At 43.6% G+C, this 63606-nt stretch overlaps 1 protein-coding gene across 1 annotated transcript; it reads left to right on the top strand.

Annotated features, from left to right (window-relative positions):
• The first annotated feature begins 25420 nt into the window (after window positions 1–25420).
• Window positions 25421–55458, top strand: LOC306938817 (P2Y purinoceptor 12-like). Its single transcript, XM_079523135.1, has 7 exons — window positions 25421–25560; window positions 30302–30510; window positions 32088–32309; window positions 33044–33205; window positions 52888–52973; window positions 54251–54378; window positions 55156–55458. Exons 2-7 carry the CDS (start codon window positions 30325–30327, stop codon window positions 55386–55388), a joined length of 1017 nt encoding a protein of 338 aa, XP_079379261.1. The 5' UTR covers window positions 25421–25560; window positions 30302–30324; the 3' UTR covers window positions 55389–55458.
• Window positions 55459–63606: the final 8148 nt, after the last annotated feature.

The raw sequence follows: 63606 nt of genomic DNA, 5'->3' as shown, positions 1-63606 counted from the left end.
ATAGTGTCATATAATAGTACAGTGTCATACATATTCTGAAGAAAACCTGGAGACTCACAACACACCCATGTTCTTTTTTTTTATGGCAAACATTCCCTCTAGAAAAGATTCTGTGTTTCAACAGAAAATTGGGACCCATTGTGATCTCTAAATGTCCCATTGTGCGCCTCTCTGTTCTTGCCTCAGCGAACTATAGTAGTTAAGTAGTATCTTAATACGGCCGTTTGCGTTTCAGGGCCAGCACCACACCTGCTGCTTTGCTGAGATTACCATTCCACCCATTCTCATTCATGAGCCACCGAGTCTGAGAACAATCACACACACACCACGAATGGTCCCAGTGTTTGGATTGCTGCTCGCCTGAGTCTGGGCCTGGTTCATTGTAACCCTTCTCGTTTAATTATATTCCTCTATTATATTGTATTCATGCAATGTCTGGGCGTATATAGGTATATATAAATATATTGTGTATTATATCATATATATATATATATATATGCACTTATATTTATATCTTATACTATATATATATATATACCATTGTGATTTAGATACGACCGGCTGAAGAGAATATTGTCATTGTAGAATACCTCCCACTGTGAAGTGCTGATACATATATTTATCCTCCTTATAGGTCCGGTGCTGGGGATAAGCTACGCTGGAGCAGCTGACGGCCGTCCAGTGGTGGTGATAATGCCCCTTTTCCCTTAGTTTACTTTTCCTTTGTGGTTTATTTTGAGTTGCTGTGTTGTGTTTTGTTCGTGTATTGCCACCACCCTGGACCGGTGAGCCTGCCCAGCTCCCCTCCTCCCCCCAGTACTGGCTTGTAGTGGTGTGATATCCCTAGCTCTAGGCACTTTATAGTCACTTGCACTTTAACCCTGTTGTTGGATATTGCTATATTTGCACCGTCTTATTGATAAACGAAATGTCTTCTTGCTATGCCATGTTTTAATTAATTATATATATTGCCAACCAAGTATTTAATAAAGTGTTTTGTATATTGGTTACACACGTTTCTGCCTTGCCTTTATTGTTACTGAATCTGTGTTGGGGAGTCATTACGTGCTCCGGGTGTTCAGTATTAGTATAATATTCCTGGGGTGCAATTCCCCAGGTGGCGTAGTTGGCTACCTTAATCAATACCACCCCGCCACACATGCATGGATGAGTTTGACTCATTTCCGTTTAATCCAGCCTCATCCACACTTCGCACCCTACAGTCAGCCATGCCTGCCTCTGATGATCTCATTGCGGACTTTAAATCAGCCCATTCTGCAGGAGAGGAGAAGTTGAACATCTTCTTGCGGGACCGGGTGTTCAGTAAGAATAAATCCCTTCATGCACCCGTCAGTTTGAGCAAAGGTATGACATTTAATTCCAAGCATGCATGCGTAGAGAAGCCCGGCGAGGAACTCAAGGCAAGAGCGGCTGAAATGGAAAGAAGCGCTCTCAAAGCAGTGATCAACCTGGTTGAAGACAGTCAACTTGTCAAGCTCCCAGAGTTGTTGGAACATCGTGTTGTTGAGGAATGTGTGGCCTTATTCAACCCCAATGGCACATACAGGAAGACACAGAAGAGCAAGCTCATCCAGAAGCTCTCTCTCCAAACGATAGATATCAAAGAACCCTATGTCGCTCTCATCGACATGGGCATGATCTGGAGGATGGCAACTCCATCAGCAGAAGATCGGCAGACACAAGACGGCAGCCCATACAAGTGGTTGGACTATGTCCACAAGTTGTCATCCATCATCCTTGCCCGCCATTGTGATGCTCACCGTATCATTTGTGTGAATGACCCATACGATGCAGCATACTCAACGAAAGATGATGAGCGAGACCTGCGCGAGTGCGCGTACAGGGTAAGGCACATATACCCAACACGTACATGAAATTGAATGACCCCTTCCCCTCTGCCAAGGCATTCAAAACACTACTATGTGTCAGTAACAAGGAGCGGTTGCAAAAATTAATATGCAGCTACCTCACCGACCTGGCACAGAATGTGAAGGCAGAGATTGTCTACTCTGTTGGCCCACATTGCATCAACGTGTCAACACAACAACCGATGGAAGACTACAGCATTGGACAGTCTGAAGCTGACACCATCCTCTTCACTGTTTATGCAGGTCTGCGGCAGTCAGGCTATAGTGGCCCTATTGTTATTGATGCAGCTGATACGGATGTCTATGTCGCAGCATCGGTCATCTCACGGCAGCTCCCGAGAGTTCCGGGGCAGCGCCATGTGAGGACACGTTCTGGTTGAGCTCCCTACCGGTATTGTGTTTTATGTAATGAAACAATCAGTTTGTCCACAAAAGTGCCACAAACGTGCTTGGGAACATTAATAGACATTTTCACAAGTTTTGCCGTCGTTATAAAACTGCAGGCGACAATGAGCAAGAGGAACAAAGCTAGCCCTGATGTTGCTAATGCTAAGGCTACACCGGCCGGTGGACAAGAGGCTATCCTCCAGGCTATTGCAGATCTGAGGAAGGAACTTCTCGACAAAGGGGAGGCCCAGGTCGAGAAGATTAAGACCCAGGTCGACAATCTCAGGGCAGAAATTAAGCAGGCTAATGATAATGCCAACACTAGGATCGAGGCCCTGGGCACGCAGTTCGTGGCAATGGAGGTTGCCGTCAGCGACCAGTCTGATAGGATCATCACCTTGGAACGAGATCTTGCGGCGGTTCTGAAAGAACTAGCAACCCATAAAGCCCGTTTGGAGGATGGTGAGGCTCGGTCCCGTCGCTTTAATTTGCGTATCACTGGAATTAAAGAAATGAGGGAGGAGGGAAAACGTCCAACCGACTTTGTGTCTCAGTGCCTGAAAGACGCCTTCGACCTCTCCAAGCTACCCACCCTGGATATTGCCCATCGCACTTTACGTGCGAGGCCGAATGAGGAAGGCGCTCCACCGAAGAAATCCAGACAGGGGATGCAAGTGACCACCACGGATGGAGATGTTATCCACGTTCACCAAGATTTTACGCATGCTGTGGCCCAACAGCGCGCTAAATTTAATGAAGCACGGGGCTTGCTCAGGTCCTGCGACGGGGTACGGTTCGGGCTATGGTATCCTGCAGAATTAAAAATAACGACATCGGATGGCAAATGCACAAGTTTCAAGGATCCTGCAAAGGCTATAGACTTCATACGGAAGAAGCTGCATCCAAAGAAATAGCGGCGGCGATGTGAGTGATTAATGGATATCTGGTTGCTTTGATCTATTCTAGCGTCTCTTCTTCATAGAGCGCCCAGCGGACTATAAATAGACTGGACTCGCCGGCCGGTTCGTAAGGATTTAAGTTTTATGGATACGCTATATATATTTTCCCGGAAACTAAAGGTGTGTATCTGTTCTGATACTGGTGGGACATTTGTTAATATCGCGGACCGATCCGCTGTGTTCTCTATTTGTATTTGTTTATAGACTGGGTTAACAATACTGTCTGTATATATAGTATTTGTATTATATATTTCACGGGGATTGCGCAGTGAAATTGGCAGCATGGGGGGATGTTTTATTTATATTTGTTTTCGGTAACATAAGGAAGAACATTCACATCCTCTCATTTTCTATTTTATTTCTATTATCTTATCTGCTTTATCCCGTTGCTTCATTTGTGTGCTGTGAGACGCTCACTATTATTTATTTTGTTGGGAGTGGGGTTGGTCGCGTCCATCTTGTATGGACGCGGCCGGCCTCATCATAATTTATCATTGCATCTAGCGAATATTGGAACACTGGTTTGCTTCGGAAGGCTGTGGTCTACCTTTTCTTTTTCTTATGTGAATGAGGTTAAACCGAATGGGACTGGCCGTGGTTGTCTTATTCTGAAGGACGTCTCCCGACTCTCCCCATATGTTGTAACTTGTAAGTTAATGTTGTATACTGAGAAATGGGGATACTGATTTGCTTTGTAAAATTGAGTTTATTTTTCGTCTTGTGAACGAGATACACTGCGGGTAGCGTTTATGCTGTGTGGGCTAGGCCAGCCCATATTATTGTTTATTATTACACCTGAAGGACGTTTCCCTATTCCTTTCACTTCCAGGGTCAGGCCAACAGTGTTGGGGTGCCCCCTACTGGACTATCCGTCCTATTTTCCATTATGCATGTGTGTATTGTGTAAGTGTGAGTGAGTTTGGGTGTGTGCGACTGTGCGTGCGTGCGTGCCTGTGTGTGTGTGTAGGCATATAAATATATATATATATATTTGTACTTTTTTTATTTTTATTTTTGAGATGTCATGCACTCATGCAGATGGATATTCAGTGTTCCAATTTTAACAAGAGCATGTTTTTTTCAGTTTATTATAATAGATAAAGACCGATTGTGGTCAGACTGGTTGGTATTATTTTGTTTTAAATATTACACGGCTCTGGTAGTGCTCAGCCCCACAGGGTAAGCTTTAAATATGTTTTAGTCAGACTAGGGCAGAGGAGCAGGAGTTTTTGCAGTCTCTCATTTGGGGAGGGGCCGGCAGAGGGGGTTTTTGTGGGTGTTTTGTGTTGTGTTTGTACTTTTGTTTACCTTCATGTTTTTTTGTGTCTACAAGGCTGCATTGTTCTTGCAGAGAGTTATGGCTAACTAAATGGTTCTGTACCTGTGTCTGACCAGGAGGTCATTTTATTGTGTTTCCCACCCAGGTATGGCTGTACCTGATTCATATATATTTGGGGGGGGGGCAATACAAACTTTACAACATATTCTTGTATGGCAAGTGACGATCTGTTTGAGGACATTGTAATGTAATGCAATATGATATAACCTTATTACCTTTATATATTTTTATTTTACTTTATTGTGTGTCTGTTTTGGTCTTTTTTATTTACTTATTTTTCTCAAGGTGTTCTTAATGTATTGTGTGCTTATGTGTAGTCTAGTGGTGTATATATGTGTGTTGCTATGTCTTGTTGTGTGTAAAAAAAACAATAAAAACAATTTCATAATAATCTCACGGCAGCTCCATGGCATGCTGTGCATCAAGAGAAACAAAGAGACAGTCCTCTGCCGTGGCCTGCTGACAGAAGAGATGGCTGACTGCATTGTGCAACTACACTGTTTTACAGGCTGTGATGCCAACTCAGGTTTCTATGGCAAAGGAAAAGCATCAGTGTATGACAAGGTGGCAAAGAGCTCTGTGGCACGGCAGCAGCTCTCACGGTGTGGAGATAGCCTTGACCTTGAGAAGGAGGTAGAACAAGAGCTCTTTGCATTCACGAGACAGGTGATCTATGGAGACAAGAAGAGTAGCACCATGGCTGAAGCCCGTGCTGCCAAGTGGAAGACAATGAAGAAAAAATAATTTATCCGTCTCCCTCCAGATGCAGATAGCCTACACCAACACTGCCTCCGCGCCAATTACTTGGCGTATCTAGTGCGCCACCCCACACTGAAGCACCACCCCTCGCCACTCGGACATGGTTGGGAGTTGGTGGGTGGTCGTTGTTGTCCTGTCCGCCACACGTGGCCTGCTCTCCCAACCCACCTACCTGCACCAGGGCCAGTTGAAGAGGACGAGGAAGTTGAGAGTGAGGAGGAGGATGATGATGCAAAGAGGAGGGTGGAGCCATCTGAATCGGATGATTCAGAAAACAGTGACACAGAATGCTCTGATTCAGATTGATGTGTTTTGTGTTTGTAAAAAAACAATTACCTTCACATGTGTTGCTACCTTGTTGCGGTGGGGAGGCTTGTGTGCCTCTGTGATTCTGAGGGCTATACCGGCGGGGGTCATACCCCTGGCAGGTTCAACCAAGCCGGGCAGGTCTCAGGGGAGAGGTCAGACAAAAAGCAGCACCTGGCCCTCCATGTTGGGGGTTGGGCGTGGGGCTAACAACGATTAATCGACGATCGATCGATATGCACGGGAATCGATCTTGAAATAAAAAATGTAATAGTCATTAAAAAAAAAAAAGCGGCCGCTTTTGGTCCGCGAGCCGGCCCCATTTGGTCCGCGAGCCATGCTGCATGCTGGCGCCTCGCAGACCTCGCAACGCCTCCCCCCTCACTCGTGGTAACAACAAGGAAGTCAACAAGAACAGCTCCAGCCTGCAGTCATGCCGCCCAAAAGAAATCAAAAGTGTAGAATCCCTGATTCTGGGATTCTATCCATCCCTGATTCCCTGCCACTACAACCCCTTCGGATTCGGAACGCATCTTCTCCAAAGCGGGATTTATTGTCTCTTTTCTGCACTAATATAAGTACGGTAACTAACTATAATATTGCACTCTCAGAGACCGAGACGCTTTTTAGGTTGTGCGAACGGTGCGGCCGCACAGGGCCTCACGGAGTCGCGCCTGCGAGACGGCATTATTTTATTCGTTGAAATGGAACGGCTTTACGTCTCTCTCTCTCTCTCTCTCTCTCTCTCTAAGCAATTCTCTCTCTCTCTCTCTCTCTCTCTCTCTCTCTCTCTCTCTCTCAAAGCAATTATCTCTCTCTCTCTCTCTCTCTCTCTCTCTCTCTCTCTCTCTCTCTCTCTCTCTCTCTCTCTCACTCTCAAAGCAATTATCTCTCTGTCTGGAGGATGGAGATCCAACACTATGTCATATTATTAAAGTAGGCTAAGTAAACTTTAAGAAGAGCTGGTCAGTGAGAAGCTGCTCCGCTCTGGTAATTGATCTGACCTATATTTGTGCAACTGACTGGCATTTGGTAGCCTAGTAATTATACTTATTTGGCAGCACCTGCAATTCAGTAACCTACAGGCCTACACATTTCAAAAGGCTTTCATATGCTATTCATATTTTTTCTAATAAGGTTTGTCCTTATAGATAGAAATGTGATATTTTTTGTATAGTTTTGGATATTAATTAATTAATTATTAAAGCACAGGGCCTCGCATTTCTCCCAGGCAGCTCTGATTGCGTGCGCCTCGCAGCAAGCACTCGTCTCGTCATAAAGCCTCGATTAAATTACGCTTTATTTCAGTTAATTTTACGGCAAGATAAGGAAAATGCCTTTCCTTTACACTTGTGTGTGCTGTTTCCACGAAGCCTCTGAGTTTATTTCAGTTATTAATGCAAAATGCCGTTCGTCGTGTGTGTGCTGCTTTGGATTATATCTTTTTTATTTGAGAGGTAATGCCTGTGTCAGGCAGTTTTATTTAATGTTGACTTGTTACGGTCGGATGTTTTATTGTAAGCCTAATGATGTGTGCGTCACTGCTTTCATGAAGGCTGCTACAATTGGGCGGATTGGGTGAAAGCAACAATTGTTGCTTATTGTTAAATAAAATAATTGAGACCAATCCAAGCATGAGTTTCTCTGCTATATCGTTGTTTTATTTATTTTAAGCCTAACACCGGGGCTCCACCGGGCGCGTCAGCGTCGCGTCTCCGTCACCGTCAGGGAATGTTCCCTTTTTAATCAATGAAGGGTGGCTCCACTGCCCGCGTTGCGTGACATTAACGCGTGCATTAAAATTGAACCGGTGCGTTTTTTGACGCACGCGACGGAGACGTCCGGTGGAGCCCTGGCGTAATTCATTGTGCGTCACTGCTCGCCTCGCACCACCCCTTCTCACGGATAGCCCAGCCCCTGTATGACCTGCTCAAGGTACAGCCTGACACCCCCCAGTTTAAACCCTCACGAGCCAAGACTAAATTCCCCAAGACTAAACAGTCCTCTCGCACCCCAATCGAGTGGAATGAGAAACACCAGCAGATTCTGGAACGTCTGATTGACATGCTGATGGAACCCCCAGTGCTGGCGTACCCGGACTTTAATCAACCGTTCACACTCCACACAGATGCGTCTTAAAAAGGTCTGGGAGCAGTCCTTTACCAGCACCAGGATGGAAAACTGAGGGTGATTGCCTACGGGTCACGTACATTGACACCAGCGGAACAGAACTACCACCTGCACAGCGGTAAGCTCGAGTTCTTGGCGTTAAAGTGGGCGGTATGTGACAAATTCAGAGACTATTTATTCTATGCCCCTCACTTCACTGTCTTCACGGACAATAATCCGCTCACATATGTCCTAAGCACTGCCAAGCTCAACACAGTAGGCCATCGGTGGGTGGGACAGCTCGCTGATTTCAGTTTCGACATCAGATACCGGCCAGGCAAAAGTAACATCGACGCCGACACCCTTTCCCGTTGTCCCCTTGACATCAATTCCCTCATGACAGAGTGCTCTGAGGAGCTAACAGACGAGGCTGTGTGTACTGTATGGGAAGGAACCCGAAGAGCCCAACAGGGAGACATTGCCTGGGTCGCAGCTCTCAACCTCTCATCCCAAACCCAACCCCATAAGGAGCCACTGCAGGCGATTAGCCATGATGAACTGGTGAAAGAACAGAGAGCAGACCCAGCAATCTGAAAAGTGATGGAATTAAAGGAGAACAACACACCACCGGCAGAGTGTAACAAAGGGAACTGTGACACAGACACCATGAGGCTCTTGAGAGAGTGGAGCAAGCTGCACATAGAGGATGGATTGCTGTACAGGAAAAACATAGGTCGGAGACAACTGGTTTTGCCTGCCACCTACAGGCCACTAGCTCTCACCTACCTGCATAACAACATGGGCCATGTCGGTGTGGAGAAAGTCCTGACTCTAGCAAGAGAGCGCTTCTACTGGCCTTTCATGAAGAGAGAGATTCAAGAATACATCACCAGAAAGTGCCCTTGTCTGAAACAGAAGAAGCCAGCCGTGCATGAAAGAGCGCCGATGGGCAGTATTACATCGAACTCTCCCCTCGAACTGGTGTGTATTGACTTCCTTCACCTGGAACCCTCCTGTGGTGGCTGTGAGTACATTCTTGTAGTAATCGATCACTTTACCAGGTTTGCGCAAGCCTACCCCACCCGTAACAAAGCTGGCAAGACCACGGCAGACAAGCTGTTCAATGACTTCATCCCCAGATTCGGATACCCGTCTCGGCTCCACCATGATCAGGGCCGTGAGTTCGAGAACTAGTTGTTCAAGTCACTGAGACAGTTAGCCGGCGTTGGCCACTCCAGAACCTCCCCCTATCACCCCCAAGGTAACCCTGTTGAGAGACTAAACCGCACGCTGCTACAGATGCTCAGGACCCTGGGAGAGAAAGAAAAAGAGAACTGGAAGGATCACCTACCCCAAGTGGTCCACGCATATAATTGCACAAAGCACAAATCCACAGGGTTCTCACCTTACTACTTACTATATGGTCATCATCCACGTCTCCCTGTCGACCTTCTCTTTGGTCTCTTAGCAGATGAAGAAGATGGAACCCACAGAGGATACGCTGAAAAGTGGGCAGGACAAATGACAGGCTTATCGCATCGCCAATGCAAACTGTCAGCAGTCCAGCGCTAAAGGAAAGAAGTACTATGACAAGAGGAGCAGAGGTGTGACTCTCCAGCCTGGAGACAGAGTCCTTGTGCGTAACCTCAGTGAGAGAGGTGGTCCTGGTAAGCTAAGACCCTACTGGGAGCATACCATCTACATCGTGAAAGAGCAGGTTGGAGATAATCCTGTTTACAAAGTCACCCCTGAGACAGGAAGCCGCCCCACTCGCACTCTGCATATGAACCTGCTGTTACAAGTGAATGACCTGCCGATAGTCGCCAGTCCAGTCGCCAAAGCACGTGAGTCACCCAAGAGAACTAAGAGACATTCAGAACCCCCAGAACAGACACGGAGTACAGACACGAGTGACTCTGAAGAAGAGGATGGAGTGTATCGTTACTGGCTACGGGTACCTGTGGAGCATCCCAGAACCGACCGTAACTTACCAGAGCAACATGTAACCCAGGAGCCACAGAGAAATCAGGAACAGAATGGAATCCACCGGGAAGAGAGAGTTCTTGCTGAACCTGAACAGGAGAGAGAAAGTGTCACAGAAGAGGAACAGGAAGTACACAGTGACACTGAACGGGACATGGATCAGCCTCAGCTCAACGACCAAGAGATACCTGAAGTAGTCAACATGGAGGAAGACATTCCAGAGCCTCAGCCTGAACATCAACCCCCTCTGAGACACTCCACCAGGGTGAGACGGCCTGGCTACATGTTCACATACCCCTCCCTTGGCCAACCAGCCTACTAGCCCCGTCCCACTGTGAATGCAGTTGGAATCCAGCCGATGCCGTGGCCCCAGCTGTGTTATCCCTATCCCCTTCCCTTTCAGCCCCCAATGGCCCCATCCATCACTCACTACCCATTCCCACCCACTACATATCCAATTCATTGTTTCTGAACTGAACTGAGACACACCACAGACTGTACGCATACTTTCCATGCACGCACGCATACTCATACACAGCCCAAAAGTGCCATGGACTACACACAGTAGAGACATTCGGTACCTGCCTTGGGAATACTTTTCTTATTTTTCTTATGCACTGTTCAGAGTTGTTTACATATCAAGGTCAAGTGTCAGGAGCCACTTCTGTTTGTCGGGGAGTGTGTGATACTCTCACAAAGTGTGAAATAGCTTTTATTTTCTTTGGAAATGAGAATGCATTTTGGTTAAAAGTATTGTCTAGTACGTTTATTATTTGTATTATTCAAATGGTCACAAGCCAAAAGATATCAGTAGTATATCACTGTAGTTCACTAGAATGAGGGACGGAACCTTTCTGTCGTGGTAGTTGTTTCCTGACGCTCCTTCTTAAGGTTAGGGTACTGCCCCCTTCCCCCTCAGAGGAGAAATGGAAGCGAAAGAGAACAGTTCTGTGTCTTCATTTCTGTGACTGTTAACTCTGTCTTTCAGAGACCAATATTCATCCAATCCTGTAACTGTGGTACCCGGCCTGGCTTGGGACCCGTTACATATGCACTTGGTGTATCACCTTGTGTTTACATTGCTTACTGTAAATTGCTCTGGATTAGTGTGTCTCCTATTGTAAATTGATATAAAGAAGCAAGCATTCTATAAGAACATACCGTAAATCCTCAAATACATTCCTTCCTTCAATAAAAAGCCGTCCCCCTATTAATTACCGGGCGTGGCGTTGAATTAAGTATATAAAAACCGTCTTTTATTAGCCAGGTTTTTTTGTGTTTTGTTTTTTTCAAGTGCCGTATCTGTTACCTTCGCTGCCCTGGCTGGCTGGCTGTCACTAGTGTCCAAATGCCGGTGGTCGCATTGCTCGCGCTCGTGCACAACGCAACAAACTAACAAACAAACTTCGGGAGAGAACACCACTTACTATAAGCACTTTTCATGGCCACGGACAACAAGAGCAGCAGTCTAACTGCGGAGGGAGAGTGAGAGCTGTTTCTGTTTGTCACATGACGTGCTGCGAGCTCGCAGATCTACGCTTCATGCAACGAATGTACCGTACGTTTGTTCTATTAAAGGGTAGATCGCTACCGTTTGGGGGCTCAATAGCCCCCCAAATGGTAGCGGATCTAGCCTTATAGAACGAACGTACCGATATGCTGTGAGCTTAGCCTGTTGCTAACGCGACCCCCCTCCTCTCTCTCTCTCTCTCTCTCGCGTCTCTCTCTCTAATGCAACGCAACTCTCTCACAAATTCAAGCCCCGGATTATAAATGAGGATTCACGGTAAGTAATAACCACGGGCCATCATTGTCAACAATTATGGCCCGTGGCATGTCTTGTCTATGTCCGTGGCCCACATTATTTAGTGTGGGGCAACCAGACTATTGTTATTGTACATTTGGATACTTTGACGCACTACTCCCACAGTTTTTGCCGCACACACTCGAGCCATATGTCAAATCGACCGGCTTCATCGGGAATCGTGTGCTTGTATTTTGCTAAGAGATCCATTGTATAGTTTAATTGATGATTAATTAATTAGTTCTCCATAGACTTATGATGGGGAAGCCCACTTTATGTTTTGGCTTATAACTCTTGAACCATAGGTTGTAAAATCAAAATTATTTTTGCCCTGGATTCCTTGGGTCATGACGCATCTCCCCATATAGGCCACGCCCATTTGTGTCAGGATAGATTTTCCGCCATTTTGAATTTTCTTCAAAACACACTTTTATTTTCTGATTCTACAGATTTTGTCCGAATCTCACAGAAATCGGTACACATGATCTCTGGACCTATCGGACTGCGTTTCAATTTTTTTCAGATTTTTTGAATTTTTTTGTCCGTATCGTTCGGCCTTAATCGTCGTCCGAAGTTAGTGGGAGGGGCCTATTTTACAAAAAATGCCTAAAATCACGAACGGAATGTCCAGATGTCGCGGGTGGTTTAATCAACCAAAAGCCAAAAGCGATTCCATTTTCATCCATAGGGGGCGCCGCAAATGCGAAAAATGTAACCGTTTCTTGCAGAAAAATGATTTTGCGTTTTTCCCTATAACTCTTAAACCGTAAGTCGTAAAATCAAAATGTCTTTTCCATGGATTCCTTGGGTCATGATGCATTTCCACATATATGCCACGCCCATTTTCGACCAGGAAAAAAATCCTGCAAATTTGAATTTTCTCCAAAACACACTTTTGGCTCCTCCTCCTACAGATTTTGTCCAAATCTCACAAAAATCGGCACACATGATCTCCGGACCCATCCGATTAAAACACCAACTGCAGAATTTTGGTACTGCGTATCGTTCGGCCGTAATCGTCGTCCGAAGATAGTAGGAGGGGCCTATTTTACAAGAAATGCCATAAATCCCGAAGGGAATGTCCAATCCATCCCAAATTTGAATAGCATGTCGCGGGTGGTTCAATCAACCAAGTTCCAAAAGCAATTCCATTTTCATCCATAGGGGGCGCCGCAAATGCCAGAAATGTAACCGTTTGTCGCAAAAACATGATTTTTGGGGGATAAATCCCCTCCGAATTACTTACGCATGATCGCAGGGGTGACGTGACATTGTAATTGGCTGGCAATATCAGTGGGAGGGGCATATGTAAGCCACTGCGGCAACCACACTTTGCAATTTTAAAAAATTGCGACCTTTCTAGTTTACAGTGGCAGTGATGTAAATAGGTTTTCAATGTAATGAGTCCCGGGATGCAGGGGTGGTCTTTTAGATGAGTCCCAGGGATGAGTCCCACTTCAGCGACGTTTAAGAGTCATATTTTCATTTATTTTTTACAAATTGCAGCATTTAACTCCCATTTCATTTGATATGGTTATAATGTGGTTATATTCATGTAGAAAACGAAGAAGAAATTATTATTATAACTAAAGCTAGCAAAATAAATTAGAATAAAAGAAAATGCTCTACATTCATACTACATACATATTTCATATGATTTTGGCTATATGAAATTATAATAATTCTGCCAGTTTTAACTGTTAATAAATCTTTATGTTGTTTTCATTACACATTACACAATACATACAAAATAAATATGAATGCTACAAAACAAACCTGGAGATTAAGTAGAAGCAGTCATGGAGGAGCAGCAGCACGTTAGATTTAGAAAATAGGTTTGCTAATATTTTCTGTTGCCCTGCAGTCGGCTTTGGCACTTATTTTTTGGGGTGTGGCGGGGGGGCATGTTAATGTGTGGTGGCACCGGTCCACAACGCACAACATACAACAGTGTCTGCGTTTGTTACACAATGTGTGTTTCCCATTCAATCGGGTCTACTCTGTTTGTCATGCTCAAAAATGTTCCCCTGTCTTTCTGTCGGAGGCAGCGCCGTGTAGATGAGAGAGTTGCGACAACCCCGTTCACTGTTTATTCACAGAGCTTCATGAGTCACTGAACGGTATGTTGTCGTCACTCTCTCTCTAAACGGCTCTGGTCTCCAGGCTGCGCTCCGCTCAGCACTCGTCTCTGAGCAAGATGGCGGCGCCCGTCAGACTGTGTTGTTGTTACAAACTAGTGGTTCTACAACTATTCCTACGTGGATTTTATCGTTTATAACGTAGGATGAGGTCGCATGCGGCCATGCAAAATGATCGTGTCCGTAGATTATTTATTGTTTTACCGCATTTATTTTCTCCGCGATTATTTTTTTCACATGGATTATTATTACTGTACATGCTGAGTACAGTCGTGCATCCCGTGGACGCAGAGGTTGTTGGTGTATTGCGGCCCAAAACTATAAAGTGCGTTTTGGGACGCAAAACGCACCCTATTTACATCACTGCAGTGGGGAAATAAATATCAAAAATGGTTGCTGAAAAAGGGTTTCACCGTTGAGAGAAAGTTTTCCAAAATATAACGGTATATTACAACTATAATAACATATACACTCCACAATCGTAATCCGTGGAAATACTTGATCCACCTCCAGCTTTAGAAGGTTGTTCACCTCTCATCGACGTTAGGAGCCCTTGTATGAAACTCATCACCATATCACCATCATCATTTTTCTACCGCGGTCGAGATCGTGGGTTTCACAATATTACGCCAGACTTCCCGGTCCTTCATTGCCATCCCCAGTTCTTGCTCACTGATGCCTGTGTCCCTATAGCGATGACACCAGGGAACGACAGTTTTCTACCTCTGGTCTGCTTTAAGGCAGGACTCCAGAGAAGAAGGGAAGATATAACCTCATTGTCAGCTCTGTAGCAGTGGCCGGCAAACTGTGTTCTTCTGGATCGAACTAGTGAAGAAACACGGGCCGCATATTAGATTAGTCGATGGGTGGCTCTTCCAAGACAGATTTGTGTCCATGTCTCAGAGCCATAGAGTAGAATCGGCTCAACGGTAAATATTTTTACTTTTAACATCTTACTAAGCTGGGATGACCAGATCTTATGCATGTCATTGCAGGCTGACCAGGCCATACCCTTCCTAGTTTGAAAGTCCTTTTGGGAAGAAGATATATATGAATGAACCCAAATACTTCATAGTATTGATAGTCATCAACCTGTTTCAGAGGAGTGTTGTTAAGTGTTTTCATAATGTGGTTATTGTTGGATTTGCATATATTTACTTATTCAGTTTTCGTCTCGTTGAGATAAAGACCAACACAGTTGGAGGCCTGCTCAAGAGACTGAAGGAGAGCCTGATCGTATTCCAATGATTGACTGATAAGCGCGATGTCATCAGCTAGTTGTGTGACACTGCATTCCTTTTAATCCTGCCCTGCCCTTTATCATTGTCTAGATCTCTCATCATGTATGAACTGTATGTACGTAAACTACGTATGCACATATGTATGTACTGTATGTAAGTGTCACAGGGGGTGTAGACCACGGGACACCAGTTCTAAGGTAGAACTGGTAGAACTTGATCTCCTTTGAATCCCCCCCACCCCCGCACGTGCGTGCGTGCGTGCGCACACACACACACACACACACACACACACACACACACACACACACACACACACGCACATCACGGATGCAATCACAGTCACACACACTTGCCGTGGGAGTCGCGGGACCGACACAAACAAACATGTGCACGCTCACACGCAGTCACGCACGCACGCAAAGGTTTCCGTCCCTTTTGCCATGCCAGGGGAGGACACCCCACCCCCCAGGTAAAGTACAGTATGGTGAGCATACATCATACTGTACATAGGTAGAATTCTGTTCTACTATACGTAGAATTCGAGCTATACACAAACATGACCAACCCTCAGTGCAATTACACCTCCACAGATGACGATGTTGGTCGAACCTGTTAGGTACCGACACACTATGGCAGTTTGTTTGGGGGGGTTGGTTCTGCACAGTTACCTAGTGGTGGGGGATTGATCACCACCAGCCTGACTGTCCTGCTTTTAGGGTCCTCCTCACCTCACCAGAACGAGACACTTAGCAGGGGTTAACACTAAGGTTAAGTACATGTTCTACTCCCCCTCACACACACTTACCTGGTACCTGGTTCCTGGTACCACAGCACCTCAAAGGCCCTTAAAACTAGAATCCAGACTTCCCAAAACAAACTGGTCAGGCTCCTACTTGGCCTCACCCCCCGAACCCACCTCACTTCTGCCCACTTTGACAGGCTGGAATGGCTTAGGGTCGACGACAGAGTACAGCATCTTGCAATGGGTCTGGTCCACAAGATTCGATACACCACCAAGATACCCATTGTAAGAGTGCCGAGCGGCCAAGGCGATAAATGAGTAGAGACCAGTCCAGGGGCACCTTCAATAAGGCTTTATTTCTTCCATTTTTCTCAATCACTTTGACAGTCAAATACAATGCAACCTGTCATCATCTGGGTTAGAAACAACTGACTCCCTTTTATAGGGTGGGGACCCATTACCTGGTTGGTCCATACCATTCCCCAGGTAACAATAACAATATTCCCCACTCTAGAATCACACAATGCCATTTTACATAAACCTACTACATATATATGCACCCTCAATACCTATTCACAGTTAGCATTTAGCATAGAAATATATACACAACCCATACATGATTACATACATTATAGTCCCTCCCAGTCTCCCCTTCTATCCATCTCCCACTTGGTGTCACCCTCCCGGAACTATAAAAGGGGTGCCTGTACCCAGAGGGAACCCATTTGCCCGAACACCACCCTGAAAGGAGGATGAGAATAAACAGAGGTAAGTTTAGACATCAGAGATTTACATTCCTTCTTCACTAGTCTTCTCATTATACTGGTCAATTAGAAAGTATGCTGTCTTATTTATTCCTAAACTAATGTGCCTCTATCTGTTCATTTGTAGGTGTATGATGAGATCGGCACGTCCGCCCCTTCAAGAATCACAGACAACTCAGTGTCCCCCCTGCATAACCCTGAGCTGCCCACACCCCCCCTTAGCTTCAATAAATGCATTTGTTACAATTTGTGTCCTTATTTACATTATACCATACATGTAGAATTGGGTTAGCATATGCATTAGGTATAGTAACGGCGTCCGCCGTTACACCCATGTACCTGTGGAGCAGCCTACGGACCCCTACACCTCCTTTCCCCCCCCCCGTGTTTGTGAATAAACATCCGCCCGGGTGGGCTTTACTCTGCTTTGCCTCTTTGCATTTGGGTCACACCACACCGAGTCATAACAGTGCCGTTAAAATACTAATATAACACAATTATCTTTTATCAAGGTAACAGCCTATATAATCATGTTGCTTTGTGACGTAATAATGCCTCAGCCATCCTGGCTGCAGCCTGTCAGTGTCACACACACTGACACACAGTACACACTCCACACGGCCGGCCGAGGCAGACTAATTAACTATAGGCTATGGCCTACAGCTGTGGGTAGATGCCTTACGCCAGGGCTCCACCGGACGCGTTGCGTCTCTGTCGCGTGCGTCAAAAGACGCACCGGTTCAATTTGAATGCACGCGTTAATGTCACGCAACGCGGGCAGTGGAGCCACCCTTCATTGATTAAAAAGGGAACATTCCCTGACGGTGACGTAGACGCGACGCTGACCCGCCCGGTGGAGCCCCGGCATTAGACTAGAGTATGGTAGATGCACGTGGTTAGGGTTCGTAGTACTGTGGTGTCGGTCGTGTGACGTCACGTGTCGCGCAACATGCAGAGAGACAGCGCACTGCTGACCTCACAATGACCTGGGCTGGCCTGGGGGGTGGGGGGCAGCAGCAGCCGAGTAGGAGAGCAGGAGAAATAAAGTTTGCTGGAATCTTGCTGGAAAAGAAAACAGCTTCAGGCAGATGCCTCCAAATGTGCAAAATTAACGGACCTATTTAAGAGTGCAGGTCCCAGGACATCAGCAGCCGACAACACAACAACAGGTGGGCACGGTGGAAACTTAAAAGCAGGCTAAATAGCAGGCGATGCATTTGGCAACACAGTCCAACACTTTATAATGAGGATGTGGTAACAAATCACTCGATGTGTGTGTGTCGTCTCGGACGAAAAGCAGGAGAAAGAACAAAGGAAGAACGTGTGATGGTGTTCTCAGGACATCAGTATTTATTTGGTAAACACAGATAATCAGGTCGTTACAAAGCAGCGTGTAAAAAGGTACACACAAGTTGTCTGTCTCTACCAGCCTCCGTGTCCAAAATGAGACTAGGTCGATTCAGCCCTGAGCGAAGACGTCCAAGCTCTTATATACACAAGATTTGCTTTGCCCCGAAGTCCCTCCTCCCACCGGGCATGAAATAGATACTTCCTGACTTTCGACCAATGAGGTCTTGAGTCAGCAGCAGCTTCTGGCTACAGAGGCGGGCACTTCTAGACAAAGGCATGTCCTCAACATGGTAAACTTTTAACAGAGTTAACTTTGAAATAAAACCACAATGATGAATTAAAGATACAATTAAAACGTACATAGTTAAACATAATGAAAGTATATAACTGAACAGACTATATCTAAGAAATTAATTAAGCTGTTTAACTCGGTACATAAAACTATATTCCTGAAATACCCTATGTTAAGAGTACATTTTTAAATCAGTACAAACTGCACTCACTTTAGTAACCAGTCTATGTATTAGTTTCCTAACGTTTATCTTTATTCTATAATGACAGAAGAGTGTTTTAAGACATTTTAAGCAAGTTATGTGAAACCTTAACTCAGTAAGAAAGACAAAAGTCTCTCTCTCCCAAATTGTCACCGGAGAATTCTAGATTCACACCACAGGAGAACAAGCTTCAAAGAGGTTCAGAACAAAAGGATTGCATGATTCTACCCTCGTGAGGTGTTGCCCGCTCGTTGAAGTGTGAACATGCTTTACTTATGGAAAATAAGAGTCGTCCAGTCTACTGCAGGAGAAAACACCCTGGCATGAACTTTGCCTCAGAGAAACCTCTCTGTAGCTGTCCAATTCTAACATTGTATATTCAAGTAGTTATGGAATATGCTTATATGATTCATAATACACCACAAGGACAAATACTTTGTAGTCCAACTCCTTATAATGCATGCTGAATGCACAATGATTCTTGTATTGTTGCTTGTAAATGTTTTGTTCATCAGCAAATTATCAATATCAAGTCACTATATGAGGTGAGCTATGACTTGACTTTGTTATTACAGTAGATCACATTACTACACATAATGGATCAGGGATGTGTATTCAGTTTCTTCATAGGCCTATTTGATATGTGAATAAATTAGCTGTATGTATTCCTAATAACAAAACCAAGTCCAAGTAGAAGGGGTGTGTGTGTGTGTGTGTGTGTGTGTGTGTGTGTGTGTGTGTGTGTGTGTGTGTGTGTGTGTGTGTGTGTGTGCAGGTCACTGCAGCACAACGCACCATCTGGCGGCAGCTCCTCCAACAAGGAGTGCGCGAGCTTGAGGAGGACAGAGGTGATCGACGGACCAAGAAACGTCAAAGGATACATGATGCCAGAACCACACCCACACCCCCAGTCAATGCTCTTCCCTGCCCGGTTTGTGGCAGATCGTGTGGATCACGGATTGGACTATATATAGACACATGAGCACTCACAAGAAATAGAGATGGATTGTCATCATCGGATACGATGGACAACCTTAAGCAAGCATGTGTGTGTGTGTGTGTGTGTGTGTGTGATTTAAGTACTCTGGTTTAAATAATAAATACATTTTATCATTATTATTATTATTATTATTATTAGCAGCAGCAGCAGCTCAAAAAGACAAAGACAGAGTTGTACTGGTCGACCCCAGTCATGATGGTGGTGACAGTGAGGAGGTGGTTGACTTGGAGAAGGAGGAGGAGAACGGTGCAGCATTTGTATTATATTGCTTTCTTTTTGTTATTGTGTTAGAATGTAGCATAATGTTACTTGCAGTACAGTACCAATCATACTTGTTTTCAACTTAAGATGGAGTGTGCCTTAGTGATAGTCATGGTTGTCTCATCACTTGGTTTGATCAAGCTAGAATTTCTGGACTTTGTTTCCTGAGCTACTAAAAAAAAACCTTTGGCCCCTCAGTATAAACATGACATCCATGGACAATGATTTTAGGACCTAAAGCTACCTAAAATGCGCTCACACGCCCTTGATTCGTCTGTGTTTCGTTTCGCTATGACTTGACTTTGTTATTACAGTAGATCACATTACACATAATGGATCAGGGATCATGTGTAATTGTGTATTCAGTTTCTTCATATTTTATATGTGAACAAATTAGCTGTAGGCCTATGTATTCCTAATTACAAAACCAATAAAGTCCAAGTAGAAGGGGTGTGTGTGTGTGTGTGTGTGTGTGTGTGTGTGTGTGTGTGTGTGTGTGTGTGTGTGTGTGTGTGTGTGTGTGTGTGTGCGTGCGTGCGTGCGTGTGATTTAAGTACTCTGGTTTATAATAAATACATTTTATCATTATTATTATTATTATTATTAGCAGCAGCAGCTCAAAAAGACAAAGACTGAGTTGTACTGGTCGACCCCAGTCATGATGGTGGTGACAGTGAGGAGGTGGTTGACTTGGAGGAGGAGGAGGTCTTGGATGAGGAGGAGAATGGTGCAGCATTTGTATTATATTGCTTTCTTTTTGTTATTGTGTTAGAATGTAGCACAATGTTACTTGCAGTACAGTATCCGAGTGTGAACTGTGCAAAAAGTGAAATATAACCAATATTTGATTGAACCAATCATACTTGGTTTCACCTTAAGATGGAGTGTGCCTTAGTGATTTTCCGATGGTTGTCTCATCACTTGGTTTGATCAAGCTAGAATTTCTGGACTTTGTGTACTGAGCTACTAAAAAAATCCCTTCTGTGTAAAGACAGCACTGTCTTCTGTGGCAGGTATAAACATGACATCCATGGACAATGATTTTAGGTCACTGTAGGACCTAAAGTTACCTAAAATGCGGTCACACGCCCTTGATTCGTCTGTGTTTCGTTTAGTCGTTTCGCCTAGAGGGCCTCCGCACCTCCACTTCCCGGGCTGAATTATGGGCCCAGCACGTCCCTGCCGACACAAACAAACATGCGCACGCACACACACAGTCACGCACGCACACAAAGGTTTCCGTCCCTTTTGCCGTGCCAGGGGAGGAGATGGACTGCCACTGGATGAGTATCGGTATGCAGTCTTATAGGCAGTCATACAACTTACATTGAAACGTTCTTTATGTTGTGCTCGACAACGGTGAAGTAGTGAGAATACATCGATTAGGAGAGACACAATGTGGCCTCCGCGGCAGTCACAAACACACCCACAGCACGTCTTTGCCGCACGCACGCACGCACGCACGCACGCACGCAAAAAAACCACAACGAACATACAGTATAGTAAAATTTGAATTAACGTTAATTTTAACTTATTTTTTATTTTCTACTTGCATGCTTGCATACATTTCCTTTCCCAGTTGAACACTTTTTTTTAAATAAACATCATGCCTTTATATACAGTATATTAACTTGATGCCTTATATAGCTTGGCAAATCCATGCTTTTAATGTAGTTGCTGTAGCTGCTGTGATTTGACAAATAATGAGTTTCAAATGAACGTGCTGCTTCTGTGCCATTTCTTAATGTTCTAACTTGCTGTGACCCATGCAGAGCCGAATATTTCTTATAACTGTCATGGGTGCCCCCCTGCAGCCGCAGTGGGGACAAAAACATTTCTTTTTTGTTTTGTTTTTCGTTGGGTACTTCATTGTAGACAATGGAGAAAAGGCTACTGTACTGCAATCCCATTTTGGGCGGGAACCCCTTTTGGTGTTAGCATTATGTTATGCTTTAGCTATTGAAAAATAGCAGATCTACAAGCTCATATGAGCTTGTAGGTCTGCTATTTTTGAAAAATCGAAGAACGACTGACATAGAAACATAGCTTTTTCAGAAAACTGTCAGAATGTGGAAGACATTTTTAGAATCTGATCTCACGTCAAAATGGGTTAATGTACCTACTTTTACCTGGCAGGTTAAAACAAAAGCCACAATATTAGCAATTTAATGCCTGTGCCTGTGCTCGTAAAGGTGTGGCTACGTGACAAAAATCATGAGGGAGGGAAGCTCAGGGGGTGCTAATTTGTGTTCCTACTGTATTTTCTTCATGGGTGCTCAAGCACCCTATAGTCGGCGCCGCTGCTACAATTTACAATTTAGGCATTTAGCAGAGCGACTTACATAAAATGCAATTCTAGAGCTGTCTACGTAACAAGCTATAAGTCTGTTTAAAATACTGTCTAAGTTTACATAATGTGCTATCTAAGGGGCTAGGCTAGGGCAAGTGCTACGGGCCATGGTGGAGTCTGAAGAGGTGGGTTTTCAGACTACGGCGGAAGATTGGGACTGCTGTGACCTAATAAAGAAACCATGTGTTTCTTTTTTTTTTATTAGTTTTTAGTATCAAGTGAAGATAGACAGGAAAGATAGAGGGAAGGAGAGAGACACGCAGCAAAGGTCGTCATGAACGGGACTCAAACACGCGACACGCTGCCAGGCCAAAGCCCATACGTGGCATGCGCCAGGACCACTTGCACTGCGTGAAAAGAGGAGTTAACGGGCAATTATGGGCACTAGATTTGCCCGTAAACCTCAAGTTTAGCAGGCATATACAGCAATATATGGTAATATATTACCATCACACCTGTATACAGGTGTAATATAGCTGGGTAACAGCTGTCAGGACGTAATATTTCAAATATCAATATTCATAATTTATGAATATTAATTATTAAAATATTACAATATAATAATTATATTGCTCACGTCACTGTAATGTAACATGAATTCTTGGACAGACTTGCAATAAATATTCCAACGGTACTTGTACTGTAAATATTGAGATATAATACACAACGACTTCTTAATGAAAATCATATAAATTTATTATAACAAAATAAATCAAATGTGTACAAACAATCCCAAAAATTGACACAGGTTTAAATGAAACCTTTTGATCAAAGTAAGGTCAGGTAAAGGTAAATAGTGATAGCTCATGAAATGAATAAAGGGAAAAGAAACATGAAATAATAAAAGAGAGGTTTCGAAAATAGCAGATCTACCTTCCAAAATAACATCTACCCTAGCCTGCTACACTCAGTTGCCATCTATCATGTGACATATGCTCGCCTGTGTGTATAGAAGATCATCAGTGGATGGCAGCCATTGTCTGTAGCGGTGACCATGTGGTAGCTGGGCCGTGGTGCTGTCGAGCTAGCCAGAGGCTAGGGGCAGTGGATGGCAGGCCCAGAAGGATGTAGCTGGGCAGGGGTTTAGTAGTCGTCAGAGGCAGCTGGTCGCAGGCATGGGTTTCCCTCGTCGTGGTCAGCTTGGTGGCGCTTGGCTTAAGCTGACCCTCTTGAAGATTCGAGCGGCAGAGGAGACTTGGGATGTCTTATCCTCGCTGTGGCGCTGAGAGTCTCGTAGAGAGAGAACCTGTCGTCTGGTCAGTTTTGGGTTGCCTCACGGTCTCTGGGAACCGGCCGCTGTGGCGCTGAGGTCTTACCCAGAAAAATGGAACTTCTGTGGTGGGGACAGAGTCAACCCAGGGCCTGGTCAGTGAAGGAGGACAGTGTGTGTGGGCGGGGACGTGCGTCAACCCTCCCTCGCTGGTCCTCCGTCGTCCCAGTAGAAATTTTAAGAGAGAGATGGCTGCTTGAGCATGGCTGCTTATACTGAAGAGGCGGAGACTGGCTCCTTGGGCCGGACGTGTGTGACCGTGTGTGTCATGGTTGGCACTGCCCTTTTTCATAGAGCACAAAGTACTACTCTCCATTAAACACAGTCTTAGGGAACTCCTATTAATACGTCTGACTGAATATTTGGAATCAGCATGAACTTACACATGTGGAGATATCAAACAGCACCGCCGTATGTAAATTAGAAGTCAGGCAAGCCAGAATATAATTATTTACAAACACACATCACATTAATTCAACACAATATATATATATATGGTTGAAACCCAATACATAGTATACCAAATTACCAATATATATATTCGTGGTTCAAAGGCATAATACGTGAACAGTTGTATTCAAATTGTATTGTCTCATTGTGTAGGCTCCTTCTGAGAGGAGCCAAGAGCATGTCGTAAATACCTCTGCTTAGCCATGCAGAGAAATGTCTGCTGGGGAGAAGTTAAAATCCACCCTCCCCCGTGGAAGCTAGTCTTGTTTACATCAAGCCAAGCAGTGTCAGTGAGACCAAAAGGGGGGGGGGGGGGGGGGTGTACCGTGCATGTATGGATCCATTCTGGTTATGAACAGAATCCATCTGTGTTCATATCTGTCCAGGACACACGCTACACAGGTGTGATGGTACAATTCGGGAGTTTACCGGAGTTTGTTGGAAAGTTTAACGGGAGTTTCCTGTAATATACACATCCGTATTCCATGCTTTTAGCGCAGTGAATTGGCCAGCGGGTGCCCCAGAAACCATGTATTTCACAGTGTAGAATGGTCAATACAAAAATTGCTACTTGAAGACAAACCCATGATAAAGCACAACAGGGTCCTCCATTATCAATCCATCAGAACATATTAAGACGCACAAATGCAGTAAAGATTTTTATGAAAAGGAAATCATCATAATGAAGGAAAAAACACGTGTACAGTATGGAAAAGAAAAGGCGTGTGGGGGGGTTCAGACGTTTTATGTACAGGGGTCAGTTTCGAATTGCTGCCGTCCGTAGGTGCGGTTTTGAAGGAGTCAAGGGATTTACATTTCTTAATGGCTGTTCCTACTGTTTGAAGTAGGCTAGCATACAGGACATTTTTAGTGCAGTTCAAACCGTCTTCATCATGTCTTGCTACTGTTGCAAATAATAGCGGTAAGAACATGAAGAAGTGTCCGCCACTCCCTTCCATATTACTTGCTAATGTACGTTGTATGATGAACTCCAGGCGGATGTACGATGCCAATGGGCGTACAAGGAAGCGCATCTCATTTGCATAACAGAGAGTGATCTCAATGACATGATCCCAGACTCACAGCTTTCAATTGATGGCTTTGGAGTGGCGTCCGCTCGATCGTGATCTTAACAGGAGTGAGAAAAAGAGTGGGGGTGTATGTATGAAGCATGGTGTAAATTAAAACTGTCAAAATACGGGAGTAACACAACACAACACAACACAACACAACACAACATTGGCTTGTGATTGGCTGATCACCCCATAGCAATGATGTGATTGGCTGAGCAAAGTACATATTGAAGATAAAAGTGAGGGCAGAAACGTGAAGACGCAAAGCGTGATGGGCTGGAATGACTTTTGTGATGAGTTGATTGGCTGAGCACTGAATGTGATGTAGGACGATGATTGATGATAAGAGCGCCCCTCACTTCGCACAAGTGTGATTTTACTTTACATTCTTGAAAAGTCTTGAAAGTGTGAAAAGCATTGATTTTAGAAGGCATTTTGTAGGTCTTAATGGGTTCTGGTATATCGATGTCACATTTAGTATTTCATTTGGGAACCACTCAAGGACCTGCAAGGAACCATGCACTGCCCTATTGACACAGGATGTCGTGTTGTGTGAGAGCCAGTAGGACCCGTTCACTTTGAGAGGAAGTGCTAAGACTCTGTGGGGTTTGACTGTTTAGACAACCCTGCACGCACGCACGCACGCACGCACAAACGAACACGCGCACGTAAAAGAAGAAGTGCCTTTATATCACATGGTACACACTTTATTTGAACTAAGAGAGAGGATGTCAGCCTTCGTGCGATGTTCATGAGCAATAGGCTATACTTATAGCCCACATTTAATTCTCATCCAACACAACCACAACGTCTTTGTTGGGATACTATATTCCTCTACTTCTGTGGGTTTGAGAGCCCTCTTAACCAAGGAGGGATAAGGACGCTTTGCAAGGTAAGACTGTCTATTATTGTCGATTTTACACATAACATTATGCAACATTATGCTTTGCTGTGTCTCGTATCTCTTGTGGCACACACACACACACACACACACACACACACACACACACACACACACACACACACACACACACACACACACTATCCCACGGGAGCCGATAATCGAGCCCTTCCGATTCCCAAACGACCAAGGGTGTACTCTATACCAGTGTTTCCCAACCTTTTTTGTCCCAGGGCACACTTTTCATAGCCTAAAAATCTCGGGGCACACCTAGATATACGGGGGGTGTGCATGTGTGTATGTATGTATGTATGTATGTATATATGTATATATATATATATATACTATATATACTATATATATATATATATATATATATATATATATATAGTAAAACGTCTTTGATACCAAACACATTATACTTTTGACAGAGTAAAACTTCTTTGAACCCAATATACTTTTAAAAACACACATGACAGCACTCATCTGTTTGACACATTTAACCTTTTTTCGATTTTTTATTTGAAGCTAGATCTATAGCTTCTTCATTAAAACGTCATTAAAAAACATCTAATTAATTGGAGGCTTTGTGATTAATTAATCTCAATTAATCACATTCGCATATCAATAGGCCTATTTGACCTGAGCAGTGAGCTTTTTTTTTCAAATGGATTTGGATATGAGTGAATCAATGAATAGTGACTACATAAGCATAGGCAATAAAACAAGTAGTAATGATAATAGTGATAATAATATTATTTATATAATGCTTCTCTGAGTACTTAAAGACACTTTTCAAGGAGAACATGAGAAAACAAATAAAAACAACTTTATTAGAGAAAAACTAAACACGGGCAGACGCAACGATACAGTCTATCATTCATTGTTAAAGCTCCAAATGATATTCCCATTCGTCTTTGTGTCTGCCCGTGTAAACGCAGCAGCGAGTGAGGGGTTGGGGAACGGATGGAAAGTACATAGTGTTATTAAGGAGGACTCCTTCTAACTCCTTCTAACTATATGGAAGTTAACCTAACATTAGCTCCCATGCTAGCTACTAGCTAGTAGCTTCCCTCGTCAGACAACAGAACACCACCACAGATCGGGTGGAAGCTGCTGATATCACTGCTTGTGCCCGTGGATGGGACATAAGATTTAAAAGGCTATGGAAGCGTGGATGAAAGCACAGATGTGTGCAATAAAGTTGTGTCGGATCTGCCTGTGCACCCCGTCTGCTGCTCGTGTGTTGTGACTTGTGACTGTCCCTGGCTGCTGATGCATAGTTAATGAGCGTCATAAGCATGCGCCCTTACTGCGCTGGAAGTAGCAGATCTACATGTTATCTACCCGTCGCAATGCACAGCGCTTTGAGCTTGTACATCTGTGTTTTTCCCGCAGTTAGTTGAATTATATCGATTCACAACTTTAGGATCGAACCAACGTCCGATGCAGACGCTATTTTGACCGATCCAGACTTGACAGATTTGACACCACTAGTGATTAACATTCCTATGGCCGATGGTCGTTAGAGTCTATTGTTCCGTCGTTGACGCAACAATAGGAATCCTGCAGCTCAGTAGCTAGTGCTTTCGGGGGAGGGTTAGTGTTATTTTCGGTCAAATCAGGCGGCACACCTGGACACATCAAACGGCACACAGGTTGGAAACACTGCTCTATACTATAGCTCTTGAGTCACTGACAATCCCATTCTGGTGGTGAACGTTCCTGCAAAATAGCAGATGTATAAGCTCACAACAGGTGATGTGTTGAGAGCTTTAAAACAGCTAAAACAGTATTAACCCTAAGCCTGTATTTACAAACTGAACTCCCAGGGGTCCGTTTCACGAAACTTGGATTAGAGATTAAACCTGCACGATTTAACCGATATGCTGGTTTAATATATCCTGGATCAGCGATTAACCGGTTTCATGACAGCTGGTTAATCTTGCCAGATTAATTTTGCCAGTTGACCTGGATATGTTGAGGCTTGATTCGGTTTCATGAAAGCAATGCCACACTAGTTACCATGGAAACTAATGCTGTGGATTTAGCCTTCTCCGGACCAGGCTAACAGCCAGGTTTAACCTAATCCTGATGTCTTTACTGTTCATTAAGCAGTCAAGCCACACTTAGGGTGGCCTTACACTAGCCGATAATCGGGCATTTTTTGACGCTCGGGGGGTGCCCGACTCAATCGATCTGCTCGGGGCCGCTCAAAGCGCGATCAGGATCGGCCCGATCAACATCAAGAATGTTTGATATTTGCTCTGCCCCGCTCCGATAGACCAATTATTTGTTTACAAACATTGGGACTGGGCGCACGGGTGACTGTTTCATGTAATCAATTCCCAACAGATCTCCAAACCTGTTGTTTTGGGGAGTGCTGGTTTCAGTCCATTCAACCTCCTCTTGTGAGTTGGCTAGTGAGGTGCACCCTAGGAGACATTTATACTTCAAAGCCCAACAGTATTGCGCACAGAGAACAGCTGATATACAAGCTCACATCGCATCGCAGATGCGACTGTTGTGAGCGTAGAGGTATGCGTGCGTGTCACCATCGCGCGACGAAGCATAAATTATACTTGATGGACTGCAGGTGCACGTGCAGCCGTGCACAAATAGGCTCTGCTGCCGTGTTCATGAGCGCACCTCCCGTTCTTATGACAGCGACTGGAGGTGTGGAGGTGTTTGTTTTGAATTGCTATTATTGTTCAAACACAACAGAAACCAAGGATTATATATTTCAAGGGCGAGAGATCACAATAAAAATCCTAATCATTCTTCCTCCACACTGGGAGAAAAACAGCATCTGAAAGTTTGATGGGGCATTTTTTACACGTGAGTGCAGTTAGAACTTTTCCATTGCATCTTATGAGAGGTGATGTTCTTCTGCTGCCTTTATGCGCGCGCATGCTGTTTCTTATCAGTGTGACGGCGTCTGATAAGGCGTCTATTATCCTGTAGTGTGTGGTGCTATCAGATTTCATATTGAAAAAAATCGGCTAGTGTAAGGCTACCTTTATTCAATTATTATGGGTTTATGTTGCCTTATTTTTATCGGTCTGCATTAAAGGGCTAATTTAAGCACTAAACAAATATCATGACAGCTTGTGAGCTTGGGATTGGGATTTAGGTCTAATAATTAATATAGCCTACTTAATTAATGTTGTGCAGAGACTACTGTCACCACGGACCTGTGGACAGAGAAGACAAACACAAACTACATCACCGTTACAGTCCATTACATCTTCCACTGTGACTGGGAGATAAAAAAAACGAATCCTGGCCACAAGGATGATGGAGGGCATCAAATCACATGACCGCATCAAGAGTACGGTGGAGGAGATCCTTCAGGTCTCTTGGTATTGTCCTGCATTAATGTGTGTGTTAAGCAAATCATACTGTAGGTGTAAAAAGTATGTATTGTCCTAATATAGTGCTATTTTTTATTGTAAAGTGCTCTGAATTAAAAGTGAAATGAGTGCTCTGATTAAAGTGAAATTAAATTATTGTTAATCATTATTCTGGCCCTCTTTCCTCTTTTGTGTTGGAGAAATTTGCATTGATAAAAGGTTTCTTGCCAACAATGGCTCCAAAACCGATTAAGGTCGCAAAGATAAAGGCTCAGCCGGCCAAGGAACATTGTCAGCAGTGTGCAGACATCACAGCTGGATTTGATGGATGTGGCCTTCTCCACCAAGGTCTTAGACTTCACAACTACGACTGAAGTTATGGACAACCTCGATGAGATTACGACCTCGATTGCGATACAAAATGCAAATGGCTGTGGTCAGTGTGGTCCGAAGTGGGCCATGGTGACTGATGAAGCCACCAAGATGTGAACTGCCCTACAGAAAGAGGCGGATGAATATGGAGCGGTGGCCGAACGGTTTGCGGAGCGGTCTTGATACCGGAAGGTCGCCAGTTCGTATCCCCGGATCGGCACGTTAAAATTACCACCGCTGAACTGCCCTTGAGCAAGGCATTGAACCACTACCATGAAATGTTCTATGAGCAGGGCCTGGCTGTAAACAAGTATCTGATGCTTAGTCCAGTTACCCTGGGTAAATATAGTAACTTTGCTTTGCTTTGCTTTTGAGCATGCATGGCGCTAAACAACAGGGAGGGTGTTCAGCTTGCCCTCAATAACATCATAAAGAAGATGCTGCCACAATATAAACCATACAGTTTTGTGTGCCCAATTTTTCTTTTTTAAAGTGCCCCTCGGGGCACAGGTCTCCACCAGGCCAGGTCAGGTTGTGGCCTCCTGGTGGCAAACACACCCGTCAGACCTGGGGCGTGTTGGACGTCGCGCTGTACTGCCGACTGTTTGCTGGCAGGACCGCCATCGCCTGCACCCTACCCCCTCCGCCCACCCCACCTGGGACAGGAGTGGAAATCCACTCCGTGTAAAGTCAGTATATGCATAAAGTCAGTGGCAAATCGAGTGGCAAAGTGAGTTTAATGTTGTTTAACGTCGTTAAATGCAATCAGGTGGGACTTTTCTGTTTGGATGTATATCGGGCTGACAAGGCCAGAAAGCAGTTTTTGCCACTCGTAGGCGTTCCCGCATTACTTCCGGGTATGATGATGATGCTGATGATGATGTCACGCGCATACCCTCTATTGGTTTTGGACAATCTAAGCCTCTGCAAACAAATGTTTGTTTTCCAGTAAATGCTAAGTCTGAGGGGAGGTGATCATTCCTCTCTTATGTCTTCTTTCCGTCAAGGTCCAACAGGGCTGTGTGTGAAGATGAACGCCACCACGGTATCCAATAACTCGATCAAGTGCTTCCTCGATGGCAGCGTGACGGCGGTGCTGTTCCCATGTCTCTACAGCGTTCTGTTTGTGTTGGGGCTGGCCCTGAACATCATGGCCGCATGGATCTTCTTCACCATGCCCTCCACCTCCACGCGTGTGGTCTATCTGAAGAATGTGGTGAGTGAATAAGGGATGATGTTGCTGGAGATAAATGTTGTCCCTTTAGGAAAGTAACAAAGTACATTTAATTAAAGGACAAACCCAAAATATTTATAAACAAAACAAATATATAAAAATGTGTGTAAACAAATCACACAACATGTTTGTAAACAAACCCAAAATATCTGTACCAAACACCCATATGTTTGTAAACAAGCCCAAAATATTTGTACACAAATATGTCAAATATTTATAAACAAACCCGAAATGTTTGTAAACAAACAACAAATGTTTGTCAAAACTAAAATGTTCAGGGTGTGTGTGTGTGTGTGTGTGTGCGTGTGTGTGTGTGTGTGTGTGTGTGTGTGTGTGTGTGTGTGTGTGTGTGTGTGTGTGTGTGTGCCCATAGGCGCCAGAGGGGGGGGGGGGGGGGTCATTTAGGTCTGAATGTGTATTATTATTATTATGCACTATTGGGGAATGACTGGTCTATTTATTTATTCATTTATTTGTACCGACCGGCGCTGGTGGTCTCTCTGGCATCATTCCCATTTTGTTGCGCAAGCGAATACAAGCGGCCGAAATGACACGGTCACAGTCACGCGAGAGAGACTCTGAGTAGAGCCGCTGCTTCGCCTGGAAAGGAGCCAGATTAGGTGGTTCGGGCATCTGGTTAGGATGCCTCAGGCGCGTCTCCCTAGGGAGGTCCTTGATGCATGTCCCACTGGGAGGAGACATCCGGGGCATAGTTTTACTGAGGATAGGGTTAGGCTGTCAATCACAGCAACTGGCCAATCACAGCGCGTCCTTGCACAACCCGGATACATTTTGGAATGACGCAGGAAAACATGATGCAACTTCAGTTAGTTTTAGCAAATTTTTTGAGTGGCTTTGCTAGTTTTTATATGTGACGCTTAAGGTGGCCTTACACTAGCCGATTTGTTTCAATCTGAAATCTGATAGCACCACACACTACAGGATAATCGGAGCGGGGCAGAGCAAATATCAAACATTCTTGATGTTGATCGGGCCGATCCCGATCGCGCTTTGAGCGGCCCCGAGCAGATCGATTGAGTCGGGCACCCCCCGAGCGTCAAAAAATGCCCGATTATCGGCTAGTGTAAGGCCACCTTTAGTTTTAGTTTTTTGCGGCCTTTTACAATCCTGCACCTGTCAAATTAGTCAGGTGCCGCATTGAAAAAGGCCAGAGTAAGTATTGTGTAAAAACACAAGAAAAGTAGATTCAGTTACAGATTATAACTTGACAAAAAACGAAAACTAAGGGCATCATTTCAGTTAGTTTTGTAAACACACAATACAGTTTCAGTTAGTTATAATTGTTATTTTCCTTTTCTAGTTTTTGGACTCCTCATGCATTGAAGGAAGCATGAGGTCAGTCTGTTGCTCTCCCCAGGTTGGCAGAGGGAGTGTAGCGTGGCTGGCGCCCAGGATTACATTTGATAATTGACACATGGGCAAAAAATGGGTTAGAAAATTGTGTGATAAATTTGTAAGAATGAATGAACGAATGAACGAATTAATCCTTGCCTGGTTGCATGCTGAACATAGCCTGAACATTGTCTCCCATGCACCAGGTGGTGGCCGACATGCTGATGACCCTCACCATCCCCGTGCGGATGCTGAGTGACGCGGGCGTTGGCTCTTGGCCGCTGCGCGTCTTCTACTGCCGCTACTCGGCCGTGCTGTTCTACCTCACCATGTACGTCAGCGTCCTCTTCCTGGGCCTCATCAGCCTGGACTGCTACCTGACGATGACTCGCTCCTCCTCCCCGCTGCAGAGGGTCCGGGTGGGCCAGGTAAATACTTAGACTTTCACTTAAAGACCTAGTGAAATGAAAAATAAATGTTTCACACTATTAGACCATCATATGGGCATGGCATACCTAACAATGGATGCCAATACACTGGGAAACTTTACATTTTTGTGTATTTTTATATCAAAAGTCCATAAAGACTTTTAATTACTATTACTATTTTAATTACTTGCTTTTGAACGAAAACGTGCTGCGTGATGACGTGAAGAGGCTCACATGCATATAAATTAATCTTGATTAAATTTGCATTGATTCCATTGCTGCATCGTCCTCTAAACACAGCTGGTTTTGATTACATAACTAACTTTAAACTTAATCATCACCCTAAAATATGAATCTGAAGATTATAGGTTAGAATTTAGAAGTAAGCCCTGAGCTTTGCTGCCTGTGTCTCTGTCACTTTGTAAACAAACACTCTGCATGTGCATGCATGCATCGTGCATGCATGAGACGGAGCTACGTCCCAGCCTGGAGGGATGCACCGTTCTGTGTGTGTGTGTGTGTGTGTGTGTGTGTGTGTGTGTGTGTGTGTGTGTGTGTGTGTGTGTGTGTGTGTGTGTGTGTTTAATCGTGATTTAAAAATGTCCATATGAGGGAGCGGCCTTAACATTGTGCATACATAACTTTGTTCTTGTAACAGAGTGTTTCCACATTGTCGCTATTTTAACTTAAGTAAAGAACGTGAGTACTACTGTCCACCCCCCTGGCCACTATAGGTGCTGAGCGTGAGTGTCTGGGCGGTGATGATCGCTCTGGAACTACCGAACAGCGTCCTGAGTGACAAGCCGCCGGACATCTCTGGGCGCAAGGTGAAGTGTGCCTCGCTGAAGAGTGACCTGGGCCTGGCCTGGCATGAGGCCTTCAACTACTTCAATCAGGTGAATGGGTGTGCACTTCATCTATCCTAGACCATGCATGGGCAACTGGCGGCCCGGCTGATTTGAAAACATGACCCGCTTTAATTAATTCAGTCTACATTAGTAGTAGGTTAATGAGTAGTATTACATTGTTATTTCCTTATGTCCAATGTATTTGTATTTAGTTCATAAAGTTAACATAACTATAATTAAAGGCATTTGAAAGGCATTTTAAATTAAATAAAAATGTTGCTTTTCAGGATATTTTCAGGAAATAGCAAAAGAAAAAAAATCTGGATTTCAATTCAAACTAGAAAGGTCGCAATTTAAAAAAAATTGCAAAGTGTGGTTGCCGCAGTCGCTTACATAGTCCAACTCAAAAATACTTGAGTTGGACTTTTAGATCTTCCCATGTTAAGTGAATGGGGAAAATGAATTCACTAATTAATTAATATCAATTAAACTATACAACATTTCTCTTAGCAATGAGCAAGCACACCATTCCCGATGAAGTCGTCGATTTGACATATGGCTAAAGTGCGTACAGTCAAAACTGTGGGAGGAGTAGCGTTTCAAAAAAAGTCTTACTCCAGTAAAAATAAAGTGTTACAATTACAATAGTCTGGCAACCACACTAATAATAAATAAAGTGTTACAATTACAATAGTCTGGTTGCCCACACTAATGAATGAAAAGAAAAGGTAAGGGGAACAATAATATGGTTGCCCATAGGCAACCACACTAATAAAGTGTTACAATTACAATAGTCTGGTTGCAACCACACTAATAATAATAATAATAATAATAATAAAGTGTTACAATTACAATAGTCTGGTTGCACTAGCTTTGGGGATGCATCAGAGCTGGATTCCTGAATGGGAAATTCTGGGCACAAGCCCTGCAGGGCCCAAAGAGCAGGGTGGCACTGTAGAAAATTAGGCCAATTAAGTCAGAGGCATTCACCCTGGAAATCTTAATTATAGCGGCTCTCATATAATGTTATGTATTGTTACATATACAAATAATAAAGTGGTGAAAGAACATAACCAGCTGATCAGTCAGTCTATCATATGATTCTAAAGTAAAGGGCCCCAGCACGAAAAGCTACTATAGTGTACCCGCCCGCATACGGCCTGTTTTGAAACCGAATATACAAAAGATATTTTGACACTACTTTTCTTTCACTTAAAGGAGGAAACTGATGACAAAAAGATACAAAAAGAGAGAACTATGACTCATTTCGACTTCATGTTGACATATCCGTGGTGCAGTAGATCATATCATAGAGATGCGGTACGCTCATAACCCATTTAGACCTGAAGACGTTTCTGCAAATGTCTTCTAAATCCTGACAGTTTTCTGAAAAGCCTATGTTTCTATGTCAGTCGTTCTTAAAGTTTTTCATGTCAAGGACCCCAAAAATATATGTAATTGGCCGCCGACCCCCATCTGAAAATATGTTGTTCCAGGGATCCCCCATGAAGCAAAGATTGAGTTCAAAAAGATCTCTCTGACAGAATATATATTCAAAGATTTGCACCACATTTTCTCGATTTTTCAAAAATAGCAGACCTACAAGCTCGTAGTGCCGCGCTATGAGCTTGTAGATCTGCTATTTTTCAATAGCTAAAGTATAACATAATTCTTAAAACACCAAAAGGTCTCAGCTAGTCCTTAGAAGGGTAGAAACTAAAATCAGCCAGAGAATGTATCATTCATATACTGTACAGTACTATGCTGCGTGAATAAACATACAATTTGATAGCATACAGTAGATCACCCAGGTTTTATGGTTTTTAAATCCCCACACGTGTGTATGTATAAGTGTACACTTAAAATGCAGAATATGAAATTTTAACGGTAATATCGTATATCGTATCGATATCGCGATATTTGGCATAAATACAGAGATATGAAATTTTGTCCATATCGTGCAGCCCTACTTGTAATCCAGAGCCCATAGAGTATAGACAGAGTTACGACAACTCCGTTCACTTCATGGGGCCAGTCCTCTTCTACATAGACTTCTATTGGCGAATAGGGACACCGGAAGTTTACAGAATCTATTGTAGTCGATAGGGTGCTCGCGCGAGTACATGAACCACGTGACCGGGCTGTTTTCTGCCCCCTCAATGTCGCAACTCTGTCTATACTCTATGGCTCTGTTGTAATCCAAACGTACATGCGTGTGGGTATAGGGATAGGGTGGCCTGGCTGGGTGTATGACTTGACTACCGCGGCCTGAATGATTCAGCCCTGCAGCCCTGGTGTGAGATATGATCTGGACAACAGATGTCAATATGAAGTTGAGGATAACATTGACCACTTCTGTGTCTTAGTCATACTTCTCTCTCCTTTCTTTCGTAATCTTTTTTGTCATCAGACGGACAGCTTGGTCATATACTTCTCTCTTTGTTGACGTTTTGTTAACTCATCCTCCTGCCGTTAACCCAGTGGTGGAAAGTAACTAAGTACATTTACTCAAATACTGTACTTAAGTACAATTTTGAGGCATTTGTACTTTACTTGACTGTATTCCAATTTCCAATACATTTACATCTACTCCACTACATCTCAGAGCCAACATTTGTACTTTTATTTGAAAACTTTAGTTACTAGTTCATTTGGAGATTTACATTTTGATTAGAAAAACATACATTACTGTAACCACTTCAACCCTATATACATTTCGACCATTTGAAAATAGCTGATCTACAAGCTCACGCGACGCATTGTGTGCGACCTCTCTTTTCTATTCAAATATGAATATAAACTGGAAAGGTTGCAATTTTGAAAAAGTGCAAAGTGTGGTTGCCGCAGTCGCTTACATAGGCCCCTCCCACTAATATCGCCAGCCAATTACAATGTCGCGTCACCCCTGTGATCATGTGTAAGTAATTCGAGGGGATTTATGCCCCCAAAAATCATGTTTTTTTGCGACAAACGGTTAAAATTTTCGCATCTGTGGCGCCCCCTATGGATGAAAATGGAATTGCTTTTGGCTTTTGGTTGATTAAACCACCCACGGCATTTGATTCAAATTTGGAGTTGATTGGACGTTTGGTTCGTGATTTGTGGCATTCTTTGTAAAATAGGCCCCTCCCACTAACTTCGGAAGCCGATTACGGCCGAACGATACGCACTATCAAAATTCCGCCTGTGGTGTTTTCAACAGTCCAGAGATCATGTGTAGGAGGAGAAGAAAAAAGTGTGTTTTGGAGAAAATTCATCGGAACAGTCCAGAGATCATGTGTAGGAGGAGAAGCAAAAAGTGTGTTTTGGAGAAAATTCAAAATGGCGGAAAATATATCATGACGCAAATGGGCGTGGCCTATATGGTAAGATGCGTCATGACCCAAGAAAGCCAGGGAAAAAATAAAATAAGAGTTATAAGCCAAAACGTAAAGTGGGCTGTTATAGCGCCACCATGAGGCCGACCGATAACATTATAAGTTGATTAATTTTAGTAATTATTATGAACCTACCCTCCAAGTTTTGTAACTATAGTGATTACAGTCTACTTGAATGTGAGAAAATGCGAAAAATCGCATTTTCCCATTCATGTCAATGGGGAAATTGAATTCACTAATAAATTAATATCAATTAAACTATACAACATTTCTCTTAAAAAAATACAAGCACATCCTTCCCGATGAAACGGGTCAATTTGAGATATGGCTCAAGTGTGTGCTGCCAAAACTGTGGGAGGAGTAGCGTATCAAAAAAAAGGTTACTCTAGTGGAATAAAGAAAGTGTTACAATTGCAATAGTCTGGTTGCAACCACACTAATAATAGCAAAAATAGCTGATCTACAAAACGCTGATCTACAAAACAACTTGTAGATTGGCCCTCTGGAGGGAGTGTGAAACTATAGTGGCCCTCTCCATTGTCACAGTTGCCCACACCTGATCTAGACCAGTGGTTCTCAACCTTTTTCATATCAAGGTCCATTATTTATTTGCCATTTGGACCTGCATTCACCATTTCTTAAGATTTACCCTCTCTTAGAATACTTAGAATATGTTTTCATCATTGGATACGATTTTGTCCACAATTCCATGCTGTATTGATGTGGAACCATTTAGGAGAGATGACATGCAAACGTTGATCAAAATAACAATTCTTCTACATTATCTAATTTCTGTTGACTTCTTATACTTCTTATACACAAGTAATGCAGGTATAATTTAACTCTTGAGAGCGTAACATTTGACATGTTATGTTCTCGAGTTAAAGATCTATTCGTTTTTGTTACCCACTCTCCATCATTTAGCTGTAGGGGACCAGCTGGTTGAGAACCATTGATCTAGACAACACAGCTGGATTGTAAGCGTTTTAAGGCTCATGCATTTTGATCACCACAGGGACAGTATGTCGTTAGTCGGCTTCATATTCCGACGGTGGGTGCTCTTCTAAGCTTGAGAAAAACAAAAAAAGCTCATTCCCTTTAAAGGAGCATTCAGTGATTTGGGTGATTTGGAAAAAAAACCCCGGTCTGCCCTGGTAACAAGATGTGCAAATGCACGCTCTACAGTGGGGGGACATGCAGCAGGCCAACAGCACGCACACCCTGCTCGATCATGATTGGCGGAAGGCCACCTAGCCAAAAACTAACTGCCAGCAGGGGAGTGTTGGGCAGGTGAGGGCTCCTCACTGGCATCCAAGTCGACACGACAGCAGTGACAACGCCAAAATGTGTGTGGGGAGGAATTCATTGCCACGGCGACTATATTGGGGAGTATAAGCAAATCAACACATGGAAGTCTGTCATATGTATTGAAATGAAACAGCCTCATTGGGTTCATTGCCTTGGGGTTTCCCCACAACTTCTCCTTCTGCACGAGTCAGTTCCCAGCAGACGGAGCAGGTTGCCCAACACATCCAGGTCACATGACCCGTAGTGGAGCTTACATCCAGTTATATGCTATATATAACCTCTTCTCTTTCTCATGGTGTCTCTGTCTGTCTGTCTGCCTGCCTAACTGACTGCCTGCCTGCCTGCCTGCCTGCCTGCGTGCGTGCATGCGTGCGTGCGTGCGTGCGTGCGTGCGTGCGTGCGTGCGCGGCCATTCTAACAACCCCATCTGGCCACAAAATTGTGGAATAAACTGTCCTGATATTTTATGTAGGCTAGTGTTAAACATGGCGTTGCAACATAGCAACCAATCAACTTAACTACGGTTGTGGTTGAAACTAACTACAGGATATGAGTTATATCCATGCCCCCCTCCACTTCCTCAAGGGCGGGCGGGCTGGCGGGCGGGCGGGCAGGCAGGCAGGCAGGCAGGCAGGCACCGTAGAAAACATGAAGGTTACTTTAGTAACCATGGTTCTTTAAGTAAGTGAGCGAAATATTTTGCTCTATGGGAGGTTTTCCTTGCAAAACCGAGGTGCAGAACTTCATTTTAATGAACTCATCGCAGGGCAGAAACTCTGCCCTGCGGGTTTAAGAGATGTGTGACGTCAGACGCCAAGACCCTGAGAACGACCTGGTTAGGTCGTTCTGAGCACCACTGCTCGAAGATGCGCCAAGCTGTTTCGTAGCGAGTCATTGTTGACTGGGCTCTGGCTCTCTGAATTGTTGCAACAACATTCGGAGGGAGGCCGGCCTCAGTTAGCATTAGCCTCTCACGGGCCAGACCCACATGTCTAGGTCCTTGGGGCAAGGGTGGAAGATTTCTCGACCCGCTTGCGTGAGAAGATCTGCTCGTAGGGGGAGCTGCCATGGCTGGTTGTAGAGGAGGGGGGCTATTTCCGACCTCCAGACGCCCCAGGCTGGTGCTACTAGTAGTACCATCAGACCCTGAGTTCTCACTCTGTCCAGAGTGGGAAGAATGAGACTCAGTGGGGGAAAAGCGTAGAGGAGGGACCTGGGCCATTGGTGTGCTAGAGCGTCTAGCCCCAACGTCGATGGTCCCCCCATCGAGAAGAAGAGAGGACACTTCGTGTTCTGCTCTGAGGCGAAAAGGTCCGCCTCGGGTGTCCCGTACCTGTCCCAGATCTGGTTCGCTACCTGGGGATGTAGCGACCAGTCTGCGTAGCGGAGGGGTCCTCTGGACAGCAGGTCCGCCCCTGTGTTTAGAATACCCGGGACGTGACATGCTGTGATGGATAGAAGATGAGCGTCGCACCACATTGTGAGTCTCTGAGCCAATTGATGCAAGCGAGGGGACCTGAGTCCCCCTTGCTTGTTGATGTAACACATAGCTGTTGTGTTGTCTGTCCTGACCAGAACGTGACAACCTTGTATGCGCGGTTTGAAATCCCTCAGAGCGAGGAAAACCGCCATCAGCTCCAGATAGTTGATGTGGTAGGAACGCAATTGTTCTGTCCACATCCCCCTGGTTGTAGTGCCTTCCAACGTGGCTCCCCAGCCAGTCATGCTGGCGTCTGTGGTGACGACTTTTCTGGTCAGAGGTCTGCCCATAGGGACGCCCTCTGAGATAGTCTGTCTGTTTGCCCACCATTGTAGGGCCAGCACGCATTGTGACGTCACTATCACCCTCTGGTGGTGTTATACCGATGAAGTCTATAGACTGTGTCGGAGTTAACATGCTCTTCTCCTGGTTGATTTGAAAACCCAGTCAGTGGAGGTGGTTGAGTACTAGATGTGTGTGTAGCAGCACCTCTCGTGGAGAGTCTGCTGACAGAATCCAGTCGTCTATATACGTGGCTAGACGAATGCCCTGTTGTCGTAGTGGAGTTATAGCTGCTGCTGTGCACTTCACAAAGACTCTCGGGCTTAAGGACATTCCGAAGGGGAGGACAGTGTACACTCTCCCTTTGAACCCGAAGCGCAGACATTTTCTGTGCGGTGGGTAAATTGGAATATGAAAATATGCGTCCTGTAGGTCTATTGACGTAAACCAGTCCCCTCTGCGGAGTGATCGCAGTAGGACTGGTGGCGTCAGCATTTTGAAGCGGAATCTCTTCAAATAGCGATTCAGGGCCCTTAGATCTAGAATGGGGCGGAGTCTGCCGCCTTTCTTTTTTACCAGAAAGTAACGGGAGTAAAATCCGTTGAGAGACTGGTTGGCAGATACCTCTGAAATGGCGCCTTTCTGTAGGAGGGGAAATATTTCCTCCTGCAGAATGTGCACCGTCCCTCCACTCGCTCGAGAGAAAATAATTCTCTCGAACGTGGGTGGTTTCGAGGCAAACTGGAGCCTGTACCCTGTCGCTATAGTGCGCATGATCCACGGGGAAGCCCCGCAGCTCCGCCACTGTGACAGGTGACAGGACAGAGGGCTCCCTGTTCTCGAGGGAGGCTCTGTCTGTGAGGCTCTGGTGCCCTCTAGTGGCTTGGGCGCATAGAGGAATGGCCTGACATTTAATTTTATTTTTCTCTTTGTGAGAGAGTGAAATAATATGTTGGCGTGACGGCTCTGGCCTGTGACAGCTTTTAAAGCTGACACAGAGCGGGTTATGCCTCCCACATTTGGGCCTATGCCCTTCAGAGTTCGTTTCATTGTTATTTTTTGTGTTTTTTTGTTTTTCCTTTATTGACAATAAAACAGACACATGTGAATTGCACATTACAACATTTGTAAGAGGGATTAGTACAGAGGCAGCATCTGCATGTACGTCCCTCTTGAAACACTTGAGTCTCGGCTCGAGAGTGAGGTCCGAGACCACTACTCTCGGCGTTGACCTCTGAACTGTAGGAGGAAGGGGGGGTGCGGCCTTGACCCCCCTCTGAACCCGGCCGGGCAGGTCATTTACGCTTCCCATAACCACGTCCTCTGGGAGCGTCCTTCTTGTAGGCCGGGGGAGAGCGGCGGCTGTCGACCTTGGGACGTCCTGGGCCTCTCTGCTGCTGCTGTCTGTCCCCGCCACGGTCCTGGTTCCTGGGCGGGGCCTTGTTGTCCGCCCTGGGCTTCCATGGCGCCTTCTTGGCCTTGTTAGGGCGGCTGGAAGCGGTCTGGGTGGCCAGAGGTTCGAGAGCCTTCATGGTTTTATTGGAGGTCTCGGCCTGTTGGATGGAGATGGACATCTTTTCAAGGGCTCCGTGGAAAAGGCTGTCAGGGCCGATGGGGCCTGCCACCATGTCCCTCTTGACAGAGTCGGAGAGGGGGGCCAGGTTGACCCACCTCATCCGCTCTTGTAGGATGGTGGACACAAGGGCCTTCCCTGTGTGGTCCGCTATTTCGCACTGCAGAGACGCCATCTCATGATTGAGACGGCGGAGCTCAGCCAGTTGCTCTGGTTCGGACTTGTTCCCCATCTCAAGGAGGAGCTTCTCTGCAGATCCCTGTAGGAGAGCTCCAGCATTGACTGCTTTGGCCACGAAGCACAGGTGGCCATGCAGCCGTTTGTTGATTTTGGAGGCCTCTTTATCTGCTGTGGTGGAGAAAGTAGGCTCTCTGTCCATGGGGACCACCCGTGAGACTGAAGGGTTGGCCAGGTAGGAAGCCACGGCCTTGTCCATGGGAGGCATAGAATTCAGGCACATGTCTTCCATGCCCACCACATCCATAACGCCCCTGGTGCTGCGGGAGGAGCACTCTGCTTCCACCAGGGTTTTTTCCCAGGCGCTGGTGATGGTTTCAAAGAAGCCCAGACCTTGGGGGAGTCTCTGCTTCTTTGGTGGGGGGGGGGAGGGGGAGATGTTTCTCATTCCTACCTTCCCACTTCAGCCTTTTGATGGTGGACTCATGCCATTCATGGTTGCAGCGCTGGACCACCTTCTTGTAAATGCCCATGATGTTGGAGTCATCCATGAGCATGTCAGTGGGGTCCTGTGCCTCTCGCTGCTGCTGCTCGACCTGCATGGTGCCGTCGTCATCCTCGGGGAGACGGGGCATGTCGTCGTCATGGCCATCATCATCATTGTCGTCGTTGTAGTACTCATAGTCATGGTAACTAGCCTCGTCGACGATAACGAAGTCCTCGTCATAGGGCGCCTGGTAAGAAGGGACATATTCACCTTCTTCTTCCTCCTCCTCCTCGTCGGACCAGCGTGGTGGGTAAGGATCCAGGCGTGCTACGCGTTTAGGCGGGGGTTCCACCGTGGCTCTGACGAGCAGCTGGCGAGGTCTGGCCACTGGAGCGGGAGGAAAAACCTCCGCGGGCTTTGGCTGCCCTGTTGGAGGAAGGTTATTCCCGCTGTCTGGCTGGCGAGGCCTGATTGTCACTTTAGGCCTCGCTCCCAGAGCCTCGTAGTCGGGGGCGTTGGCAGCCCTGACTGCCGAGGCCTGGGAGGCGGTGGCGGTGGCTGGAGCGCGGGTCCGTGGGGCCGCGACAGGCTGCTCCTGGGTAGCATCGCTCGCACGTGGCGCCGGGGTGCTGCGTGCTAGCGGCGGGAAGTCCACTCTCATCCTCGGGGCTGCGCGTGGCTGTCCTCCGGTTGCCAGGACTGAAGACGGCCACGGGTCAGTGGGTTTCTCGTACTCGAACCTGGCAAAGTACTCGGTGACCCGGAGGAGACGAGACTTCTTGGTGGCGTCGTTGGTGTGGTCGCAGGGGGCGGCCCGAGCTAAACTGTTAGCTAAAAGCTGGTTAGCTTCCCGCTCGAGCGGCAAGTTACCTGTAAGAAAACTAGTTTCCGAAGCTTGTCAAACTAATAACTTGCTAGGGAAAAGAAACGTGTAAAAGTTTTTCTTTCTGCAATTCTGTACTAAAGTTCAGTATCCAGGGATGTCGAAGAGTCTCACGGAGCTCGAGGCCTTCTCTTGCCCGATTTTCGAGACGTTAATCACTCCAAACAAACTTGGCTAAAAGTTCTTGGCAGAAGGAAAGCGAATGAGAGCTGGTGACGTAGACCCCCCTTTTAAGCCCTCAGGGTCTTGGCATCTGACGTCACACATCTCTTAAACCCGCAGGGCAGAGTTTCTGCCCTGCGATGAGTTCATTAAAATGAAGTTCTGCACCTCGGTTTTGCAAGGAAAACCTCCCAACACAACTTAAAAGAACTTGAAACGGGACATTCTGCACAACAAGCACTTTTACTGTCGGTGCTTTATGTACATTTTGATACCAATACTTTAGTACTTTTACTCAAGTAAATTGTGATTTTTCCACCACTGCTAAGCACCAGGGTCAAGAAGGCAAAAATAGATAGAAAGAGCTGACCACCAAACACACCCCCCCACCGAAAAATACGTCCGTTAACTCTTTGCCAGATTCAAGGGATTTCAATGTAGTAGATAGGGTTCTCTATAGCAGAATGGCGTTTTTGAATGATTTATTGAAAGTTCTCTGTTGTGAATGTGCGACAACGGATGACCTTCAGAGAAAGCTTGACTTGTCTGCTTCCAGTAAAAAATGAACTGAGTTGATAAAATGTTTAGTTTTTGTGTTGGAAGCCATTTAAAAGAGCCTGCATTTACACTGGGTAGTGTTTCTAGGACAACAAAAAAAGTTATGCCCGGTTGAAGTTTTATTTTCCAAATAACTTTTTTTCTGCTGGGCGTACATACCCATGCAATATCTCAATTTAAAGGGTGAGTTGTCTAGTTCAATAAAAAAAAGAGTTTCTCACATGTACCACTGTAGATATTTTGCCATCTATAAATAGCATGGTCAGTCATGACCAATCTGACCAATCCAGCTAAAACTCCCCATAGCTCTGAATTGGAACATGATAGAAACTCAATTATTTTTTGGATAAAATTAGACATTCTAACGCACATTTTGATATACCATGTTTACATAGTCTTACCAGTACCTTGTCTATTCAAGCATGTATCTCAAAAACCTGTTATGAAGAAACACAGTTTTAATAAAAAAAACCCATCCACGGACATTGTTTTGATATGACTTGGTGCCCATGATATGTATCAAAATATAGACTTGAATGTATACTGTATTGTAAAAAAAAGAGTTCTTACCATCTACCGTTACAGAGTAAATCACAGTTGAAACTTGCTTAGTCATATACAATAAACCTCACAATAGTGAACAAATAGCCATGACAGGTAACTCTCATTTGAAAAGCGTCCCTTTTATTTGTTATGACTACTAACATAATAGAATTATAATAAATATTACAGAAAATAAATACAAAATACAAAATAACAAAACAGTTACTCCTCCCCAACCACTGCAGTCCCGTTGTTCTTGACGTGGGTGTGTGGCAGAAAGTCTCCATCGCAGTCTTCATCCTCATCTGATGCCAGTTCTAAATATATAAAAAATAAATAACCATTTACTATTACATTCCTTGTGAAACCTATTGCATACACATTTTGCCAATCACATACCAATTGTAGCCAATCGGCAATTCTTCATTGGCATTTTTTACCCTGCTGCTAGCGATCAAATTAATTTATTGTACCGTGGCTTATCCTTTCCCTATAGGAACGTAGGCTATCTGACATCATCGTCATCATCATCATCATCATCATCATCACACGGTGACACGCTAAACAATGTACAATCGTGATCACTATAGAAGGGAATTTTCTACAAGATTACCTCAAAACATTCCGGGTTGATCGTCTTCTTCAATGGTTTCAGGGTCCCCGCTCCGCGGCTCCGGTTCTAAGCCCAGCCACCAGTCCCAGCGGCCGGGCTGGTGGGGCTGGGACTGGAGAAGGCGACTGGGATCAATACGCGTATGGATCAATACTACTACCACAAAACTCGCTCAAATAAATATTACTGCTTTCAACCTTTTTTTGTTTTGTTACTGCTAGAAAATCGCTCGGGAGAGACGGCAAATCCGGCTAAACAGAAAAGTATGAAGACTCCCTCTGCTCCCACTGTTTACTGGGGGGGGGGGGTGGTTGGATCAGCTTCCAATGGCAAAACGTACACGTGTGTCACGTGACACGGGAATTCTGGGTAATGTAGTTGAGATGTATGCTCAATACTCAATATACAGAGGTGTGGACCGAATTAATATAAACATATTAGTAAAAAACGAGAACGACGCGAAATCACGTCGTAGTCAGAGACACCTAATTAATCACTTGACGCGTTATCACGAGGTCATCTGGGATAGGGTTAAGGCCTCAGTCACACATGAAAGACAGTGTCTTCTGTGTGTCTCATGTGTCCTCTGTGTGTCGTACGGCTCACATTTCATTTTCAGTTTGCTCCACGGCTGTCGTCTGCAGTAATCCTGGTCTCTAAACTGCCAGCCGGGGCGCCTGATGGAGGGGAAAGGAACTGGTTGGAATAACGTGTTCCTTCCACGCGCTACGTCCAACCAGGGAAACTCCCCCCTGTCAGGTGTAAAGGAGCAACTTGGACACTCAGGCATGAAGGAAGCATGAGTTCAAGTCCGTTGCTCTCCCCATGTCCCCCATATATGGGGACTAGGTTGGCGGAGGGTGTGTAGAGCCCAGGATCACATTAGATAATTGACACGGGTGAAAAATGGGTTACAAAATCGTGGAATAAAAATTATTAAAAAAAAAGAAAAGCCAAAAACAAATCTTTAAAAAAAAAACAATACAAATGATGCTAGCTTTGTGGATTAATTTATTTTGAATGCGTGCACCACAACCAGACCAGAACTCCCACCACGGGACTCAGGCAATCAATTTATACCTTTACAATCACTATAATAATGGAAAGTATTTCCTACAGCTGCTTTAAGTCCAAAAAACAAGGGTTGGTTCAGTTGAGACGGGTGTGCGGAGAACATAAAACAAGGCGGTATTGCACGACGGTATTGCAAGTCGCACGCACGCACGCACGCACGCACGCACACACGCACACACACACAGATACACAGATACACACATGCAGCCCATAATATAAGGCATGGGTTTTCAACTGATTATGAACCAGGGACCACCACCCTGACTGATTATCAACCACTGACCACTGTTGTGTTGGGTGGGGGCCTGGGGGATGTGGGCGTGGTGTGGGGGAAAAAAACCTTGAAATGAAATATTGACGGTTCAGGGCTTCATTTATTTTTTTTAAATTTGAGGTGAATTAAATCAAGCCCTTAACAGTTATTATTTAACTGACATAATGCTAGTGATCCGGAGCTCAATAAAGATTGAGAACAAGTTAACAACTGATCTTTTCCTTTCCCATGGTTGGCCTTATTCTGTCCTCTTAACCTTCCATAAACTCATACAGCAGACAGATTGCATGATTATATGGGCACGTTTGCTAATACTGGTGACTCAACCAGTCAATCTGCGGTAGGCCTGCACTTGAAATTATTTTCTGTATTAGTTATTGATATTCGACTTCCCAGTAACTGACAACATTGATTGTGTCATTTATTTATTTATTTATTTATTTGACAGGGACAAAGCTCATTAATCAACATGTCAGTTTTCACCTCAATGTAAATGGGCCAGAGTTAGCCAAAGCTAATTTCCATCTGTAGTCCCTGGGCAGGCTCTTAACAAATGAATGATAAAAGAAAGACAGTGTATAGTGTGCCAGCACACAACACCATGCGTTGATGTGTGCATATGTGCTAGCACCCAACACTGTCCATACAAAAACACAATACAATACAATACATATAAAACTAGAAAGGTCGCAATTTTTAAAAATTGCAAAGTGTGGTTGCCGCAGTGGCTTACATATGCCCCTCCCACTGATATTGCCAGCCAATTACAATGTCACGTCACCCCTGCGATCATGCGTAAGTAATTCGGAGGGGATTTATCCCCCAAAAACCATGTTTTTGCGACAAACGGTTACATTTCTGGCATTTGCGGCGCCCCCTATGGATGAAAATGGAATTGCTTTTGGAACTTGGTTGATTGAACCACCCGCGACATGCTATTAAAATTTGGGATGGATTGGACATTCCCTTCGGGATTTATGGCATTTTTTGTGATATAGGCCCCTCCTACTAACTTCGGACGAGGATTACGGCCGAACGATACGCATTACCAGAATTCTGCCAATGGTGTTTTAATCGGATAGGTCGAGAGATCATGTGGGCCGATTTTTGTGAGATTTGGACAAAATCTGTAGGAGGAGGAGCCAAAAGTGTGTTTTGGAGAAAATTCTAAATGGCGGAAAATCTATCATGACTCAAATGGGCGTGGCGTGGCCTATATGGGGAGATGCGTCATAACCCAAGAAATCCAGGGAAAAAAATATTTTTATTTTACGACCTATGGTTCAAGAGTTATAAGCCAAAACGTAAAGTGGGCTGTTATAGCGCCAACATGAGGTCGACCGATAACATTATAAGTTAATTAATTTTAGTAATTATTATGAACCTCCCCTCCAAGTTTTGTAACTATAGCCCTTACAGTCTCTGAGGAAAAAATACTTGAATGTGATTTTTCGCACTTTCCCATTCATGTCAATGGGAAAATTTAAATCACTAATAAATTCATATCAATTAAATAATACAACATTTCTCTTAACAAAATACAAGCTATCGATTCCCCAATTTGAGATATGGCTCAAGTGCGTACAGTCAAAACTGTGGGAGGAGTAGTAGTCTGAAGTTTAGGGTTACTCTAGAAATAATAATAAAGTGTTACGATTACAATAGTCTGGTTGCCCTGTTAGGGCAACCAGACTATTGTAAAGACAGAGGGCCCGATTAAGCAAGTGGAAAAACCCATGCGGTAATACAGATTTGGGCCTCGCTCTGCGCCTTTTCGTATTATGGAAGCCGTGGTGAGCGCTCACTCATATGGAATACCACGTTCCTGCATAATTTAGCATTGGGGGAGTGTCCATATGTTAATTATTTTCGCTTTGCGCTATTTGCTATTAAGCCCCTTGACCTAAAAACACTCAGCGCATACCGATTCGACCTGGGTCTGACCACGTCTTAAAAGCAAAAAGCACTGTTTGATTTTACACTTGAGCGGCTCCGGAGTGTTGCCATGTCTGTTTGCTGTTTATTATAAGCGGCTTCTTTTTCTGTAAAGTTGCTTAGTTGTGGTTGCTTTTCTTGTTTCTAAAGTGCTTATTTGGGCTTTTCTCCTAATATTGTTTAAACCAGTGATCCTCACACAGCGACATTCCCATGTCAAGGACCCCCAGATGAATGCATTTGCCCAACTAAGCCAGTGACCCCCATGACAGATTTGTGTTTTTAAATGTTTCAATAACATTTTTCAAAAATATTCTACAATTGTCACTTTTTTCAAAGATTACTTTTGAAAATAGCAGATCTACCAGCTCACAATGCATCACATTAATTCATTAAAACTATGAACTCTGACTGCAGGGGGATATATATTTATAATGATCATTATAACAATGTGCAAGAAAATATGTAAAAAGAAGGAAGAACTTTATTCATTATTTATTTGTGGACAATCAAAATATGCTGGAAATTTTAATGTGGTGTCATTAAAATGAATCTTGATATGGCAGACTCACTATCTAGAAAATAAAAACATGGCACTTCATTTAAAATAGGTTGCAGACCCCTGTTATATGCGATTCTTTAGGGAGTATGTTTATAGACCTATTTACTTGTTTCTATGAGACATGGCAACAGCAGGAGACGAGCGTTCTGGCTCAAACGTTCAAACGTTGAGATTGTAAAGGGTCATATATCGCTCATTTCTCAACCTTTAAAAAAAATTCATCCATAATCACTGGGAAGTTAGCTTTCATATGCTGTATCACACCCGACTCAATTCTTCTTCAATAAAATGCTACGAGCGAAGACCATAACATTGGGGCCGCAGCAATACGCATGGCGCACGTATGGCATTTCAACTCATTCCTTCGTCGTGACTCGAATGAAATAAAATAAAATAAACGTTATTTTACTGGTGTTTTTCAATAGAAACAAATAAAGAGCGTGTGTGCAACAGTCAGTGCATATACGTGCATGCACTATAGGCTATATTTCCTCCTTGTCGGGATGGTGAGCTGAGCTCTTCACAGCCCGTTTGTCTTTCATATTATTCTTATAATATTTGATATTATAAACACTCATGGTTCTCTCATTTCTCAACCGTTTTTTAAAATGTAAAAATCCCCATATTCCTTAGGAATCTTGCTTTCATTCGCTGTATGGTACATGGTTCTATTTTTATCGAATTAAACAATATCAAACGAACTTGTATGTTCGGGGGTTAGACGATTCTGGGAACATTACGCATGGATTGCCAATTTGCCAGCCAATGCTGCGTATCTACTCGCAGTTCCATTCCGATCTGAAAGGTATAGGTAGGTGCCATTTCAAAGTCTTAGTTATTCATTTATGAATCAAATCAACTAGAATAAAGATTTTTACAGCTGTTTTTCATGCTTAGAACAGAAACAAATTAAGTGATGATGTGCGTATATCTCCCTCCCTTAGCATATGGCTGCGCCGCTGTAATGACTTTCCAATGAAAACTGCAAGTTACTTAACAAAATAGAGACATAGGCCTACAAGCTATGCACATCATGGCTGTGACAGCTTGTGGATCTGTTCTTTTGAGGCATAAAGGTGACAGCATGCAGTGCAATATGAATAATTAACCCAAATGTGACATGTCATGTCTATGGTGCCAGTCTGCAGAAATGTAATACCACTTGCCGAAAAGGGCGCATTCCATGAGGACATCAGCTGGTGTCGTAAAGAGAATAGTACGGACATGTTCATTGGGTAAGCCTCAAAACTCCCTGAAACACTCCCATGACTAATTCAAGGCCGTTTTGCTCACACCACGGGGTGTCGAAAGCGCTTCTTACCTGGCCCATAATTGTAATATGACATTGCACACGCCCCCACGTCTTAAAAACTGTAAAATTATATGTAATTAGATTCCACTTGCTTAATAGGGCCCAGAGTGTATAGTGTGCCAGCACACAACACCATGCGTTGATGCCATGTGTGCATATGTGCTAGCACCCAACACTATGTCCATACAAAAACACCATACAATACAGTACACTACAGGAACAGATCAACATGGTACAGGGGACAGAACAACTGCATAGTGAAGTGAATAATGACACCGGTGAGAAATACTAAATACTGCTGATAGTTACTCATGATTACAGATTTGAATTGTTTTTAGCCACCTTTTCAGGTTGAATTTGAAGGTCAGATAGTTGGAGGTCTCTCTTACTTCTGTGGGGAGACTGTTCCAGTGATGGGAGGCTCTAACAGAGAAGACTGTTTTACCAAACACACTACGTCTGATTGGCATTTCACAGTCGCCTCTGGTAGTTGCCCTTGTTGCTCTGTCACCACTGTCCCTTCGACCTATGAACTGTTTCAGTGGTGGAGGTGCAAGTCCATTTAAGATCTTAAAAATGAGACAAGCATCTGCAAAGTGTTTAAAGCTGTTAAAATTGAAGTATGTGGCAATGGTGGTAACGGTTGGGCTTTTGGTCAAGTGTTTTTAATGTCTGTTTGTACAGTGATTCTATGGGTTTTAAAGTTGTCTGATTTGTCTGTGACCAGGTTGTGAAGCAGTACGTTATGTGTGAAAAAATCATAGCATGCATGAAGAGTTTAGCTGCATCAGTTGTTAGATGGTGGCCCATGGCTGCAGTTAATTTATCTGCTGCTAGTTGTTTGTTTTTAGCGTGTATATAAAGAACTGTGTCATCGGCATACATTTGTATGGAGACAGTTGGACAGACGATTAAGAGTTTACATAGTACACATATAGTGTATGCATTAACTTTGCTTAATAATTATATCTGGTTTCAGTATTCATTTATGATATAATTTCTCTATTATTAAGATTATTTTTGCAGTCAGTTTGTATTGGGGGTGGGGAGGGGGTTGCGAGACATGGCCAAAGCATTTCCGGGAGTCCCCAGCCAAAAAGGTTGAGAACCCCTGATTTAGTGCACCAACTAGTGGTCGATAAAAAACAAATGTCCTACATGACAGGGTCCACATGCAATACCACTATACAATACTAATTGTACGGACCACCAGTTGAAAACCTCTGCCATAAGGGATGGACATGCATGGATTAAAGCAAAAGAAAAATCAACAAAATGTCACACTAGTGCTGTGTCCAACACACTTAACACAATAATGTAAAATTATTATGTTTTGGTAGCTATACAGCTAACCAGTTGAAGAAATTTGAGATTGAGACGTTAACAATTGCGATTGAGATAATCTGAGATCATTAGGGTTTTCTGGAAGACTGAAATAACTATAGAAGACATGCTCACTTCTATGGAATCCAAATTAATTCAGTCGTGGCGACATTAAGGCCATGGGTCTTTACAATGCATTCATTCATTCACATTCATCCATCCATCCATCCATCCATCCATCCATCCATCCATCCATCCATTAATTAATTAATTAATTAATTAATTCATTCATTCATTCATTCATTCATTCATTCATACAGTATTGGACAGTGGACACATGACGTCCTTATAGCAGATATGAAAACAATGATAAGAACAGAACAAACAGGAACGGAACACGCATCTCGTATCGTTGTGCAAAGACGTCACACGTCACGTCAGTCTCTGATGAAGTAGTTGATGGTCATCATTTTACGGATATAAATACACATACTGTACACCAGGGGTTCTCAACCTTTTTGGCTCGGGACCCCCGGAAAGGCTTTGGCCATGTCTCGCGACCCATATAATATTGTAAATATGGAATTATGAAATATATGGATGGTCACGAGACCACATAACCTTAATATTAGAGAAAATATATCCTAAATGAATACTGAAACCAGATATAATAATTAAGGGAAGTTTATGCATGTACTATGTGCACTATGTAAACTCGTCATTTCCATTTTACAGCTATTCAGTTGCAAAAAGAAAAAATGCAGTGTGGTTGCAAGTCACTTTCAAATGAACCAAGTTGGTACAACACATGGATCTCCATATGTGGAGCTGACTATCATCACCTGGATCTCCATATGAAGATCACGACACTGACCTCATCAAACCCTCGATAGACATACATGGTTTGACATACTAGATCTGCATATATATTATATGGAGCCGGCCAGCAACTCTACATCTGCACCTCACTGACACCAGATTAATAGTTTAACTTAATAGTTTAACGCCATATTAACACAATGTGGGGTTTCTTTTAAAATAGGAGCTCGGGGTGCCGGGCAGATATGGCAGCTTTTACTCTGAAAGCCCCCCACCCCCCCCCCCCCCCCCTTCCGTTTCGAACAAAAACCGGGATGCATATGTTGCTTGCTTACGTCGCAATGATTACGATAAAGTCTCTCTAGAAGCATTAATATTTAAAATGAGGGGCATGTTGAAGTCAGAAATGAAGACAGAAGTATGTATGCCCATCTGGTCAAAACCATGGAGAGCTCCCTAAGTGGACAGCAGCGTGCATGGGCGAAGCCGTGAACAGCAAGGAGTATGGGGCAGAAGGAGAGGCCAACCCCCAAAAAATGAAGAAAAAAAACCCAGAATTTTTATTTTTTGTTTGATATCAATGAAAAAGCGCTAGGATGTGTGTCCATCGGTTGTATCTCATATGACGTTTTACCGTCGGAATGTGTTAAAAGGATCCCTGGCTAATGAGACAAATATGTCTTAAAACATTATACTTGCCCTCTATTACTAAAAAAATTAAATAAAAACACCTTAAATATCCTGTCGCAAGTTGATGGTGTCATACTGTATGTTCATGTGTGGTCCAGCCCTATGGAATTATGGAATGCACATGCTAATATCAAATATTTTAAATATATTTAGTTTTAGAAGGCAGGTATAATATTTTAATATTAATAAGACATATTTGTCTTATTAGCCAGGGATCATTTTAAGAAGCTCTGTTGTTTCAGCGCGACCTCACCCTGAAGGGGATCTTACTGGTTATTATACCTCTTGTCTCCACTAGGTGGTGTTCTGGGGCACGCTGGCTCTGATGGTGTTCTGCTACAGCCTCATCACCAGGAAGGTGTACCAGGCCTACAAGGCCTCCAGGTGCGGTTAATTTCCTCCACTACAGCTGTGAAGAAAAATGTTCGTCGACGACCCTGAATGAATACGAAATAAAACCTAAGCCACAATGACCAAAACTAGTCAGAGTTTTAGTATTGTCAATATTGTTGACGAATTCCGTCAACAAATACAAATTAGACTAAAATGTATGGAGAGTTGGAGACTAGTGGAGAAGAGATCCAGTATAACTTAAAGTAAAGTCCTTTTATGCTTTGTTGTATACTGAACATAGTGGTAACACTTTATATTAAGGTCGTCTTTATAATGCATTATAGCAATTTATAATGCATTATAATGTGCTTATAAGGCATTATAACACTCGTTATAAATGTTTGTAATCATGTATAACAACTTATAACCACGTTTATAACATATTATAAGTGCTGGTCATAATGCATTATTATGCTCAGTGGAACAGCACATTATAACTATTATAACTTAGGTGGTTATAAAGACACAGAGAATGCTGTAATGTCTGTGTCATAATGCATTATAACCAATGTGTATTAAATTAAATAATGTCTTATAAGCATCAATAATAATGCTATAGCAGGACGTTGAGACCTTTAAGTAAAGTGGCAACATTCTTTAATGGTTATTATTGTATCATTTTATAATACCCTATACCATGACTTTGTGACCTAAAGTAAAGTGACAAAACTTTGTATAATATGCTATAGCATATTATTGATGTTTATAAGACATTATTCCATTTAATAAACACATTGGTTATAATGCATTATGACACAGACATTACAGCACTTATCTATGTGCCTTTATAACCACCTAAGTTATATGTGCTGTTCCACTGAGCATAATAATGCATTATGACCAGCACTTATAATATGTTATAAACATGGTTATAAGTTGTTATGATTACAAACATTTATAATGAGTGTTATAATGCCTTATAAACACATTATAATGCATTATAAATTAGCTTATAATGCATTATAAAGGCGACCTTAATATAAAGTGTTACCAAAACGGCAGATCTACAAGCTCACAACGTGCCGCAGCGTGAAGCGTTGTGAACTTGTAGATCGGCTATATTCAGCAAGTGTAAAATCAGCCATTACGACGCCATCAAGGCCCACCGAAATACATTTTGGTCGACTAAATTAACTGTAGATTTTATTTAGTAGAACGTAAAACATTCCAGGTGACCAAAATGTGACTAAAACTAAAATGAAAATGATTCAAAAGACTATAATGACTAAATCAAAATGTCCTGTCAAAATCAACCCCTATACCTCCAGGAGCAGCTCGGAGGCCAACCGCAGTATCAACACCAAGGTGTTCGTGGTGGTCGCGGTGTTCTTCGTCTGCTTCGCCCCCTACCACTTCACCCGCGTTCCCTACACCCTTTCCCAAACCCGAAACCAAGGTTAAGTATGGTTTAAAACAATAATGATAATAAACCATTCGTTGTCATCTAAGGTCTCAAGGTCTTGATGATGCGCAGCAGCGCAGCCTGCGTAGTTAGTTCAGGCAGACAACTTGTGAGCGCGCCTACCTGGTCATGTGAGTCGGGTGACTAGTCACGTGCACTCTCTGCCTGATCAGAGAGTCTTATTTAACCCATACTGTACGGGAACCCCTTTTGGTGTTTTAAGCATTATGTTACACTTTAGCTATTGAAAAATAGCAGATCTACAAGCTCATAGCGCAGCTCATATACTACAGTGAATGAATGGGGACAGAGCCCTGCAGGCGCCAATCTATGCTTCATATATCTATGCTCAATGTTGCTCAATACAAATATATTCTAAATTAATTCTAAAGGTGGCCTTACACTAGCCGATAATCTACAGGATAATCTACAGGATAATCGGAGCGGGGCAGAGCAAATATCAAACATTCTTGATGTTGATCGGGCCGATCGCGCTTTGAGCAGCCCCGAGCAGATCGATTGAGTCGGGCACCCCCCGAGCGTCAAACAATGCCCGATTATCGGCTAGTGTAAGGCCACCTTGGTTGTCTGACTGAACTATGTGTCTTGAATGCAGCCCAGTAAGGGCATATGTCGACCCCGCCCGCTCACCTCCGCCCCACCCCCTCCTGCGGCCATCTTGGATCCTAAACACAATATAAACAATGTGATAGGGGTGGGGCCGAGAAAGGCCCTTATTGAGTACTTTTTTTTATCCACCGCTGACAACAGCACAGCACTGCAGAGCGGAGAATGCCCTCTACATGGCCAAGAACGCCACCCTGTGGCTGTCCGCCACCAACGTGTGCCTGGACCCGCTCATCTACATGCTCTTGTGCAAGGGTTTCCGCAAGCGGCTGACCACCGCCTTCAGCCGCAAGCCCCTCCCACAGAGCAACGCAACCGAGGCTCCCAGTGCTTCAAGGTCCACGCAGCTGCTGGAGATGTGTGATAGGAAAGAGTGATTAAAGAAGGCCACTGTGACTGTGTGGCTTTAGGCCTCACTCACACCTAAGACACACGCAAGACACACTCGTGTCCTGTGTCTTCTGCCTCCTCAATGCATTTCCAATTGAAGACACAACCTTGTTGCATGGGGGGAGGGCAGAAGACAGCCATGCAACAAGGTTGTGTCATGAAACCATGTGACTCCCATTGGAAATGCATGACACACAGAAGACACAGGACACAAGTGTGTCTTAGGTGTGAGTGAGGCCTTACAATTACATATCACTGTGTACTGTAAAGGTGTGTTCAAACCTGAATATATATATGTGTTTGTTCTGTAGAAATGTGTAGTAAATGTAGAAATATAAGGAGCAAAAAAATAAAACAAAAAAATAAAAACGCTATTCGGCACAATTGTATTGTGTGTGTGTGTGTGTGTGTGTGTGTGTGTGTGTGTGTGTGTGTGTGTGTGTGTGTGTGTGTGTGTGTGTGTGTGTGTGTGTGTGTGTGTGTGTGTGTGTGCACGTATGTGCGTGCGAGTGTGTATGTGGGAGAGCTAGTAGATGTTTTTTAAAGGAAGATTATTCTAGAGCATTTTTATAATGTGAAAAAAGGGTAAACATCCATGCATTAAAAGCAAATGTCGAAGGAGTGTCATGATTTTGTCCACCCTAAAACATAATCATCAAGTATTATTATTATATAAGGAGGAAGATGTTTTTTCAAAAAAGTGTACAGTATTTGCTAAAATTAGGTTTTTATGTGGACACGCCCAACAGTTTATTAAAGGGATATTTCACTTTCAAAAACACTATTTATTTTAGCCGCCTTCCTATACAAACCCATTATAACTTCAAAAGCCATTTAAACCATGATAGATTCATTGAAAACACCCAACCTTTGTCCTTCCAATACGTGAGGGGCCTGTGGTTTTTCATTTACTGTTCTTATTTAATTAATAGAAAAAATGTGGCACTCCATCTTTAAGAATTCATGAAAATAGCAGATGGTGATCTTGTAGATCTGCTATTTTCATGAATATAATTTTAAATACAAATAAGAAAACAGCAAAATAAAGTTTGTGCGGGTGCAGGTCTTTACTCCGACCCGCCAAAATTCCGACGGGCAACAGTCCGACATTTGTCGGACTATCGCCCGAAATATGAGCTTTTACCGCCAATGGTCCGACATGGCATTATACAGACAATAGTTCCGGCAGTGGTCCGAAAACCGTTGTTTAGACCAGGCAATGGTCCGACACTAGAGACTTTGGCTTGGGGAGAGAGAGGGGGGTGCGTGCGTGCGTGCGTGCGTGCGTGCGTGCGTGCGTGCGTGCGTGCGTGCGTGCGTGCGTGCGTTTGGCAGCCCTTGGGCATGCAAATTGATTCCGTTTGTTAATTGTCCCCCGCACCCCCCCCCCCCACCTAATTGATTCCGTTTGTTAATTGTCCCCCGCACCCCCCCCCCCACACCTAATTTGTTAATTGTCCCCCGCACCCCCCCCCCCACCTAATTGATTCCGTTTATCTCCAAAGTAACTAGTAACTAAAGTTTGCAAATAAATGTAGTGGCGTACAAATACAATATTTGCCTCTGAGATGTAGTGGAGTAGAAGTAAAAGTATTGGAAATTATGAATACTAAAGTAAAGTACAAATGCCTCAAAATTGTACAGTACAGTACTTAAGTAAATGTTACTTTCCACCACTGTGGAATGGTGAGTGGTGACTTTCTTAATATCATTTAAATATAAAAACTTAAATTATTGGTTTACCATGCAGGCCAAAATAACATTTTTTTTGTCCTAAGTCAATGGTTTTGTTATGTCATCATGAGTAAGTCAGTAACAGTTTATATTTACCCCTGACTGTCATGAAATGTAGTGGAGTAAAAGTACAATATTTGCCTCTGAGATGTAGTGGAGTAGAAGTAAATAAAACACACATTAACAACTTCAGCCCTATACACAATTTGGCCATTTTATGAAGCGATGAAGTGTGAGCTTGTAGATCTGCTATTTTCTAAATATTTGTATGTATTTGAAAACTTGAAATGAAAAAAAAAATGTTCTCTCTCTCTCTCTCTCAACCCCCTCTCTCCGGTCTGAGAGGTGTGAAGATACGAGATCTGGAGACTGGCTAGTGGCTGGCTACCCCCTGCAGCCCACCTAGGCTTTTTCAGTGTGTATTCTTTGTCCAGACAGAGAGAGAGAGATAAACAAGCTGGTTCCTTTTCAAGCAAAAAAGTAAATCAAGTAAAAATACTTTCACTAATGCTTATTGTAGAACTTTACACAAATTATTCTTCAGTGGTGGAAAAAGTACAAATGTTTTTACTTGAGTAAAAGTATCAATACTGCAATCAGCCATTTATGCCCATTTATGCCCATCTAGTTTCCCTGTAAAGTAGCTTGAAAACTTGCTTAATTGTTTCTGAAGCTTGGTTGCTTATATTAAAAAAAACCAACTTGTAGCAAGCTTCACAAGCTTTGCTTTAGAGTTGATCGATTCATATAAGAATTGAGAGTTGAGATTGAGAATAATGTTATCTATCTAGTGCTATCTGGCCCTACACAGAGAAACTGTATGGGGTTCACTCAAAAACGTTGAGTGAAACAAAAAAATGTTTTAAAGAGAAAACAAATACCCCTTTAAACTAACTTAAAACCAAGTAGTGGGAAAAAGTACTAAATGTTTTTACTTGAGTAAAAGTATCAATACTGCAATGTAGAACTATTTTGTTACAAGTAAAAGTTCGTAATTCACCATTTACTTGAGTAAAAGTAAAAAGTATCAAAATTATTATAATAATTAAAAGTACAGCAGCAGTCTGGGGACGCATGGTCCTCCAGCCAGAGGTGCCTGCATGGTGGGGGTGGGGAAATGTTTTTTCTTTTCTTTTTCTATCAGTGGTGAGAGAGAGAGAATTTCCCACATTATTTTTGCCCTTGCAAAGTAGCCTGTAGTGCTGGTTTGCAATAGTTTGCCAAAGTTTTAAAATCAGTGTTTTATACTATACAATTGTACAGAACAAAGAATGTTTGTTTTTGCCATCTTTGTTGAAGAGTCTGAGAAATTATGTTTTAGTTTATTGTATGCCAGTGTTCATTTTTAGTTGGCTAAGACTAGATAGTTTAAGCAGCCTAGGCAGGCCTAAAGTTCAATGGATTGTTCAAAGACTGAGCTTAAATCAGAAATACATTTGCTACTAAAAGTAACACTAAGACTAAGTTGCTAAAATACTTTGTCTTACTATAATTACTAAAATTACTAGGTTCCCCCTGCCGTTTACCTGTTAGTGGAGGAGTTAAGACACTTTTAACTTCAAGTCATGCTACAGAGGTCCCCTTTGGTATGGAAGTACCTTAGGGTCATAGGAAAAGTTTTATCCAAAGAGACGAGTTGCTACACCCTTCATTTCGGAAATATTCACGTTTTTCAAAATGGCCACCGACAATGAACCACTATTAGACCAGACCACATATCTTTGCCTCTGTTAGAGCTATAATAATAATATCGGTGTCAAAGTGTACATTTTTAGGGTCAAGGAATCCAATGAAATAGATTTCAAGACAAAAAAATCCCAATCATTTTCTCGTTACCATGACAACAGGGTTAAAATTTGCAAATTTCATTCAAAAAAATATGTTTTAACAGGGTAACTTTCCACCCCCTGATACCCTAAAACTTTAATTTAGTTTTCCCTTTGGCATGGAAGTACCTTAGGGCAATAGGAAAGAAATGATCCAAAGAGACAAATAACATCACTCTTCATTTCTGAAATATATGCATTTTTAAAAATGGCCGCCGCCATATACAATACAGCATAGCCCATATCTTTGCTTCCGTTAGAGCCATGATAATAATATTGGTGTCAAAGTGTACATTTTTGGGGCCAAGTAATCCAATTCTATAGGTTTCAAGGCACAAAAAAACAATCCTTTTCTCGTTACCATGACAACAGGGGTAAAATATGCAAAGTCATTCAAAATACGTTTTAACAGGGTAACTTTCCACCCCCTCCCCATAAAACTTTAATTTAGTTTTCTATTTCATCATGGAAGTACCTTAGGTACCTTAATTATCCAAAGATACAAATAAGATCACTCTTCATTTCAGAAATGTGTGTTTTTAAAAATGGCTGCCACCATATACAGCAATACAGCATATATATCTTTGCTTAAGAGCTATAATGATAAAATTAGTGTCAAAGAGTACATTTCTGCGTCAAGGAATCCAATTAAATAGGTTTCAAGACTAAACAATCCAATAGTTTTCTCATTACCATGACAACAGGGGTTAAATATGCACATTTCATTAGAAAAATATGTTTTAACAGGGTAACATACCCCCTCCCCCCTAACACATTTATTTACTTTTCCCTTTGGTATGGAAGTACATTAGCAGGGCAATAAAAATAAATTATCCAAAAAGACAAATAAGATCACTCTTCATTTCTAAAATATATGCGTTTAAAAATGGCCACCACCATTTGAAGTAATACAACAGAAGCAAAGGTATGGATCTTTGCTTCTATTAAAGCTATAATGGTACAGTTCTTGTCAAAGTGTAAATTTTTAGGGTCATTACAATGAGGTTGCAAATCCTAGTCAATCAATCAATCAATCAATCAATGGGAGTGGTGTGATTGGGAGTAACAATCTCCCTGATCTGAACCCGAGTGGTGGCTTGTTATTGGATTTCTGTGCTAGTCATGGACAGACCATAACAAACACCATGTTCGAACATATGCTCATAAGTGTACTTGGTACCAGAGCAGCCTATGGCCTAAGATGATCGATTTTGAAATCGTATCAGCTGACCTGAGGCAGTATGTTCTGGACACTCGGGTGAAGAGATGGGCTGAACTGTCAACCGATCACCATCTGGTGGTGAGGGTGAAGTCTGGACAGACCTGGCAAACCCAAGCGTCTAGCGCGGGTGAACTGGAGACGTTGGGAGGAGGCACCTCCGGCAGGACTTCTCTGGCATCCCTGCATGTGGAAGTTGGGGACGTTGAATGGGAATGGGCAATGTTCAAAGCTTGTATTGCTGCGGCTGTGAGCTGTGGTCAGAAGGTCTTCGAACACCCTGGTGGCCAGGGAAGCTGTCCGACTGAAGGACTCCTATCAGGGTATGTTATCCCGGGGGACTCCAGCAGTTGCAAGGTGCCGACAGGCCTGAAGGTCAGCAGCCAGTTAAGCAACTCCACAGTGGCAAAGCCCCAGGGATTGATGAGATCCATCGATAAATACTAAAGGCTCTGGGTGTTGAGGGGCTTGGTTGAGACATCACTGCGCAAAAAGCATGGAATATGGATGTGTATATTGCCGGAAACTCCCGTTAAACTTTCCAACAAACTCCGGTAAACTCCCGAATTGTACCATCACACCTGTATATTACCATATATTAACTATATGCCCGCTAAACTTGAGCAAGTGCCCATAATTGCCCGTTAACTCCTCTTTTCAACGCTGTGCATCTTTTCGACATTTCGACCCCTCGGGGCCCAGAGAGTGTGTGCCAATTATAGAGGTCTCTCATTGCTCAGTCTTCCTGGGAAGGTGTACACCAAGGTACTAGAAAGGAGGGTCCGGCCGATAGTCGAACCTCAGATTCAAGAGGAGTAATGGGGATTCTGTCCTGGCCGTAGAACAACTGACCAGCTCTTCACTCTTTCAGAGATTCTGGAGAGGCCTGGGAGTAGGCATATCCAGTTTACATGTGTTTTGTAGATGCAGGTTGCAGGAATATGGGTTGAGGGATTTGTTGTTGAGGGCCATCCAATCTCTGTACACCCAAAGCGAGAACATTGTCACGTGTGTTGGGCAGTAAGTTGGATTTGTTTCCTGTGGTGGTCACCTCGGTGAGGCCTTTAGGAGGGCCATTCAAGCAGCAAGCGGAGCCCGCAGCACCACCTTCCCGCTCGGGTGGAGTCTGCGGAACCATTGCCCACCACTCCTGAATGAAGTGTCTGGTGCTGGGACTCTGGTGCATGCACAGGTCCTGGGCCTGGTGAGAGCAGGAGTGGACCTGGTGAGACGTAGGAGGGGCCCGGACAGGAGTCAACCCACAGAGCCTAGTCCTTCCATGCGCCAGAAGCGTACCTCCCAGCCTTGGCAGAGTAGTTCTAGAGTAGTTCCAACGGATTGTGTGGCCCTGGTCTTGCCCTAGTGGGACTGATTGAGGGTAGCTACTGGGACGTAAGTCGAGACTTGATCACCCCAGCTGGGTCGCCTGAGTGAGGGGTATGAGGTTGGTAGACCCGAAACACCGATGACCTCAGGATACATCACTGAGGATACGTCCCAGGTGCATCCATGCGATGTATTTTTTAGTTATAGTTTAACAGAAGCAAATACAGTATATTGGTTCTGCAGCTGCGGTATTGCTGTGAATGGTGCCGGCCATTTTTTAAATGTATATATTTCAGAAATTAAGAGTGATCTTACTTGTCTCTTTAGATTGCCCTAAGGTACTTCTATGCCAAAGGGAAAACTAAATTAAAGTTTTAGGGGATGAGTGGGTGGAAAGTTACCCTGTTAAAACGTATTATTTCGAATTAAATTAGCATATTTCACCCCTATTGCCTTGGTAACAAGAAAAGCATTGTTTTTTTGCCTTTAAACCTATAGAATTGGATTACTTGGCACCAAAATTGTACACTTTCACACCAATATTATTATCATAGCTCTAACGGAAGCAAAGATATGGGCTATGCTGTATTGTTGTATATGGCGGCGGCCATCTTAAAAAATGCATGTATTTCAGAAATGAAGAGTGATGTTATTTGTCTCTTTGGATAATTTCTTTCCTATTGCCCTAAGGTACTTCCATGCCAAAGGCAAAACAAAATACAAGTTTTAGGGGATGAGGGCGTGGAAGTTACCCTGTTAAAACATATTTTTTCGAATTAAATTTGCATATTTTACCCCTGTTGTCATGGTAACGAGAAAATGATTGGGATTTTTTGCCTTGAAACCTATAAAATTGGAATCCTTGACCCCAAAAAATTACACTTTGACACCAATTTTATTATTATAGCTTTAACAGAAGCAAAGATATTGGTTCTGCTGTATATCTGTAATTGGTGGCGGCCATTTTGAAAAACGTGAATATTTCCAAAATGAAGGGTGTAGCAACTCGTCTCTTTGGATAAAACTTTTCCTATGACCCTAAGGTACTTCCATACCAAAGGGGACCTCTGTAGCATGACTTGAAGTTAACAGCTTCATTTTCTGCACTAACTCCTCCACTATGTGCCAAGCAAGTGTGTGTGTGTGTGTGTGTGGGGGGTGGGGGGGGGGGGGGGGGAGTGCAGGCCTAATGTCTAACACCTAATAGGTGTCTGAGCACTAGGCCTGGCCATGCTAAAGGCAGTATAACCAGTTTCCTCAGCCTACAGCCTTCCCAATGGGCTCTATGTAGCCAACACTTCCGCGTTCAGTTTGGGCCGCCGGAACGCTTCCGGACGGCAGAAACTCATTCACTGTGAACGTACGGTCGTGATTTTGTAGGAATAAAGTTCAGTACTTTATACAACACTATTTCATTTGATAATGTGATGGCATAGTTTTTCGTAGTTTGTATTATTTGTGTTGCGACGTTGACATGATGACATGAGTTAGAAACGTCTTAAATCTCCTGTTAAAAACGAGAGCTCTTCATGGATTTCTCCGTTGTTGCCATGTCCGCTTGTTATAAGCGACTTGGGGCTTGGCAGTTTGAAAAAAAAAAAGTAGAAAATACACTTTATGCATAATGTATCATTTAAAGTTTTCAATCTTTTGAAAACAGCAGATCTACATTTCCACAACTATATATATATATATATCAATTTTAATTTTTATTTACCGTAGTATCTCATATATATATATATATATATATATATATATATGAGATACTACGGTAAATTAAAATTAAAAGGTTGAGTATGGGTATATTGTTTCACTCCTTGACAGCAGCAATGACAATCCCTAAAACTGCAGTGCAAATTACTTAGCTGGAATGTATAGTTGCTGTGGCCTCTGTCCTACTGCCACCTACTGTCCATTTATTATATTACACAGTGGGTGAAAAAAACACACCCCTTAAGGCTAAACCCCACCCAACAGAGGTGTGGCTACCAGAGGTATTTTTGGGCTGACTGACATTGATAGGTACCTACAGATGTCAGCCCGGAACAGACGAAGGGGATGGGACTGTACACACGCTACCACCATGCCTGTTTCTGTCGT

This window comes from Electrona antarctica (genome assembly GCF_951216825.1).
Source record: "Electrona antarctica genome assembly, chromosome: 15".
In the NCBI taxonomy this organism is placed as follows: Eukaryota; Metazoa; Chordata; class Actinopteri; order Myctophiformes; family Myctophidae; genus Electrona; species Electrona antarctica.
This window is presented reverse-complemented; position numbering and strand designations above follow the sequence as displayed.

What these genes read in the sequence shown, in the direction of transcription:
- LOC306938817 (XM_079523135.1), top strand. Translation starts at nt 30,325, where the DNA reads ATGAACGCCACCACGGTATCCAATAACTCGATCAAGTGCTTCCTCGAT. An exon ending in CAGGCCTACAAGGCCTCCAG is followed by an intron (nt 52,974 to 54,250) that starts GTGCGGTTAATT and finishes CTATACCTCCAG; the next exon opens with GAGCAGCTCGGAGGCCAACC. An exon ending in TTCCCAAACCCGAAACCAAG is followed by an intron (nt 54,379 to 55,155) that starts GTTAAGTATGGT and finishes CGCTGACAACAG; the next exon opens with CACAGCACTGCAGAGCGGAG.